The 70,822-nt window shown below is 49.5% G+C and overlaps 1 protein-coding gene and 1 pseudogene across 1 annotated transcript; one reads left to right on the forward strand and one right to left on the reverse strand.

The window, feature by feature from the left end:
* Nucleotides 1–1,855: 1,855 nt before the first annotated feature.
* On the forward strand, nt 1,856–35,584 carry FAM174B (family with sequence similarity 174 member B). The gene is made up of 3 exons (XM_024114982.3): nt 1,856–2,203; nt 19,987–20,118; nt 33,781–35,584. Exons 1-3 carry the CDS (start codon nt 1,860–1,862, stop codon nt 33,782–33,784), a joined length of 480 nt encoding a protein of 159 aa, XP_023970750.1. The 5' UTR covers nt 1,856–1,859; the 3' UTR covers nt 33,785–35,584.
* LOC112061880 (ragulator complex protein LAMTOR3-like) lies at nt 22,617–24,049 on the reverse strand (annotated as a pseudogene).
* Nucleotides 35,585–70,822: the final 35,238 nt, after the last annotated feature.

Here is a 70,822-nt window from a genome sequence, read left to right on the forward strand (position 1 = left end):
AATGTGTCACATTATAAGTGGCAGGCAGCTTTTTAGATGCCCCAATAATCCCTGCTTCCTGATATTCACACCGTTGTACACTTCCCTTCCCTTGTGATAAGATCTGTAACTTGCTTCTAACCAACAGAATATAGCAAAGGTGTTGGGATGTCACTTCTGTGGTCAGGTTTCCTAAGACGGTGACTTCTGTCTTGCTAACAGGGTCTTTCTATTGTCTTCTAGACTTGCACACTTTGATGAGGCAAGCTGCCATGTTGGAAAGGCCCACATGGTAAGGAGTGGTGGGCAGCCTCTGGCCAACAGCCAGTGGGGAACTGAGGCTTTCAGTTCAATGGCCCATGAACAGCTGAATCTGGCCAACAACCAGTGATTGAAGTTGGAAGCAGATCCTTCCCCAGTTGAGCCATCAGATGAGACCCCAGCCCCAGCTGACACCTTGATTGCACCTTTGTGGGAGACCCTGAAGCAGAGGACCCTGCTAAGCTTAAGCTTGCTCAGATTCCTAAACCGCAGAAACTCTGATATGATATATGTGTGTGTGTTTTTGTTTTTTTTTTGCGGTATGCGGGTCTCTCACTGTTGTGGCCTCTCCTGTTGCGGAGCACAGGCTCCAGATGCACAGGCTCAGCGGCCATGGCTCACGGGCCCAGCCGCTCCGCGGCATGTGGGATCTTCCCGGACTGGGGCACGAACCCGTGTCCCCTGCATCGGCAGGTGGACTCTCAACCACTGCACCACCAGAGGAGCCCTATGTGTGTGTTTTAAGCTGTGAAGTTTGGGGATAATTTGTTAGGAAGCAATAGCTAACTACTACACTGTACTATATTTTATTTATCTGTTGCTTTTTTTTAGTAGGACCAGGAGTGAGCTGTTTAAGGTCACTGAGTACTTGTCATGTGTGTTTACCTGTTTACCTGTTACTGGAGAGCTTCCTGCCAGGATCCATCCTCATGCTGAAAGGTGGAACCTGAGGCCTGCAGTATAGTTCCTAGTGATCCAGGAAAGCCCTCTGTGCCCTGCATCAGTTCCCGACTTTGGGTCTCACACTAGAACATCCATAACTGTCTTTCTCCACTTAAGTATCATTTAGCTTACAAACCAGAGACAGCAAGCCAATTACTCCCTGGGGTCTGAAACTTCAACCTGGGAGGAAGACTCTTCCACAGCAAAGGTACGAATGCAGAAATGCACATCCTAATCCAGTTCATAAGCAGAGGTGCACAATGTCTGAAAAATCGAAGCCATGAGATAAGAAACTCTTTGAGAGAAAAAGAAGTTAACTGGGGAGATGTTGAACTATATGCACTGCATAGGGCATCGGGCAGCCCATTTCACTCTGGAGGCTTCAGTTTCCGCATCTGTAGAATGGAGGCTTGCACCGGGTGCCATGGTCTTTTGATTCTTAGTCTGACACAACCTGGGTTGCTATGAGCTGGCTCTCTGGGTCTTGAATCAACTATTAAAGGAGGGTAACAGAAATACCTGTCTCCTAAGGGGGTCGCAGGATTAAATGAAATAGATAAAATGTGAAATGTGCAGCACAGCGCCTGGCTATTGTTACTTCTCCAGGGGGGTGTCAGGTCCCGGGGGAACTGGGGCCGCCCGGAGCGCGGCGCAGCCCGCACCGGGCCTGGTGGCCTGCCCCGCCCACGTGGGGCTGCGGCCCGTCGAATGACTCCGTGCAACGTGTTGGTGGCGGCAGCCGCGGCGGCGGCGGGCGGCTCGGACTCTTCCGGGCGCTGCAGCTTCCTGCCAAGCACCGCGCAGCCGCCTGGCTCCGCCGCGGGAGTAGCCGGTGCAGGCCTCGGCGCCGGTGCGGGACCCAGGGCTCCGCCGCGGTCGCCCGGCCCGACCGCACCATGCGCGCCGCGCCGCCTCCCGCGCGGCTTCTGCCGCTGCTGTTGCTGCTCGCGCTCCTGGCCGCGCCCGCCGCCCGCGCCCGCAGAGCCGAGTCCACCGCCCCGCCGCAGTCCGGATCCGAGCGCCAGCCGCGGCCGCCGCCCGGCCCGGGGCCCGGGAACGCCACCGGGATGGGCTCCGGGGAGGCGACGGGCGGCGGCGGCAGCTCCAACAGCAGCGGTGACGCCCTGGTGACCCGCATCTCCAGCCTGCTCCGCGACCTGCCCACCCTGAAGGCGGCCGTGATCGTGGCGTGCGCCTTCTCCGCCTTCCTCATAGCCTGCCTGCTGCTGCGCGTCTTCAGGTGGGTCCGCCGCCCCTTTGCAGCCCCCGCGGGCCAACTTGCACCGCCAGCCTGCTGTCACTGCGCGCCCGCCGCACCTGCGCGCATCGATGCTCCGGCCCCGGCGCCTGGGTGCGCTCCTGCTAGCCTGGGGCTCCCGGCCCTGCCCCACAGGGTTGCACTCGGCTGGTTTTCCCTGCTACACCCTTTAGGGATTTTCTCCCCTTCGAACGATATATCTATCTATAGCTATAGCCATAGCTATAGCTATGATATGTATCTATATATATCAATAAGTATTGAATTCCTTTTAACTCTCCACTCATGCTTAACACTATCCATAGCGCTCCGAATTATGACAACCTTACACGGAATTTATTTTTATACCTATTTCACAGATGAGGAAAAATTTTCCGGAGAGGCGAGGTGGCTTATTCAAGTAAGCTCCGTGGTGGAAGTAGGATTTGAACCTTACCCACCTTGCTGCGCCTCCCTCTGTTCCCTCTGAGGGCTTCTCAGGCACCACCTGCTGTTTTTTCTTTGCATCGGTTCTGCTACCAAAAGAAGCAGTGTCTAGCCTGTGGGGATACCTGTTGGAGGCGCGCATTGCGCCGGGGGTTGGAGCTGGGCTTTAGGATGTTTGGCCATCCTTGGTGGCCTCAGTGACTTTCTGCATACCACCCTGCCTGAATGAACTGCCGCAATGAAGATGTGCAGGGGTAGGAGGGATCTTGGAGAGGCTTTTTGTAGGTTGCTCAAGTTCAGGGAGAAAGTGGGAAATTAGAAAGGACAGCCGGGATCTCTGGTGTAGGGAGATGGAGAGGGCTACAGCGGATGCAGGGAGGGATGCATTTCCCCCTAATGCCTGGGAAATTCTGGTTTTGCAGGAAATGAACCCAGTGTGTCCTGCCAGTCAGGGGCGGGCCTCTGGGAAATCTGGGCACGTGTGTGTCAGTTATTCACAGCCTGTTCCTTCCCCTTCCTAGTGTATGCAGTGTGCTTGGGTGTTTGATCAGCTGTTGGAGGTTTGGGGCCAGGGGCTTGGGAGCATTTTCAGAGCAGGAGAAGAAACCAGATCTGGAAAGGCAGGGTTGGGAGCTCTCCCTTGAGGTTTGCTCTTGGTTGCTGTGTGACTTTGAGTCAAGGTGTTTCTTTGTGGGGCCATAGGATTAAATGGCAGTGGTCCTGAGAAAATGGAGAAGGGGGAACTGTGGGCCCACATCCCTCGCCCCATCCCCCGCCCTGGCTCCGGCTACATTGTTTTTCACTCTGCTGATCCCCTGATGTGCAGCGGACGTTGAATTGCCCCTCTCTGTACCCCATCCTTCCTGCTGCCCTTTATCCTCTGCTTGCAAACTTCAGTGGCTCCCTGTAGCCACTACCTGGATGTGGCATTCAGACCCTTACAGAGTAGCCCCAGTGCACCTCGTGGCCATCAGCCAGCCCTTCTGAACCTCCTGTCACTTCTCTCCTGACACTCCCTGCTGCTGGCTTGTGCTCGTCCGCTCCTGGGCCAGTTCCCACTGCACACCTGCCATGACTGCACGCAGCCACCAGGGCCCGGCTCCCATGCTCCGTCCTCTGGGTAGTGTTCCTGGACATCCGAGCCAGGCGGTTGCTTCCTTTTCTGGCCTCCCCCAGCCCTAGCCTTGTGCATCCTCCATACGGCCCTTCTCACGCCAGGCTGGTGGCTCCCACACACAGCAGACAGTCCTGGAGGGTGGGCATGTCCAGTTCCCGTGCCCGAGGACGGCCTGGCCTTCAGCAGATGCGCCGTAGTCCTTTACTGCCTTCCTGATTGTTCAGTTGCATTGAACGTTGGTGCCTAGAGCAGCTCTGAGCCTGGAGGTTTGAAACATTTTGCTCAAAATAGGCTGCTCAGCCCACAAGGCGGTGTACTTCTTAAGACGGTATTTGAACTATTTTGCCAGTCTGCTCCTTATTACCCAGGAGTGGGGGAGAAAAGCAAGCAGCATGTGGCCAGATGTGAGGGCATGTGTTTGAGCAGGAGAGCCCGTACTCAGAGCTGGAAGGGATGGGTCCTTGCTGGCCTGTGAGCTGGGTGTTGGAGGAAGCTTCCGACTTCACAGGAGAGGCTGCTTATGGATGTGCCTTCTCTTTCCAGGAAGGCCTTCTTGTTGGGGTGAGTTTCCAGGGGGACAGCTGACACCCCAGTTCTGACGTGGACAGGAACTTACAGCATTTTACAGCTGGGAAGGGCCTTGATGGTACACAGGTCCCATGTGCTCCTTTGCAGAGGAGAAAGTTGCATCCCAGGGAGGGGAGTAAGTCATCCGGTAGACTCTAGAACACTACAAGTCTGTGGTCTGTACTGTGACCTCTCCACGGGCCTCTGCACGCTCGCTTCATCGGGCTTCCCGAAGGCCTGTTGCCCTGACTGGGTGTCTTCCTTACCTGCTTCCCCTCCTAGCTCCTTAGTGTGCAGTCACCACATCCTGGCTATTCTGCCTCTCAACTCTCCCTGAGACTGTCTCATCTGGGCCATACCCCTTCCCCCACGGGAGCTTCCCCACCTGCCAGCCCTCCTACCTGACTCACCTCCCTCCCTCGTGTCCGGAGTCACAGCAGTATCCTTCAGGCTGGAGTTTCTGCAGCCAGCCTTGTCCCCACTCCTATCCATCCTCCCTCGTCTGGTCTCACCCTTCTTCTGCCCACTCATCCCCCCGTGCGCAGGCTTCTCAGTGTGGTGGCAAGCTAGCTCTTTCTAACCAGGGCCCCGCCTCCCTCTCAAGCCCCCGTCTCAGCTTTGCCCACTGCTCCTGGCCTGCTGGACTTTCAGGCGCTCTCCAGCAGCATCTGGTGGCCTTAGCCCTGCATGTCCCTTTGACCCTCTGCTTGGGGTCCCCTCCACCACCAAGACTACGTGGCCAGCTCATTGCTGTTTGCCTGCCTGTGTGTCACCTCCTCCGAGAAGCCTCCCAGCAAAAGGCCCCCTTCCAGAGCACATGTGAGTTTGGGATTTTCTACTTGGAGACAAGAGTGTCGCTGAACTTACCAGGCGGAGGGCTCCGAAGAGCAGGACTGGCCCTTAATCGTTTGTGCCTCTCTAATGCCTGTTGTGGCTCCAAGCACAAGCTGGCATCTGATAAAGGTATTTTTAGCAAATGAATGAACCCCTAAGTATTTTGCTTTGCTGATGCTTTGCTGATGCTTCTCAAAATGTCCTCTGTAATGAGCTGCGTGGCTGATGCCGGGAACCTGTGAGATCGGGACTTATTTGGACAGTGGCCGCCATTTCCTTAACGATGGATACAGAGAAGGGAGGGAGGTAAAGGAGGAAGAGTGTAGTAAGTATTATTGCTTATACATAACCCGTGTGTCTGTTTTCCCTGAAGGAGTCGCTTTGCCAGACCACAGAAAGAATGTGGATCCAAGGAAACTTACAATTAGAAGCAAAGAATGTGTATCGTGGTAAGAAAGATATATACCTTTAACCAAGCAGTTCCATTTCTAAGGTACACACATTTTTTACTGCATTACCTATTCTTTGCTTCTAATTTTATTACTTAGAAGAGGAAGCAAAGATGCATGGCCAATGAAGTACAGAGCAGTTCTGTTTAATAGTGAAAAGGTTTAAGTAACCTAGGTATCTAACAATTGAGCATTGGTTAAATAAATTATGGTAGTCCTTACAATGAAATACTGTGCAGCTGTGAAAGATGATGATGTTAATATAATACTCACTATATGCTGTTGAGTGAAACAGGTTACAAAACAGCATGTGTAGTATGAGCTCATTAAATAAATAGATAAAATATATATATATGAATGTGCAAAGAATTTTTTGTATGGGTGTGTACACATGTGACTGTGGGAGATTCTTCATTATGTATTTACTTATTGTTTATGATATATTTCTACCTTGTCTGAATTTCCTTTCAATGGACATTTATTCATTTTCTTTCTCCCTGTCTGTGCACTCAGCTCCTTGCTGCATCCTTAGGTGCGTCTTCCTGAGGACCTGTATAAGAGAGTCTGGGGTGGACCCCTAGGAGTGGGATTCCTGGGTCCCAGGGGTACTCTTACATGCTTTCCTTGAGTATGTACCAGTTTACCCTCCCACCTGCAGTATATGGGGGTTCTCAGATCCTTCCATCATATCTGACACTTAGTATTATCTGACTTTCTAATGTTTTTCAATCAGATGGGTATGATTGGGTATCTCATTGCTTGCTCTTGCAGATCTCCAGTTCTTACTGAGGTTGAGTGGCTGTCTCTTCCCATACTTATTAATCAATCTGATGTCCCATCTGCAGAATCATTTACAGCTTTTTCATGTATTGGAATCATAAAGGAAAACTGTTTAAAGACTGGAGACAAACTTGGAGGGAGGGAAAGGCAGTTTGGAGGCAGAGTGCCCTCGAGCCAGAGCACCTTCGTGTATATGTGTGTGTGTGCGCGCGTGTGTGTGTGCATGTGCGTGTGTGTGTGTGTGCAGTTCTGCCTGGCTCGCAGTAGGGCCAGCCCCCCTAGGTCTGTTGCTTGACATGTTTATGAGAGCTGGAAGGAAATCAATAAAGAAGCTGTGTTTAGGAAGTAGAAAACTCCTCCAATTTTTGGATGTTGGAGAGCATCTCATGGGGTTGCATGGATTCAGGGATAACAAGCGTAAGCCAGTGGCTGCTGTTCAGTACCTTTTGCCCCCAGTGCTCTCTGAGGTCTGACTTTACCCTTTGAGATCTGAGGGGGAATCTGACTTTGCTCCGTGGTGTCTTATGAACAAGGTGGAGACAAGTTAGAAACTGCCACCGGAAACCACGACTTTCGTTTCCTCCTGGGGATCCTTTCCCCGTCCTGTCGAGTCTCCCAGCTCTCCTGCCCAGGCCACACTTCTCCCAGATCTCTGTTGGCTGCACGCCCAGCCACTTATTTCAAAAGCTGTGTAAAATCGTCTTATCTGAAAGGAGGGTTGTTTTGGTGCTTCCTGGGGGACGAAGAGGAAGGCAAATTCTAGGTGATCTGACATTGCCCAGCTGTTGCACTTGGATCAGTGGCAAAGGTGCACGCTGTCGTGTCCTGAAGACGCCGGAACCACGGGAGCTTAGTGAATTACTAAGCCAGGTCTTTGAAAAGGAACAAAAACGTTCCTGCTTCTCCTGGATTCCCCAGATCTCCCATTGTCTGTGTATTTACATTTGTCCTAAGAATAAAAGTTATTTAAGAGAAAATATAGAAGCTTAATGCTTTCAGGATTTGGGGAAAGTGTTCTGAAAAGTTTTTAGTTATTGCTCATTAGTATATCAATATTATTTTAATAAATTGGAGCTTTGTGCAGAGCCCTGGTTAGAAAGTTAAGCCCCTTTTTATGACTTTGAGATTGTGGTGCTTGTGTAGCACCAGGAGGTCGTTTAAAAAAATTTTTATTGAAGTAGAGTTGATTTACAATGTTGTGTTTAATTTCTACGGTACAGCAAAGTGACTCAGTTATACATATATATATTGTTTATCATATTCTTTTCCATTATGGCTTATCGTAGGATATTGAATATAGTTCCCTGTGCTATACAGTAGGACCTTGTTGTTTATCAGGAGGTCATTTTTGATTGCTTGACCAAGGTTTTGAATTGGGGGAAAAGCTATAGCTGTGAAACATATTTATCTTAATTTAATTTTTACTTTTCAAGTGGGTTTTCTTTTTTCTTTGTTTTCCAGTTTTATTGAGATAAAATTGATACACAGGACTGTATAAGTTTAACGTGAAAAACATAACGACTTGACTTACAAATATTGTGAAATGATGACCACAATAAGTATAGTGAACATCCATCATCTCATAGATGCCAAAAAAAGGAAAAAATCATGTTTTTCCTGGTAATGAAAACTTTTGGGGTCTACTCTCTTAGCAACTTTCCCATCTATCACACAGCAGTGTTAGCTATAGTCATGATGCCTACTCCATCCCCAGGACTTACTGGTCTTATTGGAAGGTTGTACTTTCATCCAATTCCCATGGATGTTTAATCTTACACACTACAGTAAAGAAAGTGTTAAATAAATCTAACCCAGCAAAAATCCAGATTAAAAAAAAAAAACAGGGTAGAGAGTATGCCCTTGATTCAGTTTTCCACCAAGTTGAAAAAGAAGTCATAGCGTGTGGGAGGAATTGGGTCCCTCAAGTGGTTCTTTCCTGGGGAGGATTCTGCCTGCTTTGGGGTCATTTTGCAATTTCTGGGGACGTTTTTGATTGTCATGACTTGGGGAGGGGGATGCATCTTGTGGGTAGAGGCCAGAGATGCTGCTGGACATCCTACAGTACCCAGGACAGACCCCCTTAACAAAGAATGATCCAGCCCAAGATGTCAGTAGCACAGGTGCGGGCCTCCTGGTTGTCTACGTGAGCAGTTTACTGAACCTTTATGTGCATCGGTTTCCCAGCACTAATTAAAGTACCTGCTTCCCAGGGCTATTGGGATGTTTGGAATGAGATTGGGTCAATCAAACCCCCAGCTCCCCTTTAAGCAGCCAAGTGTCCTATTGTATTTAAAAAAAAAGATTCTGAAAACAGATGTAATTTATACCCAACCTTTTGGTCTTGCTTTTGCCTGTAAATGAGGATTCAGCCATATGGCCAAGATCATCAGGCAAGTGCATCTGTTTCTGAGCCTTGCAAATACGAAATTGGTGACTCTTTAGCCTGCGTGAGCCTCCCTGGACACCTAGGACCCCATGTAGGGTCCCGCACACAACTGAATTCCCCTGGGGAAGGAGGTGCCTCATGACTGCCCTTATTAACAGGCCTGTGAGGACTCAGGACCTGCCACTGATCCCTTCTATCAAGTTGGAAAGGGAGGAAAATCCCTCTTTAATTTAACCCTGAGCCCTCCGGCTTATCTGGCTTTGCCTGTAAACTCTTATGCCCATGTACTCATCGAGTTTGGGGGCTTTGCCAACACAGGCCCTTCTGGAGAAACGGGGCACATCTAGGGGTGGGGTGGGGGTCTCCAGTGTCAGTGTCTGCATGGCATCCTGTAAGGAGAGTGTCACAGGAGGGAAACCCTCATAGATTTAAGCAGAGAATGCTTCATAGGGTGTGTCTGGGATTTTAGTTTTATGGCTGATGTTTTGGTTCTAACTATTTACAAAGGGAAATTCTGGGGCCATGAATTTAGAATCATGTTGTCATGGTTTCACTTTAAAAAATCTGTATTTAATCTTCCTGGCAATCTGCCAGGAATCCAGACTTGATATTTATTTTCCTGAGGGTGCAGGGAGAAGGCAACCCCCTCTCATTGACAGGTGTGGAGCAGAAGGGGGGCCATGGCAAAGAGCCTGGGCAGGGCTCTTCAGGCCTGGGAGGGCTTCAGGGCCTTGTAACCTCTTGGGTGTGGGGTTTCTTTGCACTCAGAGTGCCACTGATCTCCCTCCTTCTACCCATTGTACAGATGAGGAAACTGAGACCTGGAAATGGGAAGGGTTTGTTAAGGTCACCCAGTGAGTCTGTAGGAAAAGTAGGACTCAAGGCCAGGTGTTCTGATGCTCAGCCTGGCCTTTTCTGGGCCTCCAAGATGTGATGGGCTGGGTTTTAGCCTGGTCAGTTGGGTCTCCCCAATGCTCAGCCAGGGACCCAGGAGAGAGCATGGCTGAATGGATGGAGCAATCTTACCAGTGTATTTAATGACCCACTGGAAGCTTAGAAAGTGCTGAGAGAACACAGCCGAGGTGAAGGAGTTTCCAATTCAATCTGGGAGATAGGATAATGCCTTTGTATAATTCTACTTGGCAGGTGAAAGGCAATCTAATTCTATAGGGGAGTCATGTGTCAAAAGCAACACTTGATAAGTTGCCAAAGGACTTATCAAAGCCCCAGGGACTTTGGCGGGGGATATAGTGGTCAGGGAAGGCATATGGGGAGGAGTAGGAGGATTAGGACCTGATGGGGTGGGAGAAGAAGAGGTTCTTCCAGGACCGGCTGGCCGAGCAGGTTTTGCGGTGGGCAGGTTTGTGAAAATGATCACCTGGAAATTATGGTGACAATAATAATAATAGCAACTAATATTTATTAAGCCCTTACTGTATACCAGCCTCTGTGCCAAACATTTTATATGTGTCCTCATTCCTGTGAGGAGTGTACTGTCGGAATCCCATTTTACAGATGAGTAGATCAAGTTGCAGAGTGGTGAAGTGTCTTGCTTAAGGCCATATGGCTGGTGAAGGGCAGGAGTCTGATTTCCAATCCAGCATTCCTCCCCCACTCCTTTTCCTGTTGCAGCCGGATTTTGGAAGACAGGAATCCCAGCCAGAGGGTTTTGGGATTAGTAGTGGGTCAGAGGAACAAATGGAGGATTTGAATACAGGAGTGTAATGATGAAAAGGCTGCTTTAGTAATGCTGACCCCTTTTAGGTGCTTAATATGTATTTGCTGAGTGAATGGATGAATAGTGATGTGGCTGCCTCGGGGATGCAGGATGGTGGGGGAGACCAGTGGAAGGTGCTGGAAGGACCAGTAGGGAGGGCTGGAGATTCGAGTGGGTCTGAAGAGGAGGATGAAGAGGAAAGTGTCAGGAGAACCGGAAGGGCCTGGAGAGGTGGGCATGGTGAAGGGGATGGTCAGGCAGGGGAGAAGTCTTGGTGAGAAAGAGGGTGACAGAAACACCACGGAAATGCCAGCCACGCAGCTGGACATCTCGGCTTGCGGTGGCGGGGTTGGGAGTTCTGTCAAGAAGTGACTGTCCCTTGGGCTTCCCTGGTGGCGCAATGGTTGAGAGTCCGCCTGCCGATGCAGGGGACACAGGTTCGTGCCCCGGTCCGGGAAGATCCCACATGCCGCGGAGCGGCTGGGCCTGTGAGCCGTGGCCGCTGAGCCTGTGCGTCCGGAGCCTGTGCTCCGCAACGGGAGAGGCCACGGCAGTGAGAGGCCCGTGTACCGCAAAAAAAAAAAAAAGTGACTGTCCCTGAAGTGTGGACTGTCCCTGAAGTGGGGGGCAGTGGCGGCAAGGACTGACACCCCCGCACCTCCCGTACCACGTGTTAGGGACAAGTGGATGCTGAAAGGGTCATTTATGATGTGTGTCCCAAAGCACAGTGACCCCAGAATTTCAAGGCCGTGGTTGTGTCCCCGGGTCCACCAAAGAGTCCCTCTCGGTCATCTGTGAAATGTGGCCACAGCAAAGGCCCCAAGACCTCTTCCTCCAGTTCCCAAGTGTGTTTGCAAAGGGTTGGGTCCACTTCACCCGTCTGTGAGGTGCCAGGAGAGGCAAGGCCGAAAGTGAAGAAGGCAGTGGCCCTTGAACCAACAGAGCTGCCCGTAGAGGCTTCCTTCCTCACTTTTGGCCTCGCTTGCCTCTCCTGGCACCTCACAGACGGGTGAAGTGGACCCAACCCTTTGCAAACACACTTGGGAGCTGGAGGAAGAGGTCTTGGGGCATTTGCTGTGGCCACATTCCACGTGGCTCCTTAAACAGGTCAAAGCCGGGGCGTGCTTATTTTTTCTTGGAAGAATGAGAGTTGGATCTGTCCCTTAGGGATTGAGGGAAGGAAAGGGAAACAAGGGTAGGGGGCAGGTGGAGGCATAACCCTGAGGAGTTATGAAGAGGAACCCTAAGGCTTGTCAATGGTATGTGGTCCTGTGTGAAATGTAAGCCCGGGGCACACTGTGCATTGGGTGCTGGAGGCTGGTGTTGAGATCAGTCAACAGTGGTGTCACTTTGTTAATCCTGAGGGGACAGTGCCCAGGAGAGGAGGGGAGCAGCTAGGCTGTATAGGTAATGACTAGTACCTCTTCATCGTGACTGAACTGCTGGTGAACAGATCTAGGACCTCAGTTGACTGTACCAGGCCATCTCTCTGGGCCCATGATTTTAGCTCAGTTATTCAGTGTCACTCATGCATGGCACCCGGGACCAAATAAACCATGGCCAGGAAGCTAAGTCAGAGGTTGCAGACTGATGGCCCACAGATACGTTTTTTGTTTTGTTTTGATCTGCACAGTGTTTTTGTTTTCGTTTTTTATTAAAGTGCAGTTGATTTACAGTGTTTCACGTGTATAGCAGAGTGATTCAGTTATGCATACATACATACATACATATATATATTCTTTATCAGATTCTTTTCCATTGTAGGTTATTACAAGGTATTGAATATAGTTTCCTGTGCTATACAGTAGGTCCTTGTTGTTTGTCTGTTTTATATACAGTAGTGTGTATCTGTTAATTCCCAATTCCCAATTTATCCCTCCCCACCTTTTCCCCTTTGGTAAGCATGTTTGTTTTCTATGTCTGTGAGTCTATTTCTGTTTTGTAAATAAGTTCATTTGTATCGTTTTTTTAGATTTCACATATATGCAGTGTTTTTAACAACTGAGATAACTGAGAACACTTAAAATTGGGAGTCTTCACATCAAAATCCAGATCTGCTTTTCTCAACAGATGGGAATACTGGAAACGCGGTGCCTCTGTAACGAGGGGGGAGTAGGGGGGGCGGGGAGCTGGGTAGCCACCGTCCCATCTCGTCTGTGTTTGTGAGTGCCAATCCTCATGTCTCCTTGACTCCAAGACCGAGCGTTGGCGCCATTTGTCACCGTGTTTGTTCTAATGTTTACATCACACCAGGCTCGCTTCACTGCTTTCCTGCGCCTGTGGGCTCTGGGGCGTTTGAGTCATCGCGCTTGACTGGGTGCTGGTACTGGAGCAGAGTGTCTGGCGTGGTGGGGAGGACAGGCGTCAGGTGTGGCAGCACTGCTTGTGTACCTGGAAGTCTCTGGAACACCTGTGTTTGGGAGGGCTTGGCCGGAGCCTTGTTAGAGCTGGGCTGCCTGAGATCCTGAAGCTCTCACCGCGCTAGAGGAAAATGCTTTTGTCTCATGTAACCGAGAGTCTCAAGTTGCCCATTTGGAGCGGAGCCAGATGAGATTCAGATCACGCTGGTGCTGGACTTGTTTAAACTGCTTTAAGAGGTTGGTGATGGGTAGAGCGCAGGGGTTGTGCCCAAGGCAGGAAAGGGAGAAGGCTGGTGCTCGGGAATTGTACCCTGGTCGCCAGCCTTGGGTTTGCCCCCGAGCCTGGGGCCCATCCCAGGTCATCGCCCCTTCTTGGGAGACATGGCGCTGTTGTCACTGGCTCTCCGGCACCTGCTTCCCTACATGGTGGGGCTGCACAGTGGGTTTTGGGGTCGTGTTCTTTCTCCAAGTTTGCTTGGTTTTCTAGGGAAGGCTCAGTTTTGTCATGTTCTGAGGGGGAAGATGCAGGGTAGAGATCGGAGGTTAAAAACAGGGAAAGGCCTCTGTCCTCAGAGCATTGGAAGCTTTGGCCGGGTGCGAAGGCGGGCAGCTAACTCACAGCAGCTGCTTGATTCCATCTCTCCCCTACACATGCCGTTTTCATCTTCTTTATTAATTTTCCAAATGTCAAAGGTAACATGCTCTTTGGAACGAGTAGTGTGGTTTCAGCAGAAAGCTGGTCCTTGAGCCACAGAACTACTTTTGTGGGCTTCACAGTGAAAATAGCTCAGGTGGAGGAAAGGCCAGAGATGCTGGGTTTGGCTCCTAAAGTCACCAGGTGAGCAGGAGACGGCAGGCAGCCTCTGGGTGGAACAGGGGAGCCCCCGGACCTCTCCAGGAGAAGGGTCTCCTGTCTGAGAGGCAGGCCTGACACACACGTGGTCTGTTTAAATTTTTATCTTAATTACCTTCTTTGAATTTTATTTTTTTATTTGCTTGTTTGTTTTAAAAATAGCTCATATATTCACAAGGTTTGAAATTCACGAGGAGACAGAGGGTACAGTGAACAATCTCCTTCTTAGCCCAGCCTGCCCTTCGGCCTCCCAGCTTCCTTCTCCGGATGCTGTCAATTTCTTGTGACTCTTTCCAGAGAGATTTTATAAGTATAGAAATGAATGAATGTGATAGATACACATACATACATAGATATCTATCTTTCCTGCTTTTAATGACAGCTTTATAAGATGTAATTCACACGCCATACAGGTGTCCCATTTAAAGTGTCCAAATCTTGGTTTTTAGTACATTCACAGAGTTGTGCACCATCACCCAAGTCAGTGATAGAAGACTGTTGTCATTCCAGAAAGAAACGTGAGCTCGTTATCGGTCACTCCCCATCTCCCTCCCAAGCCCCACCGTGGTGAGCTCTGGCGGCGGGGAAGTGCGTGACGTGGATACGAAATTTGGGTTCAGGGTGAGGGACTTTCCAGGAGGCTCACAGACAAAGGAGTTGCAGGGCTGAGATGGAATCGCACCCCTGGATGTGCAGCCTATGGATCTGACCGCCGCACCCCCAAACTGAACTTCTGACAGCAAACTAACCCGTCCAGCTTTGCATTGTTTTGTGTCTCTTTGCAGGGGAGGGTGGGGAGGGCAGGCCCCTCTCCACGTGGGTCCTCTGGGCTCCCGCTCTGCTCCCCAGCCTCCGTGTCTGCCTGAGCCGTGCGCCGGGGCGCATTGGGAAACCAGTTTCCGACCAGCTGTTGAGCAGGCCTTTGAGTAAACAAACCCTCTGGCTTTAGGATTACATTTCAGAGTAAGAGAATTTGAACTTCTCTTCTGTCTAGTTAGAAATGTTTGTTTTGGCCCCAGTGGAACGATCCTTTGTCTCTTCTTGAGCTTCTCTGGTCTTGCTGGGTCCTGTGAAGCACAACGTGGGCATTTGCTTAAAACCACCCTTTAAGTAAATGCCACCGTCTCTTCGTGGAGGTCACTTGGTTTAACGGCACCTTGTACCAGAAAAGAAAAATTACGGCGAAGGGGCCATGCTGTTGCAGATGGGCCAGCGATATCTTTTCCCTTCCTTCTTCCCTGAATCTCCCCCTTCTTGGGCGGGGAGCGCTGTGACAGTTGTGGCAAAGCTGCTTTCCTGCTTGTGCCTCCCACCCATCCCCGGGTAGGCGAGGAAGCAGGGCTGTACGTAGAAACACCGGGATAGGAACCCAAGTCTGACTCTAACCTGGGGCTCAGTCTAGAACCAGTTGCTTCTTTCTCAAGCTGTGTCCTTGAGGCTGACCCACTGCCCCCCTGGGGACACTTGGGTGACTGCAGATTATCTGTAGCTGTGTAGCCTTTGCCTTTTCCTCGGACCGGGATGCTGGTGAACAGCCCTGTGGGAAGATCACCAGGATGTTTGTCGTCTCGGAAAACCTGTTTACAGGTCGCCCTGAGTGAGACCTTTCACGATGTTGTCACTGAGGTGCGTTATATGTATGGTTCTTTGTTTCTAGAACCAGAAACAGGGAAGAATCCTAGGGTTTTAAAGGATTTGACAAAATGGGAAAATTATACTTACATGTGGAAGGTTTGATGTTAAAATGTGGGAGAATCCCGAGATGGTGTTTATCATTACAGCCATGCCTTTTTTCCTTCGAGACCCTGTGACAACGATTAGGGTTCCTTTGTTTGTGTGTGACAGAAAGCCCTGACCAGACTGGCTTCGGTGACAAAGAGAGTAGCATTGTTGGTGTCAAGGAGGGATGGCATCATAGTAGACTTGGAGCCTGGTCTCTCCCTCCAATCTGTCCTCTACCATGTTGGCTTTATTTTCCATCTCTAGAAGCTGGTGATGCAGCTCTCACCTGGGTGATTTACTGACCCCCTTCCTGCCTGCCTAGCAAAGGTCACTGGCTCCGATTAGTCCCATACTTCCCCCAACCTCCCAGCCATGGCCCCGGGGGTTGCAATACACTGATTTTGACTCAGGTTTAAGTCCCATGGTCCACTCCTGGAGCTGGGGGTGTGGCCAGTGGTCAGGCCTCCTCACCCACAGGGACCATGGGGAGGGGGATTCACCGAGGATACAGATGCCCAAAGGAGGGAGGAGATGGAGGCTGGCCTGCCCCAAACCAACATGTGTCCTGAGGGAGTCACCGTTAGAAAGAGTTTATGAGAAGTCTCCCCAGATCAATTTGAAATACGAATGTGTGAGCTGTGGTAAGCGACAAGTTCCAGAAAGTTTGTACCAAGGGCAAAGGGTTTCTTGGTGTTAAAGATAAGTGGAGGTGGAGCCTGGTGGTGGTGTGGACTGGGCTTGCAGAGGGAGTGAGTGGGGGAACTGGCACCTTGCCTCTTGCCCGGCACGAGGTGGTTCAAGGTGAGCCTCCAGGGAGGTTCGTGCTGGGGCAGCCCTTGGTCCTTGGTCCTGGGGAGATCGACCTCTCTGAGCCTCAGTTTCCTCGTCTGGAATACAGAGATAACAGCGCTGCCTTATAGGGTGATTTATATGTTTTGCATGCGATCTTACATGTAAATTGCTTAGCTGGCACCCGGGAGGAGCTCAACTCTTAGGGACTGCTATTGATCAGAAAAGATGCCTTAGAGCATCCACACTCAGAAGAGACAGCAGGACTCGGTGAGGTCATATAGGCTTTGAACGAAGCTGTTTCCCCCTTATCTCACGTCTTCCTCTCCGAGGCAGGGTGTCTCCGTTCTCTGACCCAGGACAGTGAGGTTCGGGAATCTAAGGGTCTGCGGGAAATGCTGATCGACTATTCATGCATTTCCCAGCTTCTGACTCACACACAGCTAGCAAAGGAAGGGCTCACCTTTTAATTTGAGAAATACATGAGGTGAGGCCCCCTCCACCCATCCCACCCCACGCGACTCCAATCATACATGTGGTTTCTCTCTGGCGCAGCCAGTCACCTTCTGCCATGGATGAGGCTGAGTCTCTTTCAACTTCTCACAAGTCCTGGTTTTCCCTTATTAACATGTCCAGTAGTGAGACAGCAGAAAGGAATCTTTTTTTGTGAAAGGTGTTGTGGCTCAGAGAGTTGATTATTTGAAATGTAATTTCTTCAGCTCATTGTTTCAAAACTGGTGTTTGATGCATGTATGAGGGTTCTTGCTAATGGTCTTTTGGATTAGGCAAGGTTCTGCAGAGAAATGGAACCAAGAGTGTGTGTGTGTCTGTGTGTGTATGCACACATACAGGCTTGAAATCCAAGAAGAGCTAAGATTTCAGTTTTAGTCTGAATGCAGGCAAAAAAAAAAAATGATGTCCCAGCTCAAAGGCAGTCCGGCAGGAGAAATTCTCTCTCACTTGTGGGAGGTCAGTCTTTCTTATCTATTCAGGCCTTCAAGTGATTGGGTGAGACACACCTGAGTTGGGGAGGGCAATCTGCTTTACTCAGTCTACCAATTCCAGTGTTAATCTCAACCAGAAATACTCTCACAGACACATCCAGAAATAATGCTTGAGCCAATGTCTGGGTACCCTGTGGCTCAGTCAAGTCTACACATAAAATTAACCATCACTGAACCTTTGGTGTAATCTTGAGGTTTAAAATTACCTTCTCAGGTAACCTGCTTGGAATGGCTGTCATTAAAGCAAGTAGGCCATGGTGTTCTAGAGGCTGCGCTGTGTTCCAGCTTCTCCCATGGTAAGTGTTCAAGGGTCTTATTTTAAGCTCAGCAGGTTAATTTTCTCATCACAAGACTCTATGAACAATCAGGAAGAAGGAAGGTGATTTTATGGTTGATGGGGATCCATTTCCATGAAGCAGGGCTGAAGTCAGAGCCTCCAGAACCTTCTCCCAGGGTCAGCAATCAGTCCTGCTCCAGAGCCAAAGACTAAGCGAGGTTTCAAGTTCCAAGTTCAGGACGAGGTTTATGAATCAGATTTTGCATTTTTCTAAGCCTCACGATATTTGAAAAACAGTTACAAACAATGGTGACTCTTCATCCAGAAACCATCTGGGCGCCAGTCTCTTCAGGCATCTACAGGAGCTTTCTCAAGCCCTCGTGTCCACAGGACGAATCCTATTCCAGCGTTCCAGATGCTTGTCCAGATGTGTGTTGGGAATGGACAGCCCTGGCACTGGGCACAGTTAACAGATGGGCAAGTCCAGCTCCTTTGCAAAGCCAGGTGCTTCCTCTGAACAGCTGTGACCCATCAGGGCAGAGATAGGAGACTTCTGAGAAAAGTGTGATGTGTGCGTCTGTGTAGATCCGGAGCTTGAGCCTAGTCTAGAGGGCTTGTGGGGTGGGTGGTTTTCCTTGTGGCTTTGTCTTGTGTTGCTTGTGGCATATGGAGCCGTTTCTGGGCTTAAATTTCCCCATCCAGTATTGGAGATTGAATTGGTCAGGGATTATGTCATCTGGGGCAGAACACTAAGATCTATTTTACTCCTTTGTGGGGAGGTGGAGAGAAAACAAGAATCTGTTGATTGTGAGAATCTGGACCAGCGGTACGTAAGCATTTACGCTCCCGTACAAAGCCTGCTTCCAAAATACTGTTCCGTGGCCACTGGGGAGGTGACTGGCTGTGCCCCTCTTACCTCTTAACCACCTGGCTTGGTGTTTGCACCGTGCTGCAACGTGTTTGAAGTCCACGCAGTTTCACACCCACACCTCTGCGTGCGTGCGTGCGTGCGTGCCTATGATGAAAGCAGGAAGGACAAATTGCTTTGTAATGAGGTTAGGGGATTGTCAGGCTTTATAGCTGATTTCCCAAAGTCTCTACACAAAGAACCACGAGGAGCAGGTACTATAGGTTATATAGGTTGCTTTATGCCAAAGGTATAATAAATATTTATATTTTCTATGTAAACAATCCTTTCACAAATCATGTCTTTGATAAATAATACTAGGTAAGAAAAGAGCAAGTTGCTGTTGCTAAGAAACTCTTACTTGACGGTGAACTTTTGTTTTCATTGTTTTGCAAACTTCTTGAGGAGTTTCTGTGTGCTGGGGACAAAGAGACCCGGCATGCGTCTTTGATGTGGTCTCCAGCTGGGTACGGCTTACAGTCTGCAGGAAGCATGTTTAGAGAATATGATTCTTCAATGCCCCATTTATGATTTTGGGGGGTTTGGCTGGTTTCTCATAGACAGTTTCAAATATTTTTTTAAAAAGGAGGGACATCAGAGAATACAAGGCATTTGAGAAAAAGTTCAAAATAGTGCAGAAATAAATGCTTAGAGCATCAGTAGTCATAATAACAATATTGTTCCCTGTGGCATCATAAACTTTCAGCTGTGCCCTGATCAATGTCCTGTGCTTCGTGCAGAGGGTCTGACACTGGAGATGGAAAGGCTTGCTCGGCACTTTCCCCATGGTCCCCAGTGACCGTCTACCGTCCCAGAGGTAAAAGCATACGGTTATAACTCCCAATGCTCATAAATCCTTGTGATGGAAAAAATATTCATTTGTACAAGTCCTTGTCATGTGAGAGAGGCTGTAGCACGTTTAACTCCTATTTGTTGATTATTTTCACAGACAGTCATTTTTGCTGAGAGCTTGCCGTGTGTAGGCTTGTTAAATGCCTCATCTCCCTTAATCCTCCCTTGCCTGTGAGGGACAGATACTATTCTCATCCCATTTTATTTATGAGGAAACTGAGGCCTAGAGAGATTGACTGACTTGCCCATGATCACACAGGTAGAGTGTGGGCAACCCTGCTTTCTAATCCACCTGGCTGGCCCATGGGGCAGGGCACACAGTGCCAGGCTGTGATGCCTGTGCTTGGAGCAGTGACCTGCCAACACGGCAGGACTGGGATGAGGGTGAGGGGCATCATGCCAGCCCAGGGCCAGCGCTGAGTTCCGTCCATGTTGAACATTTTGATCTTTTGCTCATCGTGGATTTTTTTGGCGTTAATTTTGCCTTTTAAAATCTTGCATTTGGGCATTGTAGATCTTGATCACTGGGTTTTATGGTGCTTTGGGCAGGTGTGGGTGAGGATCACAAGGGTTGCTGAGGTCAGGAACCCGCGCAAGGTCCCATGGCCGGACGTGCAGGAGCTGGGGTATTTGCCAGATCTCCTGGGAGCCGGGCTGGGGGCAGCAGCGTGGCTTACCTCAGTGGGCATCGCTGAGTTCTCAGGAATGTGCTTCCCCTCTTCCAGGTCGGGGAAGAGGTTAAAGAAGACCCGCAAGTATGACATCATCACCACTCCGGCTGAGCGAGTGGAAATGGCCCCGTTGAATGAAGAGGATGATGAGGACGAGGACTCCACAGTATTTGACATCAAATACAGGTACCGGGTGGGAAGAGTGGCTTTCTCCTGGGCTCGCTGGCTTGGGGAGGTGGGGCAGTTCACCTCTGAAGACAGTGAGTGGCCAGGCGTGTATTCTTGTTCTTTGGCTGAGTCTTTGACCTTGGGGCATTCTGTTTCTAGGGGGGAACTGCTTTGATCCCTCCCAGGAACGCACAGCACCCAGAAAGCCAGCAGGGAAGTGCTTGCAGGGAAATGCTTATTCTCAACTCTTTCCTGATGCGAACCCTTGAGAAGTCAGCTTTGGGAGCGAAAGGAGGGCTGAATTTCGGACAATGAGCTTGTCATGTACAGACTGTGGGGAATCTGGTCCAAGCAACTGCCATGTACCACGCGCCATGCACACAAATGGAAACTTTTTTTTCAGCCTTGCTTAGTTGGTAATGGAGAGCGTGGGGTGGGGGTTACTTCTTGGATGGAATTTACCGCTGAATTCCAAAGGCAGGTGTGTTTCTTTAACGTGGCCAGTAGGAAAGTCAGAATGACTTTGTGACTTCAGGATTATGGTTTGGGCTTTGGCTCCTTTTGGGAAGTACTACTTTGGGTATGTGAGATTCTCAGTGTTAGAGCTGGAGGCAAGTGTAGTTTAGGGATGAGGGCTTGGAGACCCAGAGAGGGGGCCATGGGTTGCCCAAGGTCACGGTTATTAGTGGCAAAGTTGAGACACAAATCCAGGCTGGACCCTATCTGGAGATTCCTCCCTCCCCACCAGGGTCCTCCAGAGAAACAGAATCAATAGGATATACACATACAGAAAGAGGTTTATTCTAAAGGTCCAAGTCTGAAGGCCTGAGAACCAGGAGAGCCTATGGTGTAAGTTCCAGTGAGAGTGCAGGAGAAGACCACTGTCTCAGCTCCAACACGGTGAGGCAGAGAGAGCGAATCCCCCCTTATTCTGCCTGTTGTGCTATTCAGGCCTCCAGTGGGTTGGATGAGGCCCACCCATGCCGGGGAGGGCGATCTGCTTTACTCAGTTTACCCAGACAATTGTTAATCTCAGCCAGAACACCCTCCCAGACACACCCAGACTAATGTTTTACCAAATATCTGGGCACCGTGTCACCCAGTCAGGTTGACCCCTAAGAGTCGCATCACACACAGCTTTTCTGTACCTCCTGACTTGTCCTTTTCCAGCACAGCCTTGGGTATTCTTGGCTATAAAGGAGTTAGATTCAAGAAAACAGTGTTCAGGATTTCGATTAGAACTGCATTGAGTCTGTAGATGGATTTAAAGAGAATCAGCCCTTTATGCTAAGTGAAATAAGTCAGACAGAGAAAGACAAATACTGTATGATGTCACTTATGTGTGGAATTTAAAAAATACAGCAAACTAGTGAATATAACAGAATAAAAAGAAGCAGACTCACAGATAGAGAGAGCAAACTAGTGGTTACCGGTGAGGAGAGGGAAGTGGGGAGGGGCAAGATAGGGGTAGGGGATTAAGAACTACAAACTATTAGGTATAAAATAAGCTACAGAGATATAGTGTACAACATGGGGACTATAGCCAGTATTTTATAATAACTATAAATGGACTATAACCTTTAAAAATTTTGAATCACTATATTGTACACCTGTAACTTACATAACATTGTACATCAACTGTACTTCAATAAAGAAAAAAAGGAGAATCAGGCCCTTTATGTTGACTCTTGCCATTCATGAACATGGAATAACTTTCCATTGATTTAGGTATTGGGAAAGATGTCTTTCAAAAACTTCTCCATAAATGTATTATAAATTTTTGCTAGATATATTCCCAGGTATTTTACATTTTGAGATATATATATATATATATATTTTTTTTTTTTTTAACTTTATTAAAAAAATTTTTTTGGGGGTAGGATGTATCTTAAAAAATTTTTAAAAAAATTTTTTATACAGCAGGTTCTTATTAGTTATCTATTTTATACATATATATATATATGTCAATCCCAATCTCCCAATTTTTTTACTTTAAAATACTGTTTACTTTAAAATACTATTTTATTTATACTCATGTCTGAAAAAAAATGTCTGTATTATCATGGTCACGTACATACCAATATTGGAAACAGTTTGTTAACAAATCACGCCTAAATTTTATGAAGAACGCACAACATTGACATGGATTTGTTATAGATAGAGTGGAGGAACAAACCATTAGCTATAATTTGCAGTTTAGGTAGAGAGCAGCCCCCTCTGAGAAGAATCAAAACAGTTACTAACCTGCACCCATACTGCAAAATACTATGTACATAAGAAAGTGATTATATTGATTTTATTGCTAAGCCGTTTTATCGGTCTCACATTCAAGGCACAGAAAAGAAACAAAATGTGAAGACCACGATGTCCTCATTATGAGTCACAATGGAAAGGCTCAGCTGCATCCTGCAGGCCTGGGGTTATTGTTTGATAGGGAGCCCTTGATGGCTTAAGTGGATCAACGGACTGTTTTGATTTTGAGCCGTGGTATGGGATCTCATCCATATTTGGTGTGTGAGCTGACTCCACGGGGGCTAGGTTAGATGGAGCCATTTTTGTGGTAGCCTCAGACCCGACTACATAAGAAAAGACCCTAAGCAAAGAAGTATCACTGTGTCCAGAAAGTCTAACTGTTGACTCTTTCTTGAGTATAAGCTGGAAAAGGGGCCCCTCTAGAGAATCTGGATACAAATATTATTGTGGTCTAAAGACTGCTGGGTGGAGGTCGTGTCTGGTGTCACAAAGAGGAGGAAAGTATTGAAACCACTGTCAGATTAAGAACCTTCCACAATGAGTCTCAGTTCTTCAAATAAAGGAGCAAGTTCCTTTCCTAGGAACAGTTAGCGCCGTATTGGCATTGCTCCTGGCTGTGAAACTCACCATCAGAGGCAAACGATTTTAAAATTAGAACATTTTTTTTCAGCTTTATTGAGATATAATTGACATACAGCACTGTATAAGTTGAAGGTATACAGCATAATGACATACATATATTGTGAAATGATCACCACAATAAGTTTAGTTGGCATCTAGCACCTCACATAGTTACAAAAATATTTTTTTTACCTTGTGATGAGAACTTATAGGATCTACTCTCTTAGCAGCTTTCAGATCTATCATACAGCAGTGTTAACCTGTAGTCATCATGTTGTACATTATATCCCTGGGAGGTATTCATCTCGTAACTGGGAGTTTGTACCTTTTGACTGCCTTCACCCAATTCCCCCCTCCCCAACCCCCTGCCTATGATAACTGCAAATCTGATCTCTTTTTCTATGAGTTTGTTTTTTTCTAGATTCCACGTATAAGTGAGATCGTGCAGTGTTTGTGTTTCTCAGCCTGACTTATTTCATTTAACATGATGCCACGTTAAATGGTCCATCCATGGTATTGTAAATGGCAGGATTCCCTTCTGTTTTATGCTGACTAGTATTCCATTGTGTGTGTGTCTGTGTGTGTATGTGTATATCACATTTTCTTTATTTATTCATCTATTGTTGGACACGTAGGCTGTTTCCATGTCTTCGCTATTGTAAATAATGCTGCTGTGAACCTTGGGGTGCAGATATCTCTTCAACATAGTGATTTTGTTTCCAAAGGCAAATGATTACATGGAACTACCTGGTAGGTGTTAAGGTAGCAGGTAATACTTTTGCTGTTTGAGAGTCAGAGTTTCCTCCCTGGTCTGTTGCAATGCTCTGGAGCATTTTTGTTGGCCACTGTAATAATGGGCCCTCTATCTCTACGTGACACAGCGATAGCACGGGGCCCTTTCACACATGGTAATTTTTAATACAGGAATCACTTAAGGTCCCCCAGGCACCTCCATGCCTCTCCTCCACCCCGATTCTGGGCAGAAACTCAGGACTCAGCAAGTCCATTCATATTAGTCTTTCATCCCAGATCATCCAAGGTCATGACCCCTGTATCCCACAGGCTCAGTCTCCATGCCCGGGTTTCTGCTTCTGGGGCTGCTGGCTTCTCTCTGCTGTCACTTTGGGGACAGCTTCAAAGACAGGTTCCTCTGCAAGCCGCTGCCACACGATTCATGACCTCAATCTGATCTCTTTTTTTAAAAAATATCACTTTCTTACTTTCTGTTCATGGTGTCTAGAAATGGAGTTGATTTTTTAAAAATATTGATTTAAAAAAATCCAGCAACCTCATTAAACTCTTATGAATTCTAGTAGTGTAAATGTGGATCTTTTGAGTTTTCTATGTAGATATATCACTTGAGACTAATAAGACTGCCTCCCTTCCCCCCAGGTCCTTCAACATTTTATCTCTCTCTTTTTTTAAGCCTTTTTATACTCACTCTTGGCCTCTAAGTCATTGTTAAATAGAAGTGATGATAATAGGCATCCTGTCTTGTTTTTGATCTTAAAGGGTGTGCTTTCAATATTGACACTAAGAGCAGTGTTTGCTGTAGGGTTTTGTAGACTTTTTTTCCCCAGGAAGCTTCCCTCTATTCCTAGTTTGCTAATGTCAAATTTTATTAAATTCTTTTTCTAGCTCTGTTGAGAATATTATACTTTCTCCTTTAATCTGTTAAGGTGGTGAACTTATATTCATTGATTTTTTTTCTAATATTAAACCAACTTTGCATTCCTGGGATAAAGGAGCTTGGTCATGGTCATGTTATCTTTTTATTCACATTGCTACATTCAGTTTGCTGATATTTTGCTTAGGACTTTCTTGTTTCTCTTAGAGACTGAGATTGGTTTGTCATTTTCCTATTTTGTAATATCCTTGTCAGGCTTTGGTAGAAGTTTTACTAGCTTCATAAAACAAGTTAGGCCGGTTCCTTATTTTCCTTTTCTCTGGAATAGTTAGTATCAGATTAGAATTATTTGTTTCCTAAATGTTTAGTAGAATATGCTAAAACTGGCTGGACCTTGATGCTTTCTTTGTTTGAAGATTGGAAAAAACTATTGATGTCCAATTCTTTGAATAGTCAGAGGACTATTTAGTCTTTGTCTATTTCTTCTTGGGTCAGTTTGGATGGGTTGTATTTTTCTGGGATTTTGTCCATGTCGTGTAAGTTTTCAAATGTATTGTCCTAAGGTTATTCACAACATTCTCTTTTTATCATCTTTTTATTCTTTGTTACATTTGTAGTCGTGGTCCCCTTTTCATTCTTAATATTGATTCTGTTTGCCGTTTCTCCATTTTCTTGATCAGTCTTGCTGGACGTTTAACTTTATTCATCTATACAGAGAGCCAACTTTTGGTTTATTTGATCCTCGCTGTTATAATCATTTTCAGTTTCGGTTGATTTCTGCTCTTCTTCCTTAAGCTTTCTTTGAGTGCGTTCTGTCCTTTTTTTCTAACTTCTTCCATTGCATATTTAGCTCCTTCATTTTCAGCCTCCTTTTCTGGTGTAAGCGTTTATTCTGTAACCTTATCTACTTCAGCTGCCTTCCATGGGCTTTCCTTATCACTGCCAGGCGCTAACCTGCTTCCCTGTTTGTTGTGAAGGACGGACTTCAAGTGGCTCATGTGAGAAGTTGGTGCTGTTTGTGAGGATGTGAGTGAACTTGGGGGTGAGTCACTGGACACAAACCCACTCTAGTCCTCAGGCCCAAAGATGATTGACCATTTAAAAAGACCAGGTCATAGCTTTTATTACAGATGTACAGGTATAGAAATTACGGATAAGAAAAAGGGAAAATAAAATCACCTTTAATCTCACTACTTAACGATAACCACTAGAGTGTGTGTGAGTACGTACCTGTGGAATTTTCTTCTCTACAGAAATAGGACCATGTTACATGTGCTGCTTTGGAACATTTTTCCACCCAAACAGCGTATCACAAACGACTTTTCAGGTCAATACGTTTGAAAGAACAAGAATTTGAAGGCCAGTTTTATGTTGGCTTTAGTGTTTTTGAGAACTGCTCTGTCTGCACGTGATAATCTGTTCACAGGTCCTCGTCTTTCCTGTTTAGAGATGGCTCAAGTAAATTTTTTTACTTGAGACAGACTACATTTAAATCGGATGTGGCTGAATCATGGCCTTGGGTGGTTTTATGAGTGAGTGCAAAGAGGAAAATCATGTTTTTGGCGCCCGGGCAGTAAGGCCGTGACCTGCCTTGTATTACACGCGCAGCTCTCTGATAACATCTCCTGACTTAGAGCCCGTGAGCATCAACCAGCAGGAAGTGGGGTGGAGAGAAGGCAGGCAGGGCAAGGCTCCTGAGGGCAGCCCTCCTCCCAGGCTCCCACGCCGCTGGGATGTCACAACGCATGAGGTAAGGCCTCCGATGTTTAGGGCCAGATGTGGGGAGGGAAAAGAGTCTGTGGAAGTGAGTTTCCAACTCTGTACTTAAAAAAGTCTAATTGGAAGAGAGAAATGAAGGCTAAATGGAGTACAGAGACTCCTGGGGTTTTGAAATGGTTCCGTATTTCAAAAGGCGTTTGCATCCTGGCTGCATGTGTTTCGAGCTTGGTTGGCCTAGCGTGCAGATGTGGCTGATGTTGTGGACCTCTGGGCCTCCCTGGTTTATCACCGGAGCCTTCTGTGACACCCTCCAGGTGTCCCCTGAGGCGAGGCAGATGCCACTCTTCCTGCCGTTTGTCTGGTAGGTGGCACCAGAAGCCGTGATGAGCGCAGCCCAAAGGTGTGCTGCTGGGAGTACGCGCGGCTCCGGCCAGTCCTGGTCTCCAGGGGCTGGGAGGGAGGGCGGGCTTGGTGCCTCTGCTTCTTAGGTTTGGAAAAGACGTGGCCCGTGGGGTGCAGATGTGCGCCCCAGAAATGCCTGACTCCCACCCTCTTGTGGATAGGGCTTCCGGAGGGAATATAATTAGAAACGGATGAGATGTCCCCTGCACCTCTGGGGGCTGTGCCTGGCATCTTGGCTTTGGAACAAAAGGTGTTTGGTGGCTGCTTGCAGCCAGAGGCCCCTGGAGGCTGTGGTGGGAGAGGGAGAACACGGACTTGACTTGCTTATCCTAGACTGAGGGCCTAGGTCAGTGTCTCCATGGCCACCCTACGGCAGAGACAAAGCTAAGGCCCTGCTAAGCACACTCAGGACAGTGACTTCTAGAATCCTTGAGCTTGGAGGGCCCTTCGGCCCGCCCCACGCTCCCTCATCACCTGAGGACGAGGAGTGAGGCTGCTAGGAGCCTCAGGGTGGGGACCGCTGCAGAGGCAACCGGTACCCTGAGCTTCTGGGGCCTGGAAGGAATCAGAGGGGACCTGGTCACCCGCGGGCTCCCCAGGGTGGCCGGAGCATCCTCCCTGGACCTGAAACGGCATCAGAGGCCATCCCCAAAGCAGTCTGAATAACTCTGCCAGCCCTCTCGCTTGTAGAATGCCGAGCTTATGTGTTATATATAAATGGGAATCTCCTGAGTCATTTTTGTTTCTCTGAAAAGCAATATTGGCATTCTGGGGGCAGTTCTCAGCTAAGGTATCGTGCACCTTAAAACTATTTGAGTTTTATGTCTATGAGGAGGGAGCCTATGAAAACAGGAATTTGTGTGGCAATGAAAATTTACTGCTAGGTGATTCTGTTTTTCATTGAAGTATAGTTGATTTGCAATGTTGTGTTAGTTTCAGGTGTACAGCAAAGTGATTCAGTTACACACACACATATATATATATATCTGTTCTTTTTCAGATTCTTTTCCCTTATAGGTTATTACAAAATATTGAGTATAGTTCCCTGTGCTATACAGTAGGTCCTGTTGACTAATTATTTTTTATTGATATATAGTAGTGTGTATATGTTAATCCCAAACTCCTAATTTATCCCTCCCCCCTTTCCCCTTTGGTAACCATAAGTTTGTTTTCTATGTCTGTGGGTCTATTTCTGTTTTGTAAATAAATTCATTTGTATCATTTTTTAGATTCCACATATAAGTGATATCACATGGTATTTGTCTTTCTCTTTCCGACTTACTTCACTTAGTAAGATAAGCTCTAGGTCCATCCATGTTTAAGTGAATCTGACTTAGTTTCCTGCCTACATGGACACACAGTTTATAGTGCTGTGTAAGGATCAGGCAAAGAAAAGGGGGAAAAAAAGGAAAACACAAATAATCCTAACTAGAAGTGCTTTTGTAAAAGCTAGCCACGTTATTCAGTTGTTCTTTTTTGTGTTCGATGTCCTGGGATGAAAGTGGGAAGACTGCCGAGGGCCTCCCGGCACCTGGTGGTGTGGTCCTCACGTCTGTCTGTCTCAGGAGAACTCACACACATGGCCCGGCTTCCTCCCTCGGCTTCTCCATTCCGTGGCTGCTGTGCCGTCTTCCTGAGGTGTCCTTGTCTGTTGCACCGAGGGGTCAGCTGCCAGTGTGCAGGACAGGTGCTGAGACAGGTGCTCCCATGTGGAGGGCTCTTTCTGCCAACAGACAAACTTCTTGTAAAACATGGGACAGGGACAGGTTGGGGCATGTCCCTCTCCTTCTCTGGGATGGCTGTAACCCAATGTCACTGTACAGGACAGTTGCAAATCTGAAGAGAATAAGCATGGGTCATGGCACCTAAATGTGCCTTTTACTTCACCTGGAGTTTCCAGGGAGTGTGGGAGCGGGGTCTGCGTGGACCACCTTTCTGGCTAATCTTAGTGACAAAGCAGGGATGTCAATAGCAGTTTGGCTGTTCTGGAGGAGGGAAAGGGCCCAGAGAGCCCTCTTAGAAATCTCTACTTGTCATCTTATACGTGTACCCAGCTCACTGCGAGTGCAGGATGGGTAAGCCTGGCCCGGCCCTCCGGGAGCTTGTGCTGAGGTGGGGGGTCCAGGAACATGGACTCTTATAAGAGGACCTGGCAAATGCCACAGGGAGGAAAGAACAGGATGCTGTGGGCAGCCAGCAGGGGCACATCTCCCTGACATCTCTTCGCAGAGGAGATGAAGCTTACAGGGGGTTTGGAAGGACCAGGGAGTGAGCCTGGAGCAGATTGACGGGCAGGGAGGAGCGAGGGCATTCGAGGAAGAAGTAATAGCATGTCGATAGGTGCGAGTTTGAGCGGGTGTAGGGCTAACCGGGTGAGCTGCAGCTGTGAGCCTGTCCCCCCAGGACCCTCCCCAGGGGAGAGCCCCAAAGCTTCATGGCCTCAGGGGAACAGCGGGATGAAAAGAAGACAGCCGGGACTTTACAACCTTCCTCCTCACCCCAGTCCCCCTGTCGGTTTTCCCCAGAGCTTTCCGAGTCACAGTCACACCAGAGAGTCTGAAGGGCAGCCAAGCGCACTGCTCAGACTTGAGATCCAGAGCTGGTGACCTCCGAGGTGCTGGCACGCGCCCAGAGAAGCTGCTCCCCGTGGGGCAGGCGAGCGGATCTGTTTTCTTTTTCCAGGAGCAGCCCTGGAGATTTAGTTCTGCTGAGGAGGGAGCCTGCGGAATCAGATGTGCTTGATGGTTCGTGGTGGGCTCCCCTCCTCCTGCTTCATCTCTACCCACTGTGTGTGTGTGTGTGTGTGTGTGTGTGTGTGTGTGTGTGTGTGTGTGTGTGCGCGTGCGCGCGTTTATTCCTGTAAGCACAAGGAGTCAACAGCTGCACACAGGGGGATGGGGTGCAGGCAGGGAAGCTGGCAGAGCATCCCAGGGTGTGCCCTTGGGGCATCCGGAAGATGCAGTTCAACAAAATTTACACACACACATATATATATATATCTGTTCTTTTTCAGATTCTTTTCCCTTATAGGTTATTACAAAATATTGAGTATAGTTCCCTGTGCTATACAGTAGGTCCTGTTGACTAATTATTTTTTATTGATATATAGTAGTGTGTATATGTTAATCCCAAACTCCTAATTTATCCCTCCCCCCTTTCCCCTTTGGTAACCATAAGTTTGTTTTCTATGTCTGTGGGTCTATTTCTGTTTTGTAAATAAATTCATTTGTATCATTTTTTAGATTCCACATATAAGTGATATCACATGGTATTTGTCTTTCTCTTTCCGACTTACTTCACTTAGTAAGATAAGCTCTAGGTCCATCCATGTTTAAGTGAATCTGACTTAGTTTCCTGCCTACATGGACACACAGTTTATAGTGCTGTGTAAGGATCAGGCAAAGAAAAGGGGGAAAAAAAGGAAAACACAAATAATCCTAACTAGAAGTGCTTTTGTAAAAGCTAGCCACGTTATTCAGTTGTTCTTTTTTGTGTTCGATGTCCTGGGATGAAAGTGGGAAGACTGCCGAGGGCCTCCCGGCACCTGGTGGTGTGGTCCTCACGTCTGTCTGTCTCAGGAGAACTCACACACATGGCCCGGCTTCCTCCCTCGGCTTCTCCATTCCGTGGCTGCTGTGCCGTCTTCCTGAGGTGTCCTTGTCTGTTGCACCGAGGGGTCAGCTGCCAGTGTGCAGGACAGGTGCTGAGACAGGTGCTCCCATGTGGAGGGCTCTTTCTGCCAACAGACAAACTTCTTGTAAAACATGGGACAGGGACAGGTTGGGGCATGTCCCTCTCCTTCTCTGGGATGGCTGTAACCCAATGTCACTGTACAGGACAGTTGCAAATCTGAAGAGAATAAGCATGGGTCATGGCACCTAAATGTGCCTTTTACTTCACCTGGAGTTTCCAGGGAGTGTGGGAGCGGGGTCTGCGTGGACCACCTTTCTGGCTAATCTTAGTGACAAAGCAGGGATGTCAATAGCAGTTTGGCTGTTCTGGAGGAGGGAAAGGGCCCAGAGAGCCCTCTTAGAAATCTCTACTTGTCATCTTATACGTGTACCCAGCTCACTGCGAGTGCAGGATGGGTAAGCCTGGCCCGGCCCTCCGGGAGCTTGTGCTGAGGTGGGGGGTCCAGGAACATGGACTCTTATAAGAGGACCTGGCAAATGCCACAGGGAGGAAAGAACAGGATGCTGTGGGCAGCCAGCAGGGGCACATCTCCCTGACATCTCTTCGCAGAGGAGATGAAGCTTACAGGGGGTTTGGAAGGACCAGGGAGTGAGCCTGGAGCAGATTGACGGGCAGGGAGGAGCGAGGGCATTCGAGGAAGAAGTAATAGCATGTCGATAGGTGCGAGTTTGAGCGGGTGTAGGGCTAACCGGGTGAGCTGCAGCTGTGAGCCTGTCCCCCCAGGACCCTCCCCAGGGGAGAGCCCCAAAGCTTCATGGCCTCAGGGGAACAGCGGGATGAAAAGAAGACAGCCGGGACTTTACAACCTTCCTCCTCACCCCAGTCCCCCTGTCGGTTTTCCCCAGAGCTTTCCGAGTCACAGTCACACCAGAGAGTCTGAAGGGCAGCCAAGCGCACTGCTCAGACTTGAGATCCAGAGCTGGTGACCTCCGAGGTGCTGGCACGCGCCCAGAGAAGCTGCTCCCCGTGGGGCAGGCGAGCGGATCTGTTTTCTTTTTCCAGGAGCAGCCCTGGAGATTTAGTTCTGCTGAGGAGGGAGCCTGCGGAATCAGATGTGCTTGATGGTTCGTGGTGGGCTCCCCTCCTCCTGCTTCATCTCTACCCACTGTGTGTGTGTGTGTGTGTGTGTGTGTGTGTGTGTGTGTGTGTGCGCGTGCGCGCGTTTATTCCTGTAAGCACAAGGAGTCAACAGCTGCACACAGGGGGATGGGGTGCAGGCAGGGAAGCTGGCAGAGCATCCCAGGGTGTGCCCTTGGGGCATCCGGAAGATGCAGTTCAACAAAATAGCAATCTTGGGACACCTGCGAAGGTGAATTTTCAGTGCGCTGGCGGTATATAAAGTTCACATCTCTGCGAATTCTGACGGTCTGCTTTTTCCAGAGTCAGCAGGCTCACGGTAGTCTGCTTTTGTTCATATGCACACCTGCTCTAGGTAGCTCTTGGGAATCGTGTCCTTTTACTCTGGTCCGATTCTTGGTTTTTGAAAGCTTTGCTGCTCCGTCTCCAGTCCCCTGGCCCCGACCCCTCATGCTCAACATTGAACTTGCAGCAGGATGCAGGGAAAGGCCTGACTGTGGGGTCAAGGCCGCTGGGAGTCTTAACATTTGAGGTCCTCAGCCTGCATCTGTAGAGTGGGGGTGTCTGGGCTCCGTGGATGTCAGTAAGCGGGGGTGAGCCCCCCTCTTCCTAGCCCAGAGGAGGGGGCATGTGGGTGATGCAAGAAAGCCAGCCTTCACAGTGTGGACATGGCCATGGGGATTTATCTTTTTCTTCCTCTAATCTGTTGAACAGGGGACCCTAGTGGTCAATACGAGGATACCCATGTCTATTTTTAAAAAAATTTGGAAATAATTTCAAACTTAAAAGTTGCAAAACAAAAACAATAGAGAGAACACCCGGATACCCTTTACCTAGATTTTCCTATTTTAAAATTTTGCCTCATTTGCCTTATGATGGCTCTGTGTGTGTGTTCAGATTTTTTTTTCTGAACCATTTTCTGAACGTAAGTTACGTCTATCATGTCCCTTTCCCCCCAGCACTTAAGTGTGTATTTCCTAAAAATAGGATGTCCATATCTTTTAGTAATTAGTTACCTGATATTTATATTTGGGATCATATAACGTTATGAAAAGCAGTTTATTATTTTATAAGTTCTATTAAGTCCCCACTGATTTTCCATGTGATTATGTAATGCCCATGTTCAAACATTAATAGATGCTGGGGACCTCTCAGATTTTCCCTCCTTTTCTAAGTCCCTTTGGATGATGTCTTGAATAGATTTAGTTTTTCAACTTTCACTCATTGTACCAATATTTCGTGCACCCCCTACAATTGTCTGACACTGTGCTTGGTGCTGGGGTTTAAATGTGAACAAGCTCTGACAAGGGTCTCACCTGCAGGGAGCTCCCAGTCTAAGCGAGAGACAGACACGAATCAGATAATTACATAAACCATAAACCAGGGGCCAGCAGGCTAAGGGCCCTGGGCCAGATCAGCTCACTGCCTATTTTTGTACGGCTCCTGAGCCAAGAATGATTTTTACTTTTTTTTTTTTTTTTTCTCGGTACGCGGGCCTCTCACCGCTGCGGCCTCTCGCGTTGCGGAGCACAGGCTCCGGACGCGCAGGCTCAGCGGCCATGGCTCACGGGCCCAGCCGCTCCGCGGCATGTGGGATCTTCCCGGACCGGGGCACGAACCCGCGTCCCCTGCATCGGCAGGCGGATTCTCAACCACTGCGCCACCAGGGAAGCCCATTTTTACATTTTTGATGGTTGAAAAAGAATCAAAAGAAGAATAACATTTCATGACATGTAAAAATTAAATGCAATTCAAACCTCAGTGTCCACAAATAAAGTTTTATTGGAACACAGCCATGCCAAGTATTTCCAGCAGCAGGGTTGAGCAGTTGCCGCAAAAACTAGAGGACCTGCAAAGTCAAAAATATTTAGTACTCTCTGGACTTCTACAGGGAAGGTTTGCCGAGCCCCGGTGTAAACACCCACATAAGTGCTAGGAAGGAGGATTACAAGGATAAGAGAGGTGGTGTACTAGGGGGTCTGTGAGGGGACCTAGGAAAGGATCCTGAGCTGGGAGCTGAGGGAAGGGAAGGCATTACCTGGAGGAGTGGGTGTGCGTTCCAGGCAGCACATTCAAAGGTCCTGGGGTTGAGGAGGGTGGCGTTTTCAAGGACTGAAAAGGCAGCTTGTGTGGCAGGAATAGAGATGGGGGTGAGAGAGATGGAGGCGCTGCTGGAGGGGCACGGGGAGGGGTGTCAACTGCCCTGCTAGGACGGCGGCGTGGCCTGGAGGATGGTCGTGGTTAGGGAGGCTCTGCCAGAGGCCACTGACTTGTTCTTCTTCTTTTAGGTAAAACCTGTTCTCCAGCGTGTTGGCATCCTGTGGCTGGTCGGCTGAAGCTGTGGGGTGTGAAGGATCTGGAAGCTGTCCCGTCCGAGGTGTTGAAACCAAAACAAACATTATTTATGAAACTCTGGCACAGTTGTGTGTAGAACGTCGGCTCCGAATGTCACTGCAGGAGACACGACCCTCTGGACGCCCCTGTAAAATGTCACCCTTTATTCCCTCCTCAAGAGGGCTTTTGCCTTGCTAAGGGGCAAGGGGAAACATGCTGATTTAAAAAATAATTTTAAAGCAACTGCCGACAAAAGTAAAAGAGATCAGAAGTTATCAAGAACCTAAGAAAAACCTAAAGGATATTCAGCGGCATATTTAGGGTTTCTGACAGTCTGCTCTCCTGGATCTATGAACTTTTAGATGTCTGACCCTTTGTGGTCTTTCTGGGCTTGGTCGAGTTCTGGCCTTTCGTTGGTGGTGGCCGCGTGAAAGTTCAGAGTGCAAGGGCTCAGAGCTGCTCAGCTCGCAGCAGATGTAAACATGTCCTGTGGCTCCTTTTCTTTTCCTTTTTTGAAAGGGTTCAGCAGAATTAGGCATGGCTAGCTCACAAAGAATTCTGAATATCAGGGAGAAACCTAGACCTGTGTGTGTGCATGTGTGTGTGTGTGTGTGTGTGTGTGTATGTACACGTGAAATAATTTCTCCATCTCTAAAGAGAAAAGAAAGTGTTTGGCAGTCTTTGCTTAGTAACATCCATTGTGTGTTTCTCTGCCCTGTCACCATTCTACATTGTTGGTCTTAGAAATGGAATTAAAAAAAAATCACCGTGATAATTTAAATGAATGGTGATTTGGTTGGCTGAAAAAAGCCCACTGCCAGGGACTACGTTTGCAGTTGGTCCAGGCCAGACTGGCCTAGGAACCCACCTGGACCCAGGAGGTTACTGCAGGAAGGCCCCTCACACAGGTGGGTTTGGGTGGTGGCTTATCTTGCAGCTAGAGTGCCCGACACTTGCTGGAAGCAGGGCCTCTGGCTGACTTCTCAGGATGATAGAGGCCTCCCATTTCACTGTTTCCCCAGGGTTATATCCTTCTGCTAAAGTCTCCTAGCAGTGCCTTTGGGGGCCGGCTACTCTGTTCTCTCTGGAAAGGTGTTTTGTAATTTTTTTTATCTCCTCTTTTCTGGCATTCTGCAGGGTTTGCAAATTTGCCTGTTTATTGTCTGCTCCACTGCTTGGGATGAAAACTCTGGCCTTTCCCTACTCGCCCCTATTTTCAGATTTTTCAGTTTCCTGGGAAGGGGCTGCCCTGCTTTGGGGCAGGTTCCCAAGGCCCGCTGGGCATGGGTGCTCTGCAGCCCTGGCCCATCAGAGTGGCACTTCGGCCTCTGCACAAGAGAGGGGCGGCCACTCTGAGGACAGTGGCCTGCTGGTCCTCGGCTCCCTCCCGTGATTTTGCTTCTTTTGTTGACTTTCCTTCTCCCTTTCTCCGCCCTGTTTGCCAGAGGGGTGGGCCTGCTTTATCTCTACCCTCCACCCTCATGGGCCAGGGTGGTGACTAAATGGGATGGGCCACCTAGCAGCTGTGCGCTGTCCGGACCTTGGAACTGGAACCGTGGCTCACACTTGCCTTTCCGACAACCGCATCTGAAACATCTTCGGAGAAGCTGGATTCTTCTGCCTGACGCATGAACGCCGGCCTCTGTCTGCCAGGTGCTCGTCGCAGGGCCTGGCAGAGGCAGCCACCAAGAATGACCTTCCAGATGCCACAGCTTTGGCACTAGAGGCTCTTAAATAAAAAAACCCTTCTGGCGTGAACTGTGTATGCATCAGTTTGGGGGTTTTCTGAGATGGAGGCCAGCAAGGTGCCTTCTTTTGATCAGGGATGTGGGCCCGAGGATCAAAGGAGGGCGGGGGGGGCGCCCAGGAGGAGGTACAGGGCCTGGGGCCAGCCTGGGTCTGAAGCCCTGGGTGCCTCAGTGCTGGGGCTCGGATCGAGCTCAGGGGCCAGGTTCCACCCAGGCCCTTCTGCCTCTAAGTCCTGCCAGAGTGACAAAGTTTTGTGGGATTCCAGGGGTGTAGAGAGAGCTGGTGGTGGTAGGGGGACTAGAGGTCCCCTGTTGTGGGCAAGGCATTTGTGGTGACCGGTGCTGGGGAGAGTGGGGTCCTAGGCAGAGGGGAGAAAGGAGGGTGGCATGGGGACAGGAGGCTGCAGGGGGCCTTCCTTTACCTGCATAATCCAGCTCCTCCTCTGCGAAGACAAGTTCCGTTTCTTAAAAGCAGAGTGAGTTGGGTCTCGGGGAAGCAAAGTTGGGCTGGAAGGAATATCGGACCTGGGTGGGATGTGACTTCCTTTCTCTAATGCCTCCTTCTTTTTGTTCTTTTCATGCGCACTTCAGAGGGGCCAACTTTGGGGTCCAGAGGGACAACACTGTCCAAATGGATTCCACCCCGCCCCCAGCGTTACTGCCTTCCTCCCTCGGTGAAAGATTAGATGTTCCTTAGCTGGGGGCACCCCGATTCCAAAGACCCAGTTCCCGTTCTTTTTTTTTTTTTTTTTTTTTTTTTTTGCGGTACGCGGGCCTCTCACTGCTGTGGCCTCTCCCGTTGCGGAGCACAGGCTCCGGACGCGCAGGCTCAGCGGCCATGGCTCACGGGCCCAGCCGCTCCGCGGCATGTGGGATCCTCCCGGACCGGGGCCCGAACCCGTGTCCCCTGCATCGGCAGGCGGACTCCCAACCACTGCGCCACCAGGGAAGCCCCCGGTTCCCGTTCTTTTGCGAGCATTTGGGGACTTGTCAGATCACGTGTCCAGTATCGGCTCTGGAAGGTGTGACCATTATAGAGACATGATCTAGTCGGTGTCTTCTGGATTCACTTAAAAATAGGACTGGAAGTTATGAGAAAACATTTCAGACTGATTTCAGTAGCAGAATTTTGATTAAAAATGGATATATTATAAAAGCGATGTTTTCATGGGTGACATCTTGGAAGACAGATAATTATAAAGAAGATAAAACAAGTTATCCAGATAATAGTACCCTTAACAGCATTTTGATGTTCCCCCCCTTCCTTCCTTCCTTGCTTCCTCCCTTCCTTCCATCATTTATCTGCATTTATCATTTGCAAACATTTATTGAATGCCCATTTATGCTGGGCTCTGTGTTAATTGGAAGAGGCTCAAGAAGTTGAGTCTCGGGGGAAGACCAGACACGTGACCTAGAGGGATGACAGAACATAAAGCGCTGTGACAGGGATGTGAGGGCCTCAGAAGCCTTGACAAGGGAGGGGCCAGCTCTGCTTTACATTACGAGTGGCCTCTGGACTTCTGTGTGAGTGCCTTTGCATGTTTTTCTCTACACATTTGGGTCATACAACCTGATTTTTTCACTTACCATTATGAGCATTTCCTGGTGTCCACAAATATTTAAAACGGTTATAAAAAGAGCCTTAGCATTGTATTTTGAGGAATTGCACCACTGAGGGACCCCATCTCTGATCTCTACTGGCAAAAGCAAAGAACAAGAGGGGCCCCATGCCAAGTACAAGGAGTGAGGTCCCTGGGGTCTGAACTGGACCCCAAGGAGAGCTCAGACGATGGCTAGTTTCCTTTCCTCCTTCTCTTTCCTCCTCTTTAGACCCCTTTCGATATTTCAGCCTGAAGCCTGGTGAAGGATGAAGTCTGCCTGAGCGCAGAGCTCGGCTCACCGTGGTCCAGCATCACCTCTGCTCGCGGCCAGGCCCAGCCGTCACCACCCAGCTGTGTGCAGTTCTGACCCTCGGCTGTCCCCACCCTGGCTGAGCAGCTCAGTCACTGTCCTTGTGTCACTGAGTGGAGCCCACAAAGAGCAGCTGCTGCCCGTGTGGAGCCTGTCCAGGGAGGGCAGAGTACGCCGGGGCTCCTGACCCCGCAGCAGACCCATCAGAGCCCCACCAGCCTTCCCAGAACCGCTGCGGGCGTCGCCTCAGCACGAGCCCCCAGTGGTCCTGATGTGCAGAGATGGTTCAGAATCACTGGTCTCCCCGAGTCCTGTCCTTGAAGCGGCCGTCGTGTGAGGTTTGGATTCAATTTTGGTTGTTCTCAGGTGTCTATTTGATTGTCCCCACACCACTGACTTGGGATGCTGCCTTGGTCAGGCACTAAGTTCTGTATCAGACTTCTATGTTCAAAGCTTTTGCATCTTACCCCTGCGGTATTAATGATCATCCTTGGGATGAGGTCCTAGGACCTGGAAAGAGCCAACCCAAAGCCCGCACCCCAGCATGGAGCACTGCCAAGCAGGAGGACGCCGGGATGTGTAGGGTGGGTGTGCAGGCTGGAAGGGCACTGGGGGGTCATGGAGTCCAGCATCGTCATTCTATGCTTGAGGAAACTCGGGCTCCCAGAGTTTATGGGAATTCCAACTGTTCCCTCCACAGGAGGGTAAATTCCCTCTGAGCCTGGAGCGTCTGTAGCCAGAACCCTAACCAAGACTCAGGCAGAGGCCGCTGTCTTCCCGTTCCTCCGGTTTTTCCTTCTACACCTGTGCCTCATGGCTTTCCCGCCCCACCTGGCGGGGGGGGGGGTGGGATGCTGAGGGGTGTGTCGGGGGCACCCCTCCTCCATGTCCAGACTGGAGAGGGTGTGGTGACTGCCCGCGGGGCAGAGAGTGGATTTGGACCCACCTATAAAAAAACCTCAGATTCACAGTGCCGTGCCACCGAGGGAGGCCACCGTCAGGTGTTTCCCCAAAGCAGTAAGCTCAGTGACTATGGAGTCTGAAAGCCTTGAACTTCACCAAGGGGGACGAGAGTGGCAACCCAGAATGTTGGCCATAACCAACTGGGGCTGCTCCTGCTGGGGCTTCAGCTGCATGTTTTCTGGTCTGGAGGCCCCGCCAGGGCACGCCCAACTGGGGGCAGGAGGAGGGGCACGGGTCCCAGCGGGCCCCACTGTGAGGTCCACGGAGGCCAAGGCAACGTGAAGATGCATGAGAGCTCACCACGGGAGCCCAGAAAGAGTCAGCAGGGCTGTGGCCTGAGACTCTGCATTTCCAACAAGCTCCCAGGAGAGGCAGCAACTTGCGAGCAAGATCGTAGGTTGCCTTTTTCCTGCACCCTGCTTCGCCACCACTCATGGCTTTCTGAATTCTGGCTCTGGAGGTTTAGGCCACAGGTCCAGCGTCGTCCCAGACCTGCCCCCTCTCCTGCAACAGCCCTAGTTACTGTTATGCTTCCTGGATGTCCTGGACCAAGGGTCACCTGTGCCAACTCGTCCCAGATACTGGAGGCCAGAAAGCAAGGATGAGGATGTCACTCATGTCCTGGAGGAGAACAGGGATGTGGTGGGGTGACAGTTTCCTTCCCATGCCCAAGAGAACCACCCCGTTTGGAGGGTCAGGGTTTCCGAGATCTTAGGTACCTGGGAAGACGGCCCTGATGTCTGAGGAAGGGTCAGCTAGTCTGAGAGGAGGGTTGGTTGTCAACTCACATGGATATTTGGCTCTTCCTGGCGAGCGGAAAAAAACTTCAAAAAGTACTACAGAGTTTCCTTCCCTTCTCAGCAACCTACAGGTGAAAAAGCTCCAACTCAGGAAGTGAGGGTCTCACCCATGAGGAGACCAGATGCCCCTGAAGGGCTCACCTGGTACCACAGGCCAGATTGTCCAAGGGGAAATCTTGCAGTGGCATCCGTCCCAGCTGGCGCCCTAGTGCCCTCCAGGTGTGACAGGGGCAGATCCCAGGCAAAGCGAGCCACAGGTGGGATCGCCAGTAATCGGTGCAGCATGGAAAGGCCAGAGCTTGGGGCAGTGATGGTGGGTGAGAGTTAAAAGAAGGTGCTGCAAGACTCTAGGATCTGTGGTGTAAGAGTTTGTTTTGGGGCGAGAGAAAGACGGGATATGGCGTAATGACAGCGTTTTAGGCCAAATTTGATCACTATCTATCCAGGGGAATGGTGGCCACGGAGAGGATGAATACAGCAAAGTATTTGGAAACTAGCCAAGCAGTGGTGCAAATTAGCTGAAGGAAGAAACAGACACAGAGGAGAGAAAGTGCTCCAGAACCTTCAAGGACAACATAGAAAATGCTACAAGTTCAATCTTTGCAAGTAGAGGTGAAGAATCATGAAACGAGTGCAGGAGGATGGTAGAGAGGTGGGCGGGGTATTTTAAGTGCCACAAAGAAATTCAGACGTTTGCCCGTGGGATACACCAAATACGTCAAAAGTATGTGGGGTCTAAAATGCTGTAAGAGAAAAGATAGACGGGCGGCTGTGTAGGTTCTCAGTGGGGTTGGGAGGACAGCAGGGTGGTGGTCCCAGGAGAAGTGGGCAAGGAGGTGGGTCCCACCACGGCAGGTGGGAGCTGCCTGGCTCAGGATCCTTGTGAGTGCCGTGAACCGGGGGGTGGAGGTGTGAATGGTGCCTAGTGGGCACTTTGGGGTGACACAAATCTCCATCCAATGAGACATGGCTCTCTTTGAGAAGGGCAAGATGTCATGCACGCCGCCTCTGTGCACTTGACAAGACAGAGGAGGAGGGCGACAGCAAGTTCACACATGAGGAGAGCAGCGTGAGCATCCAGAAGTTCCCCCATCTCTCTTCCCGCAAATGAGCTCATCTGGCACATTTCTCAGCTGGTGTGCCCCAAGGCCCACCTGTTTCTCTCCGGGGTCCCCTGGGCTTCCCCTACCTCCTCCCAGCCCCTGACGTCACCGGCATCATCTTTGATGCGGGAGACATCCACGCCATCTTTGATTCAATGTCTGTCCTCCCCAGCCCCGCCCGCCCCCACCCAGATGCTCACTGGTCCTGGTCACTTCTCCAGCCTTCGTTAAGTCTCGGGACCTCCTTCCTATCCACAGCCCTGCTCCTGTTCCGGGCCTCCCCTCCGGAGCCTAAACTCCTGCAGAGTTTCCTAGCGAGTCTCTTGGCCCCTAGGCGCCGCCCCCCTGCTCTGCACACCTTCAGGGGCTGAGGGGGCGGGGCTTGACCCTGGTGCTCCTTTGGTCAATAAACCTTCAGTGGCTCCCCGTTGCCAACAGATTAAAAGTCCAAACTCTTTAACTTAGCTTGGGAGGCTCTCCGCAGCCTCCTCTTCCTCTAGTTGCCCCCCCATCCCCGCCCAGCCCTTTTGTTTGTGTCCAGTCAACCTCCTCAATTGTTCCTGGACAGGCCCCATGCCCACCCTTTCCAGTCCAGATCCAATTCAAGCTCCACTTTTACATGGTGATGCCACCCACCAGGAGGGCCGTGGTGATGCTCTGAGAGGTGTCTATTCTCTGAGGTGGCCAGGCCCCGCTGGCATTGAAGATCTAGGGAGCTCAGAGGCAAACCCCCTTTGCGTGCTTTCTTTGGAGGCCTGAGGGCTTGTGACCACGGGGTCACCTTGGCCTCCTGGTTTCTGCCTCTTTACATCTGCTGTTTACTGGGTCACCCTGGGTATAAGATGCCATCAAAACTCAATCACATAAAATGTTTGGGGGCAGTGTTTTGACTTTCTGGAGGAACATGGGGTGTTCTGGGGGAGGGCTAACCGTGTGAACCGCAGGCACACGGGCACACACTTTTAGAAAGGGGCTTTGCATGTTCCTGCTTTTAAACATGCTTTCCATCCTCTTGCCACTGGAATGTCCCCTTGTTCCCAGCGTCCAGGCTTGTAACTTTTGCCAACACTGCTCTTTTCACCCACCCTCTCTTGCCTCTGTGTACTCCTCCCATCCCTTCCCCCGCAACCAAAAAGATTCCATATCCCCCTGCTTGTTGCTTGCAGTTAGTTCACCCTCTTCCCTGAGCCTTGGGATGGTCCATTTCAGGCTCTCGGGACCTCACCTCCTGCCCTAAGCCCTGATCACACTCTCCCCCACTGCCCTGCCCCAAGCAAACAACACTCTTTCTCTCAGAAGGTGCCATTATTCAGACGTACCCCAGGTACTTGTTGACATAACTGCAAGGTCATCAGAGCACTCACTGGTCCAGCCTTCCCCATGATGTTCCAGCTTCCAGGCGGCCATGGACTGTTAATTCTTTTTTTTTTTGTGCCAAGTTTGGGCACTTGGGTGGAGGGACAGTGGTCACTTTTGCTAGTGACAATAACGGTAGGACGAGGACCCGGCAGCGAGCGACTTTGGAAGTGTTTTTAGAGTGACAAATAGAGTCAACCAGCACTTTACTATAAGAGTACTCTGAAAGCTCCCGCTGATCCCGAAAAGTCTTGTACAAAAGGAGACAAAAGAAGAGAATGAAGTGAGATAAGGGGAGGGGCTCCCAGTATTTGTAAAGGAAGGGGGAGTCCATCACTGCAGCAAAAGCAGGGGTGAATCCCCAAAGCTGACTGTCCTGAGTCTCTGGGCTTCATAGGAAACGCTGTGATTTCATTCATTCACCCTACTCTGTGCCAGGTACTGTTCTAGGAACTGGGAACACCCTAGTGGACAAAACAGACTTAGCTTCGGTTTCCATGGAATTTATACTAAGCAAAAGACAGACATGAAGCAAATAAAAATCCTGCCATCCTGCTGAGAGCTCTAAGGGATGATGGAGCACAGGCGGTGGTCAGCCCTGAATTGAATTTGAAGGGACAGGGCTGGATGAGGGAGGACCCGGAGTGAGGCTCAGGAGAAATGGGTACCAGGTGGGGTGTGTCCTGAGTCCACCACAGGGCCTACTTTCCTATCGAAGAGACTGGAGCTGGTTTCCCTGCGTCAGATACCCTCTCCAGGGCAGGGCTACCTGATTCCTAAGAGAACCTCATGACTCCTTGCAAAGAAAAATGTGGGAGAAGAGGGTGATGGGTTTTAATTGTTCTAGTTTGGATTCTTAAATTTCACTTGGCAAGAAGAGGCCTCTAGCAACAATACGGTTGATTTCATAGAGAACCTGCATCTGGATCCAGTTTCACCCCCGAAAAGGAAATAGTGAAGGCTCCTTGCAGCGTGGGGAGGGGTCAGGTTTGGGACTGCCCCCTGCCTCAGACATTTCAGCATCCCTGTGAGGTGACTCCCATGAGTCTTTTTAGGGATGGGGACCCGCCGGGAGTTCCTGGTGAGAAAGGAGTTACAGGATGGCTCTTTCTTTGTAGGAGAAGTTAGAAGCCTAGGATGATGTTATCGTTTTCCAGACAAGACTTTTCTCTGCTTCTGACACATGACTGCTGGTAGTACCAGACGAGACTACCATAATCCAAGTTCACATCTCGAGGTCCCCTGAATCAACTCGATGACAGGAAGCTGCGCTGCAAGTCCATGGAGGACTGGCTCATTCTGGCTCACCTTTACTCTGAGAGCATAGCCCTTCAGGGTTAGGGTAAGGGAGGTAGGGGAGGGCTCGGTAGGGTCCCCAACTTTGGTGGGTACTGTGCCGTGGCTTTTGTATACAAACCCATTGGAAGCACAGATCAGTTTCTAAGCAGATTTAGCTGAATCCTCAAGGCAAAAGAAGCTTCGAGAGCTGGGTTTACTCTTCTGGGTTCTCTTCTCTATAACTCTGCCCAGTAATTCCCCACTATCTTGTTATCTCTTCGATGCCTTTAAGAAGATTGTTCATTTTATAATATCCTACCTTTTTTTTTTTAAAAAAAATAACAACTGTCTTCAGGGGATGGTTTCAATGGCCTAGTGGGCCATTTCCACCAAAGGAAGTCTTAGTTACTTCTCTTGGTACCTCCTTGACATGGGACTTCTTACCAGCTTCAGAGATGCCCACTGTGGGAAAACAGCATCCAGCAGAGCTGGTGTAGGGAAAGGGCAGAGGGGGGCAAGCTGGGCCCTGGGGCAGGGCTGGCTCCTCTGGGCCTTTGGGGCAGGAAGAACTCAGAGGGACAGCCTCAAGTCAGAGCCCTGCCCACCTTCCCAGGAGGGTTTGAAGGGTCCAGCAGCTGGGCCACCCAAGGAAGCCTCTAGAACTGGTATCTTCACTCACCAGCTCTTGAGTCCATGTTTCCCTCAGGAACTTTGAGGATAGGAACAGCCCAGAAGGAAAGGAGTCAGGAGTGCTGGAGGCGCCTGCAGACCTCAAAGGGTCAGAGAGGAGGGATCAAATTGCCTGCAGATATAAAGAGCTCACATATTTTTAGGGGACTCCCACCTAAGCATTTAGGTAGGGTATTTTTTTTTCCCCCTGAACTTTGGCAATGTTATAAAAAGAGAGGCCAAAGTGGAAATCAAATTACATTTACATTTCTTCAAATTCACTCCAATTATTTTCCTGTATACTTATATATGTATTTTATCTCTCTCTCTCTCTCTCTCTCTCTCTATCTATCTATCTATCATCTATCTACCTCTCTCTCTCTATCTATATCTATCTATGTATCCATCTATCTATCATCTTCTATCTATCCATCTATCTATCATCTCTCTCTCTCTCTCTATCTATCATCTATATACCTCTCTTTCTCTCAATCTATATCTATCTATCTATCTATGTATCCATCTATCTATCATCTATCTATCTATCCATCTATCTATCATCAATCTATCTATCCATCTATCATCTCTCTCTCTCTCAATCTATATCTATCTATCTATCTATCTATGTATCTATCTATGTATCCATCTATCTATCATCTATCTATCTATCTATCTATCTATCTATCTATCTATCTATCATCTATCCATGTTATTGTGGTCAGCTTGTGCCTTCTGACCTATGACCTGCTTCTCATGGACAACTGTGCCAATGATCCCTTCTTTGGCAGAGGATACATTGTATTTAGGCCTTTCTTGTTATCAATATCAAATAAGGAGGAAGAGAGAGGCAATGAGGATGCTGAGTCCAGAGGGTCTAGATGGTGGCCGGGCGCTCGGGAGGCTGGAGGTGAGCCCGGGAGACTCTGGGACAAAAGCCGAAGACAGGAATTTTTTCTCTTTTGAGTCAAATGCTGCACACTCTGCAATGTAAGTCTTCTCCAAAAAAACCCACACTTCCTGCAAATTTACAGAGTCCTTTGTAGGGTTGGTTTGGTTGAATTTGAGGTTCCTGCCATCTCTTAGTCCTACAGCGTAGCTGAGGGCACGGATGGGTTTCCTGAGGAACGTGCTGTCATTTATCTGAACCTTCTCCTATACTGGGACCTTTATGTGGCTTCCAAGTTTTCATTGTTATAATTAATGCTTTGAAAAACCTTTTATGAGCATCTTATGATTGCCTTCTCTTATCATTTCTCAGGATAGATTCCTGAAAATGGGATCTCAGGGCAAAAGTTTTTGGTGTATTATATACCATTGCTTTTATTTTTTCTACAGAGTTTGTACCAGCTTGCAAGCCAAGAAGCCGCAGATAACATGAGTCTCACCTAGGCGCCCCTGTTAATGTGCCTTGTCCTGATTCCATACTTCCTACATTGTCAACTCCATGTGTGTCCTGGAGACACCCCAGGAGGAGAGAGGAGTTGGGATTGATGGAGGGGTTTGCAGGCCTCAGAAGATCAGAGAGGAAGGTGAAGATACCAGGGAGGTATGCCTACAGCCCAAGCTGATGGTCCCTGGGATGGAGTCTTTCTCTTTTTCTTAATGATTACCTTGGCCTTGGAGTTGATCAGTTTTGGATACCAAGGAAAACCAGGCTTCTGAGCTTGCAAAGCTAGGGTGGAGGTCCTCCTGCCTCCCCTGCTTCTCCCATGGCCTCTAGCGAGAAGGATGCCCTTTGGTAGTGAGCCAGCTATCAGTAACCGGCCTTTCTGGTAACCGTGCCTTCGGCAGCTCGGCTGGCAGGGACTCTCCTCAACTTCGTAACTGCACAGGACTTCATTCATTCATTCATTCATTCATTTCACAAATATTTACTGAGCACCTACTGTGTGTCAAGCCCTATTTTGAGCTCGGGGGACACTCCAGCCTACAAAGCAGATCAAAAAAGCCCTGCCTGTCTAGATTTCATATTCTTAGGAATGTCTTCCTGCATGAGGATAATGTTAGGAGTCTTTCACTCTTTTAAGCCCTCGGAGTAGGATTTCCCTCTCCCTGTGCTACACAATTCCCCCTTCCGCCCCCCAGGTTGACTTGTTCCTGAACAAGGATGGCTCCCTCCAGAACTTGTATTTGCCAGCAGTTTAGGGTGCATGGAATTTCTTTAGCTTCTATCACTAGCCTTTGTGGGCTGAGCAGATCCCTTTATTAAGTGTAGACCCGTGGGGTGGGGCAAGTTGCAGGGAAACCAGAGCTCAGTGTTGGCACCAGCACGCTTTCATCGGAGGGAGGAATGCGGGGCTCGGGAGGCTAGGGGGCGGGCTGGGGTCCAGTCAGATGCAGCATGTGGCATACTCCCTGGGTGGCCCAGATGTCAGCTAAGAGAGTTACAGAAGAGGTTCATTCAGCCCAGTGTTAGGACCTGAGATCGTGACATGGTTGGGGTTTAAATGTCTATCTTTAGAAGGCTGCAGTGATTGAAAAAAAGACTTGATCCAGTCGTAAGTATCTTCTTGATGCATTCATTTGCATTTTCTTTCCATTACACAGATTAAGAAATGGGATGGATCACATATTTGCACGATTGTAATTTAGCACTTCTCAAAATGTGTAAATGACTGAGCTCCCTTAAGACCAGCAGGGCTGCTGTGCAGGATTGGGGGGTGGTCTGCTGGATGGGTCCCTCCTGCCTGTCTTGGGCGGGGGTGCCACCGCATCATCTGCAGCCTGTGGGATCCCATGATCACCAGTGCTCCAGGCCACAGGTCAACAGAAAGCCAAAGCACGCCTGCGTTTTCCTGACCCTTTCTGGAAGTGGGGCTTCTCACTGTCCCCTGGCCTCAGACTTCTGCTTGAATTAGCAAATGTGAAATACAGCTCCTTCACCATTCTCCTCAGACAGACCAATCCCACCAGACATTTCTTGGTCCTTTCTGCAGACTTGGCTGCTTCAACGAGGCAGGGAGGTGGGGGTGGCAGGCTGAGCCACATCCAGTCCTCAGAGATGCCAGCAGCAGGGCCCCTCCCACCAATAGCTACTTCTCCTCCCCCAGTCCTGTCCTGTGAGGAGGGGAAGTCCTCCCCTGTAGGTCTAAGCTTGCATGTGCCAACCCCTTAATCGCACTCAGCCAGGTAAAGGGCTGTCCATTCACTGAGCTGCCCACGCCTCCAGGAGGTAATGGAGGTGATGACCAGAACTTTCGGGTGTGGGAAGGGAGAAGACAGCTGGTGTGTTCACAGCACAGTATCTTTTCGGGGATGCAATACACCTGTGCCTAGTCACCTGCTAAATCTGGCTGTGAGCCCCACCGGCACTGGGGCTCAGACAGAGTGTCAGTTCTGTCTGAATTGACATGGAGACATGGCTCTGATGAGTGCAGGGCTGGCGCTCCATCCTCTCCCCCTCAGAAGCTAGCTTCCTGGGAGTACAGAGGAGCTGCCTCAGGTCTGGTGAACCTCTTGAGTCCCAGATTTAGGGGCAGACAGGTGAGGCCAGCGTGGTTTCGTGCCTCCCTTGAGGCAAGATGTCCTCTTCTAGACAAGAGGGCAGTTGGTGTGTCTTCTCCATCTGCCACCATGAATAAATAAAGCAGTTAGGGAGGGTCCCTCCCCCACCCCAGGTATGGACATATTTTGGGATATTTTAATGGGGCTTGGGGAGAGGATATCCATCAGGTTCTATGGTGTGCAACATGCCGACACATGCTTTACACGTGTTTTAAAAATGTAAGCTCTGGAAGCATCATAGAGGGCCCATGAAGGCGTCTTAGCAGCTGTCCAAGGGCGAGTTTCTCTCCCCAGTCCAGGTACCCCCTTGCTTTCCTCCTGGTCATGGATGATGCTGTGCTGACAACTGTAGTTTTCTTCCTAAGACACAATTCTCCTCCAAAGGAGCATTCTAAGGGTGGAGAGAAAGCACCAGCCCATCTTTCCAGAACTTCTTAGTTTTACTCTTTTATATGTGTCACATTAACACCGTGTCAGTATTCTCCAGGGCTTACAGAAGGAGCTTGGCAGGCAGGAATCCTCTGGGTCTCTGTATTTGATTGCTTGATTGCTTTTTTGGAGCCCAATAAAGGACACCATTGTTTCTAGGCGGTCACTTGAAACATACATACAGCTCACAATGTCAAGACTGGCGTGAGGCAGGGCATCCTGAACCCCTGCTCTGGCCCCTACACCCCCAAGCTCAGCAAACTACTGTTAACTGCTTCAGTCAGAATCAGACAAGGTGTGCCCCGAGCCGGGGAGCAGCTGGGTCAAGCAGGAAGAAAGGGCAGAATCCAGAAATAAGCTGTTGATACTTATCTATTATATGGCAGCTGCACTGGGGCAAGGGCTGGCTGTTTCCTCTGTTCTGTATACAGTACCCTTTGCAGGAAGTTGGTCTACCTGGGAGGCTCTCAGATGTTTGTGGAATTGGAAAACAATCCCCAATTAGATGCCTCCTTAGAACGGTTTTCCAAATCTGCCTTCAAATTCAAATAGAGATACACCAAACAAAGGCTGACACCTCTGAAAGATGTTAGAGAAAGTTTATGAATGTGTAACCCTTCATTTAAATCACCACCTAGTTGCCTCTTTCCCAGGGTTGTCAACACCCATATTTATTTGTAAGTAATTGTGTATCTAGTCACTTAGTGGACCGATAGAGGAAAACTCAGGTCTTTGAAATTATGTTAGGGTAGGCCAAACTGCTAAAACAAATAGACCCAAAATACAATGGCTCAAACGCAGTAGATGTTTATTTCTTTCTCACATAATAGTCCAGGACAATAGTTCCACATTCTTGGAGCTGGAGGAGGAAGTTCTGCTGTAAGATTCCCTGAAGGACCCAGGCTGATAGTGGCTCTGCCATACTCAACAAGTGACTTCCAAGGTTGCTATCATTGTCAGCATCATTCCAGGCATGTGACATGGGAAAATGTGGAGAAGAACGCCTGGGAGGTGTCATAGGCTGCCTGGAAGTGGCACACACCCTTCCGCTCACTTTGGAGAGAACATCGCCACCTGGCCACACCTAACAGTGTGACTGGGAAACAGGGTAGTAGATGGGCAGTCATATATGTAGTAACCCTGGAAACAGGGACTGAATTTGGGTGGGAGTAGAGAGATTTACAGATTTGGGATTTGGAAGGGATCTTAGGCGTCTCCTCCCATGGCCAGCCCAGTACAAGCACTATTCTTGCTGCTGGAAGTGCTCTGTGCCCCCATTACATACTTAAGCTGACTTTCTGGTCTAGGGGTCCTAGGACCACTAAGCATCAGACTGTGGGAAGAAAACAGGAAGGGTCTCTTCTTTCAAACACATTCTTTGTCACTTGGCAAACATAATGACACAGAGGAGGGAGAAAATAAATCCAGAGAAGCTACTTGCATGGGGGAGCCCATTCTTTGTGGTCCTGGGAGACTGGGATTGTGTCATCCGCATGCTTTAGTTGTCCCAGGACTCCCAGAAATGTGCTATACCACTGATGATGTCACAGGATCTGTGGAAACTGTAGCGACTTGAATTGTAACTGCTGTCTCTGGATGGCTGTGGCTGCCACTTCTAGAAGGATAACAATTTTTTTGTGATTCTGGAGGAAAGGCAACATCAACCTCCAGATGACTTTACAAGGATTCCTTGCATCCTGATTGCCTGACTCATGAAGAGTCTTTTAGCGTGGCTGACCTCACTTCCTCATGTTCCTTCTCCTCACACCCCCTCCATTTCGCTATCCCATTAACTTTCTTACACAAATTCTCCATTTCTGGCCTCAGGGTGCCTTTGATTGTTCTTGGACTTGCACATCTCTACCACTGCCCTTGAGCCCACATTGCAGCTCCCTGTGCAGAAGGCATCCTGCCCAACTCTCACTCCCTAAACTCCTATCTTGGCCACTTGTGGGCACTTATACGTTGCTTGGATTGTTGTGTATATTGTGTCAATGTTCATCATATCTTCCAAGTGACATTGTAAGCTCCTTGAGTGTTTGGAATTTGTCTTGTCTTTGGCGGCTTCCTCGGGCTTGTGTGTGGTGTAGTGAGCATTCAGTAAACTCTTGTGGGTGATGGTAGTCTGTAAGAACTTGAGAGAGTCTGCAGTGACTTCGGTTGGAGATGTAAATGAATTCAAATCTTGGATGGCAGGGATTGATAAAATCCCTCTACTGGGCCAGTCTCTGGTGGCCAGGAGCCAAAGAGGAGACTCGGCAAGAGAGAGAACAAAAAGGAGGGGCTCGCACCTTCACTCAGCGAACTCAGCTCTGGAGGGACCAGACCCTAGTGTGCAGCACCCCGAGTCTTGGAGCTGTCCGGGCAATGCCAGCGTGCTGTCAACCTGAGGGATGTTACTGGAAACACTCAGCTCAATGGATAGGACAACAATGGATAGGAGTGGGAGAAGTGGGAGGAGAGAGGGGGAGCCCAACCTCGGCTCTCCCCTTCCTTCCAAGCCGCAGCAGGGCTCTCTGGGTCCAGTCTATGCATCTCAGAAATTCACAGGGATTCGAAGGGTGAGGCAAAGCAAGCGTGATGAGAATGCACCGCAATCAGGAAAGCAGGGCTTGTGAACGGGGGCTTCACCCACCCTTCCTGCTTCATTCCCCCAGGGACCCTTCAGGTGATGCTCCTTGCCCTGAGAGAGCAACAGGGAGGTCGAATCATTTGTTTCTTGTGTCCGAAGTGGAAGTGTGTTGGGTGAGCTTGGTCTCACCCTCTTCAAGCTGGAATTTAAAGGTGTCCCAGGTGCCCCTCAATTCCATTCATTCAGGAAATGGGTGATACGCTCAGCTCTATTTGAGACTCAGGTTCCGGGAGTCCAGGATTCCATGAGCAATTGTCATGTGGGGTAAATAGTGTTTCTTCAGCAGGGAAGAGAAAGTGTGGTTCTGCTGTGCAAACTGGCCTGTGACCTGGACGTGGGCTGTACCTGCAAGCGGGTGCCTTGGAAATTCTCCATTCTCCCAGGATCTTTCCCACAGGCCCGGCTCTCCACCCACAGTGAGGGGCCATGAGATTTTTGCCTCCTCAACCTAAAAAGTGACAGGAAGTATGCAGAGGTGAGTGTTGGAGAAACACGAGATTCTGGAATGACATCCATACAACGGACTCTCTGCTGAGACAACACATCTTGTGCCTTTTCTATGGTCCAGATTCCAGAAGCAAAATTTCCAGTGTCTCATCTGCCTTCCCTGGCAGCTCTGCCAAGGCCCCAGGTGTCTCCTGTGGCACACCACGGAGAAACAGGGAAGGAGGGGAGCCCCGTCACCATTCCCTTCTAATTCCGGTCATTTCTGACACCTAAGACGAGGCTGCAGGGGTGCCCAGAAGTGCAAGGGATAACACCCATCTCCTAGGGCAGCACCTCTTAAACTGCCAGCTGCCACCCAAGAGTGAGTTGTGACATAATTTAGTAGGTCTTGGACAATGTTGAAATAACAATGGAAAACATCAGAGTGCACCGCACAGAGTAGGGTAGGTATTGTTTTGTGAAACTTATGTTTCATCTTTAGGTGCACCAATGGATGTTTCTTATGGGTGCCCACGTAAGACGTATTTCTTACTGTAGTCCTGGTTAAAAAAAATATCTGAACAACTGTCCCAGAGCGTCTCGGTTGACCCCAATTACTCCTGGAGTTATGCAGAGTGAGAGTGAAGCCCAGAACGAGGGAAAAAAAAGGTTCCAAAGAAAGGGGGGAGCCTTTTCATCTGCTTCCTGGACTAGATGTGAGACATCTGCTTGGCTCCCGGAGGGTCTGAGGTCCTTTCGGGGCCTGGGGGACCGCCACGAGCCTTGTGTCCCCACCTTTCTTGGAGCAGGCCTTGCCAAGAGTACCTGGGTAGGAGGGGCTGCCCTTTGGGAATTTAATGAAAAGGGATTCAGCGGTTAGCTGTGAAGAGTGTAAATGACATGTCCGGGACTTTCCTTCACCCTTCGAATGCCTGTGAATTTCTGAGATACACAGACTGTAAGAAGAGAGCCCTGCTGCGGCTTGGAAGGAAGGGGAGAGCCGAGGTTGGGCTCCCCCTCACTTCTCCCACTCCTCCCTCCCTGTTGAGCACCCCTCCCCTACTCCTCCAAGGGGAGGGAGATTGGAAAAGACAACCTTTGGGTGTATCTGGGACCCTCTTCCTGGTAGGTCAGACCCACAGTGGCTCAGGGAGACCCTATGAAGGGGTTGGGGGTAGGTGGCAACAGTGCTGGGGGCAGGAGGAGTCTTCTAGAATGGGAGCTCATGGTTTATGTCTAAGAGTGACAAGTGTAGCTTGCTACAAGATACAGGAGTAAAAAAATAAAATCAAAGAAGTGAGGACAGAGATGGATCCTCGAGGGTCCTAAGAGTCAAAAAAGAAAATGAGACAGGCTTAACTGGCAAGGGAGGGTCCCTTAACATAGGCATTCCAGCGGGAACCAGGGCTTTGCTATTATTTTTCCAAACTGCAGCATCTTTAGAAGAGCTGTTGTCATAATTTGCCCAAGCTACAGGCTAAACCATGGCTAAGAAACACTGCCTGAGATCATTTCCACAACTATGTTCTGCCTCCAAGTCTTCCAGTTCGGTGCTGGGAATTTATTTTCTGTCCCCATTTCCCTTCTTTTTTGTTTGCTCACTGTTGACCTAGAAGAGGACTCCGCAGGGCCAATGTTTACAAGAAGATGGGGGAATGGAAATGTCCTCAGCCCGCTTCCTCTCAGATGTCCTCCTAGGTCTCGGGGCAGGAGGCCTGACTGGGAGATATGGGTCCCTGTCCCACTTGTCCATATGAGGGACAGTGAGGCGTGCTTCTACCGGGAAGAGCTCTCCCAGAGATTAGCATCTGCACTGGCTCTGTTTATCATGACCTCCCACCTTCACAGTGTTTCTTGGGGTTTCTACACATCCCAGAATAAGACAACATGCCCGCATCCTAGAACATGAGGCTGTTCAGAGTCACATTCTTGGAGTGTGTGACCACCACTACACTCACAAACTCCTTCCCAAATGTCCGCTTTCAGAAACTCTGAGAAGCAGAGTAAGTAAAAGAGAAGAAAAACAAGTTCCAAGAAATAGCTTCTTCAAGGGAAGCCCTGAGACCCTGGATGGGAAGGTGGGGATGGTGCCACCACCGTTTCTGTTTGCCCCAGGGGCCGCGGCTGCCCAGGCTCTCTTCCAGATGGGTGCCATCGAGTCAGGTAGGAGCACACATGACCATTAAGACTTGAACTCCTTCTGGCTACTGAGGGGTGTCAGTGCTTTCTCTGGGTGAACAGTTTAGTTGGGGGATTTCGAGGAAAGTTGAAGAGAAAGCGGTGTCAGTCAACTGGCCATGCCAACAATATTCAGGGGTGTCCACTGCTAGTTAGTGTAATACTTGAAGACTCTTTGCTGGTCTGACTTGGACCTCTCTCTTACTATTTCCTGTTCCTTTTTTCCGAAGCCCTCGTTCCCATTGGTGGTTCAGACCATGCTCTGTGCATATCATTTCTTCTCTGTGGCCATGGCCACTCCACTTGTCTCAATGTCACCCTTTCCATCCAGCCCGGGCAGGGGTCCTCTTGCCTTTCACAGCAGTTTCTGGACATTGCACCAGGCTCTGGATCTACTGAACCCTCTTGTTTTGGCTTAACGTTTGAGTCTGTTATTTTTAAAGCAACATCTTCTGGTTATGAAAGAATTTATACTTTTGGCAGAAAATATGAAAAGGCAGAAAAGTATAAAGGGAAAAAATAATTCATCATTGCATCCTTGGAGATAGTCACCCTGTACATCTGGGTGGATTTGCTTCCTTTTTTCCGTGTATGTATCCATTATACGTGATGGTTTGTAAAATTGATACCATGCCGTCAAAGTAGTTTCTCACTCTACCTGGCTAAGATTATAACACGAGTATTTTCCCAGTCAGGGCTCTTCCCAAACCTGACATTTACTGACCACACAATAGTCTATTGAATGAGGGAGTATCATAATTCCATTATGAAGAAGTTTCCAAAAAGGGCTCATTTACACTCCCATCAGTATGAAAGTGCTTGTGTCCCTTCATCTGCCAGTTTGGTGTCTGAGAAACACACACCCAGATGGATCTGGGGAGGAGGATGCCAGGGGAGGGGAAAGGGTGGAGAGAACAGGACAGGCGGGAGAGCCTTCAGGTCTGATGTCTGTGGAGGCGAGAGAGGACAGGACTGGGTAAGAGACTCTTGGACCGCTGCACGATTTTAAGAAAGTTTTGGACAGGGACGGGAAATCCCCACCCAAGTTTCTAGCAGGTGGATTTCGGAGAGTCAGGCAGGAATGGGCTGGTACAAGGACACTCCTCACTCTCCGGCTTTGTTTAGGGGTCTCCATGGTGAGGAGGGGGCCGGCAGCTGGAGCTGTCAGTCAGCTCTGCTTCCCTGGGGCAGGTTCTCTTGGAGGTGACTGAGCAGCACCCCTCCCCCACCCAAGACTGCCCCATTTCACCTGATCAACTGTGAATATAGTCAAAATACGTAATGATTAACTGCAAAAATGGTCTCATTTTCCTGATGTGCCTTTTTTCTGATTAACTTTGAGATCAAACATTTATCATGAATTTAGTTACACACGTGTTTCTTCTAAAAATCGTATGCCTGGCTTCTCAGTTTGCCCATGGTTGTTTTCCTTATTAATGTATAGAAGTATTTGCTGGATTAAGCCTATTGTTCATTTCCCTCAAAAATGTTTAACCACTTAATCTTTTCTCTTTATGTTTTATGTAGGATGTTTCTGATACTGTTTTTTTAAACTTTATTTTATTTATTTATTTTAACATCTTTATTGGAGTATAATTGCTTTACAATGGTGTGTTAGTTTCTGCTGTATAACAAAGTGAATCAGCTATACGTACACATATATCCCCATATCTCCTCCCTCTTGCGTCTCCCTCTCTCCCACCCTATCCCACCCCTCTAGGTGGTCACAAAGCACTGGGCTGTTGATACTGTTTTTAAATAACTGATTCTTCTGTTACGATCACCACTTTCGTTTGCTGCTTCATGCTCAGAAAGCTTTCGCTCATCCTGGCTTTAGTTAAATATACTCCACTATTTTCTTCTAGATGTTTTTGGATTCTTTTTTTTTTTTTACTAATACACTGGGATTTTATTTTGGAGTGTGGTATGAGGGAGGGATAAAATTTGATTCCCCCCCCTCAAAAGCCGCATTTTCTAATTTCACTTTTATATAATTCAACCATTAACTATTGCTTTTTTTTTTTTTGCAGGCCTCTCACCGCTGTGGCCTCTCCCCTTGCAGAGCGCAGGCTCCGGACGCGCAGGCTCAGCGGCCATGGCTCACGGGCCCAGCCGCTCCGCGGCATGCGGGATCCTCCTGGACCGGGGCACGAACCTGTGTCCCCTGCATCGGCAGGCGGACTCTCAACCACTGCGCCACCAGGGAAGCCCTGAGATTTTTTTTTGATGACAAAGAGAAACTTATAATAATAATTTGATAAGATTAGATGTGGTCTTTGACCAGGGGGTTTAGGCGTCTTTTGGCTGGCGGCTGGTCTGCAACAGTTGTTATAAAACCAGTCACAAGGAGTTAGAAGGAACAATGGTTTGACAGGCAGTGAGGTAAGAAATCCCTCTTTGAGATGTTTATTGGAGAGAGCTGCTGAGGGTCTGCTACAAAGCAACACGTGGCCAATAAAGTTTGGCATGTTTAGGATTCTAATCACCCCAATTAAATATCACAAAAGTTTAAAGAAGAGTTATAAATGGAGCCAAATGTGATACAATTTATGATATGGCCCCAGAGTACAAACGAGTTTAGTTTTTTTTTTTTTTTTTTTTTCAGACATTCCCTGTACCACACTGAACACTGTCAGTACTATTTATGAGTAAGTAGGTCAAGGGATTTTCTGTTTAGATTAAGTCTTTTTCTAGAAGAACAGCCCATGGGAAATTATTCTATTTTCCAGCTCTAAACAGGGAAGGCCCATTGCCTGTGCTAACAAATCTTAGAATTTAGGTTTTGATAGTTAACTCTTTAGTGGAATATAGAGAATAAATAAAAGATCACCAAAGGCTGACCATATTCCCCAAGTAGACAGAATGGACCACACATACAGAAGGAATGTTAGTGTAGCTGGCTTCAATTTTTTTTTAAATTGAGAGAAGCTAATCTTTCCCCTTTAAAAACCCACTTGAGCATCCCTCTTAGTTATGCAGAAACAGTGAGAGCAAGCAGTCATTTTTTATGGATTTTCGTTGTTATAGAACCTTCTGTGACTTTCCCTGAATGCAAAGCTAGTTAGGTGAGGAGGTGGATTATTTGCATAGGACCTAAGGTCTTCTGGGGAAGACTCCAATCCCTAATTCCTGACAGTCAAAATCCTGCACTCTTTTGCGGGTAGATGAGGGTGGGCCAAACTCAGGCATAAAATATTACCTTGAGAAAAGACTGCTGACTCAGGCTCAACATAAGCAAGGTGCAAAGAGAGCGTAAGCTGGGGAAAGGGTGGGATTCTAGCACAGAGTGTGGTAGGGTGGAAGCAACCCTTGACCCAGACACTCAGGCACACTGGATGTGCTTTGGAAAATAGTGACTGTGAGTGATGTGTGTGTGTGTGTGTGTCTGTGCGTGTGTGTGTGTGTGTGTGTGTGTTTGTGCATGTGTGCTCAAAGGTGGAGCATCCTAGAGTGAACTTAACATCTACAAAGTGGGACCATCTTCCCTTTAAGAAGCCTGCAGCCTGCTCTGGGACCAACCAGCCAGGCAGGGCGTCTGCACGGCTGGCTTAGCCCAAGTCCAGGGAGCTGCGCAGTGTCAGTGTTGAACAGCGACACCGTGTGGCAGTAAGACTCAACAGCACGAGAGAGCTAGTCAGGCTCCACTTCTCTTTCCTGGTGACTTTTGCAAGAGCCAACACTGTCCTTTGGTGGGATCCCAATCAGCCAGAGAAAGGCAGACCAAAGTGACACTTGTTGAGTCAATTCCTGGAAGCCAAGGTTTCTGACCTTCTCCTTTCCGGTCAACCTAGGTGCTTCTCAAGAACTCTCCCTAGAGAAAGGGGGTTGAGCAAGAAATGAAGACAGCTTTTAGACTAATATTAGCTGCATCCTGAGAGGTGAGCCAACTGGGGTCCAGATGGGCTGCACAACAGATTCAGCTAAGGGTTATCTGGGGGCAAATGCACATTTAGATCTGCCCCAGGGAGTGTCGCCTTCCTGCTGGAAATTAACCTATGATGAGAAACAAAGAGGTGGGTCTTCTTTGGACCATGCAGCCACAGGTAAACTCTCTGGAGGGATTTCTGAGCACCCCGTCCATGGCAAGGAGGGACTGGAAGCAGACCCAAGCCAACAGGGCCTTTCCCGTGGGGGAGGCACCAGGGGCAGCTACAAAGTGCTTTAAGTTTCTATTTCTAGAACCAGGCTCAAAATCATTTGGGCCTTTTTGACAACGAGTGATAAGAATGTGGAACAGAGAAGGGTTAAAAAAATAAAAATAGCAGTCTAGGGACCGAACCTTCCTGAGTGCGCAAGGTTGTTGGTTATTTTTGTCGTGCGGCTGCAGTGTTTCTGTGCGTTTAGGCTGGAGCCAGTGGAAGTAGGTGGATGAGGAGGTCTTGCTCGGGCCCCTGAGAGCCCCAGGAACCATTCAAACCCTACAGGCCACTTCTTATTGGAGTCGATATTAGAGTTACCTGCAGGGGAGCCCTTTTATCTCACGTTTGGGAAGGGAAGTTAGGAAGAAACCATCATCAGACTACTAGTAAAGCTGTTGAGTCGTTGAATTCATCCGGGAGAAGAGGGAACTTGAGTTTCCTAAAGTCCCTTTCTCCACTTTAATCTGCACTCTTCTCAGGTCACCCTGGGCATTTCCCGCCCAGCACTGAGGACAGCCAATAAGAACTTGAGTGACTATTTGATTAATGTCTGTCTTATCCCTCTAGACGACTGGTTTCCTGAGGGCAGAGATCCCGTCGGTCTGCTCCTCGCTTTGTCCTCCGGAAGGTTGAAATGTCCACAGAAGATTTGGAGGAGGTCAGTCTCCAGGTGCAGGGAGAGGAGGTGGTGTCTGGGGGCTGTCGGAAGCCACTTTATTTCGGGTCAGGGGTGCTGCTCAGTCGGGGGGAGGCATGTGCTCAATGGCAGCTTCAAAGCTATTTGTGGAAAGGACCCCATCCACCCACCCTGCCGGCCAACACACATCTATGCTACTTTGAGACTGTAGTACTTCTAGGCTTTTCCTGTCAAGATCGATGGGGCAGGTGAATGGTGGGGAAGGAAGGTGGGGCCTCCCAGCCCCAGGAGAGTTAGGGCAGGTGGGGGGAACAGTTGCCATGGCTTACAAATGTCACCCAAACAGGTGGGTTTGGCCTCTGGTTGGGAGGAAAGTGGGCTGAGGAGGGGAAGGGCGAAGAAAAAAGGACAAACTGGCACTCCCTTGGGAGGTCCTGGGGTGATGGTAGGTACAAACAGGTGGACAGTTTCTGCCACCAATTCTCAGTAATACCCCCAGCTTTCCCAGAGCCAACAGCCCCATCTTTAATACATCCAGGGCCTCTCCCCTTGCAGAGCGCAGGCTCCGGACGCGCAGGCTCAGCGGCCATGGCTCACGGGCCCAGCCGCTCCGCGGCATGCGGGATCCTCCTGGACCGGGGCACGAACCTGTGTCCCCTGCATCGGCAGGCGGACTCTCAACCACTGCGCCACCAGGGAAGCCCTGAGATTTTTTTTTGATGACAAAGAGAAACTTATAATAATAATTTGATAAGATTAGATGTGGTCTTTGACCAGGGGGTTTAGGCGTCTTTTGGCTGGCGGCTGGTCTGCAACAGTTGTTATAAAACCAGTCACAAGGAGTTAGAAGGAACAATGGTTTGACAGGCAGTGAGGTAAGAAATCCCTCTTTGAGATGTTTATTGGAGAGAGCTGCTGAGGGTCTGCTACAAAGCAACACGTGGCCAATAAAGTTTGGCATGTTTAGGATTCTAATCACCCCAATTAAATATCACAAAAGTTTAAAGAAGAGTTATAAATGGAGCCAAATGTGATACAATTTATGATATGGCCCCAGAGTACAAACGAGTTTAGTTTTTTTTTTTTTTTTTTTTTCAGACATTCCATGTACCACACTGAACACTGTCAGTACTATTTATGAGTAAGTAGGTCAAGGGATTTTCTGTTTAGATTAAGTCTTTTTCTAGAAGAACAGCCCATGGGAAATTATTCTATTTTCCAGCTCTAAACAGGGAAGGCCCATTGCCTGTGCTAACAAATCTTAGAATTTAGGTTTTGATAGTTAACTCTTTAGTGGAATATAGAGAATAAATAAAAGATCACCAAAGGCTGACCATATTCCCCAAGTAGACAGAATGGACCACACATACAGAAGGAATGTTAGTGTAGCTGGCTTCAATTTTTTTTTAAATTGAGAGAAGCTAATCTTTCCCCTTTAAAAACCCACTTGAGGATCCCTCTTAGTTATGCAGAAACAGTGAGAGCAAGCAGTCATTTTTTATGGATTTTCGTTGTTATAGAACCTTCTGTGACTTTCCCTGAATGCAAAGCTAGTTAGGTGAGGAGGTGGATTATTTGCATAGGACCTAAGGTCTTCTGGGGAAGACTCCAACCCCTAATTCCTGACAGTCAAAATCCTGCACTCTTTTGCGGGTAGATGAGGGTGGGCCAAACTCAGGCATAAAATATTACCTTGAGAAAAGACTGCTGACTCAGGCTCAACATAAGCAAGGTGCAAAGAGAGCGTAAGCTGGGGAAAGGGTGGGATTCTAGCACAGAGTGTGGTAGGGTGGAAGCAACCCTTGACCCAGACACTCAGGCACACTGGATGTGCTTTGGAAAATAGTGACTGTGAGTGATGTGTGTGTGTGTGTGTGTGTGTGTGTGTCTGTGCGTGTGTGTGTGTGTGTGTGTTTGTGCATGTGTGTGTGTGTGTGTGTCTGTGCGTGTGTGTGTGTGTGTGTGTGTTTGTGCATGTGTGCTCAAAGGTGGAGCATCCTAGAGTGAACTTAACATCTACAAAGTGGGACCATCTTCCCTTTAAGAAGCCTGCAGCCTGCTCTGGGACCAACCAGCCAGGCAGGGCGTCTGCACGGCTGGCTTAGCCCAAGTCCAGGGAGCTGCGCAGTGTCAGTGTTGAACAGCGACACCGTGTGGCAGTAAGACTCAACAGCACGAGAGAGCTAGTCAGGCTCCACTTCTCTTTCCTGGTGACTTTTGCAAGAGCCAACACTGTCCTTTGGTGGGATCCCAATCAGCCAGAGAAAGGCAGACCAAAGTGACACTTGTTGAGTCAATTCCTGGAAGCCAAGGTTTCTGACCTTCTCCTTTCCGGTCAACCTAGGTGCTTCTCAAGAACTCTCCCTAGAGAAAGGGGGTTGAGCAAGAAATGAAGACAGCTTTTAGACTAATATTAGCTGCATCCTGAGAGGTGAGCCAACTGGGGTCCAGATGGGCTGCACAACAGATTCAGCTAAGGGTTATCTGGGGGCAAATGCACATTTAGATCTGCCCCAGGGAGTGTCGCCTTCCTGCTGGAAATTAACCTATGATGAGAAACAAAGAGGTGGGTCTTCTTTGGACCATGCAGCCACAGGTAAACTCTCTGGAGGGATTTCTGAGCACCCCGTCCATGGCAAGGAGGGACTGGAAGCAGACCCAAGCCAACAGGGCCTTTCCCGTGGGGGAGGCACCAGGGGCAGCTACAAAGTGCTTTAAGTTTCTATTTCTAGAACCAGGCTCAAAATCATTTGGGCCTTTTTGACAACGAGTGATAAGAATGTGGAACAGAGAAGGGTTAAAAAAATAAAAATAGCAGTCTAGGGACCGAACCTTCCTGAGTGCGCAAGGTTGTTGGTTATTTTTGTCGTGCGGCTGCAGTGTTTCTGTGCGTTTAGGCTGGAGCCAGTGGAAGTAGGTGGATGAGGAGGTCTTGCTCGGGCCCCTGAGAGCCCCAGGAACCATTCAAACCCTACAGGCCACTTCTTATTGGAGTCGATATTAGAGTTACCTGCAGGGGAGCCCTTTTATCTCACGTTTGGGAAGGGAAGTTAGGAAGAAACCATCATCAGACTACTAGTAAAGCTGTTGAGTCGTTGAATTCATCCGGGAGAAGAGGGAACTTGAGTTTCCTAAAGTCCCTTTCTCCACTTTAATCTGCACTCTTCTCAGGTCACCCTGGGCATTTCCCGCCCAGCACTGAGGACAGCCAATAAGAACTTGAGTGACTATTTGATTAATGTCTGTCTTATCCCTCTAGACGACTGGTTTCCTGAGGGCAGAGATCCCGTCGGTCTGCTCCTCGCTTTGTCCTCCGGAAGGTTGAAATGTCCACAGAAGATTTGGAGGAGGTCAGTCTCCAGGTGCAGGGAGAGGAGGTGGTGTCTGGGGGCTGTCGGAAGCCACTTTATTTCGGGTCAGGGGTGCTGCTCAGTCGGGGGGAGGCATGTGCTCAATGGCAGCTTCAAAGCTATTTGTGGAAAGGACCCCATCCACCCACCCTGCCGGCCAACACACATCTATGCTACTTTGAGACTGTAGTACTTCTAGGCTTTTCCTGTCAAGATCGATGGGGCAGGTGAATGGTGGGGAAGGAAGGTGGGGCCTCCCAGCCCCAGGAGAGTTAGGGCAGGTGGGGGGAACAGTTGCCATGGCTTACAAATGTCACCCAAACAGGTGGGTTTGGCCTCTGGTTGGGAGGAAAGTGGGCTGAGGAGGGGAAGGGCGAAGAAAAAAGGACAAACTGGCACTCCCTTGGGAGGTCCTGGGGTGATGGTAGGTACAAACAGGTGGACAGTTTCTGCCACCAATTCTCAGTAATACCCCCAGCTTTCCCAGAGCCAACAGCCCCATCTTTAATACATCCAGGGAAGAGCCGTTCAGACAAGATTGCCCCCTCTTCTGGTGCCCCTGGCCCATCAGGAAATGAGCCTGGGGTACTAATCCCTTGAAGTCAGTTCCAAGAAGGAAGAAGCAGTGTACATCAGCCAAATGTATAAAAGTGTCTTAAGATCAAAAGATCCCAAACACCTGTAAACCAAAAAACAAAGAAGGCGCCAAAGCATAAAGTAAAAGCAAAATGGGTCTCAGTGCTATTGAGTTGAATTGGGAGGAACATCGCTGCTTTCTCCCCACTGCTGGATCCACGAGTCCAGAATCCCATGCTAATTTGGGAGGAGGCAGGGCTCTGTCCACCAGAGCCGTGGTTGCCCACAGAATTTAGATTGTTGCTTGTTTGTCTGTTTCTCCTACCGCGAGCCTTGAGCATGTGGAGGCAGGGTCTGTCATTTGTTCATTTTTCGTCCGCTGGGCAGGTACCCTGTACCCACGGGAAGCATTGAGTCAATGCTTAGGGAATGAAAGTGCTTTCAAAATGGGAGTCCTTCTCCCGTTGAAACCAGGTGCTGTTGCCTGGTTTCTATGCAGGCAAATGTGGGACAAAGTCACCAGCCCACTGTGTTGACTCCTACCTGCGTCTTTGACAGGAAAGAGGCAGGAAAAATTGAGTTGGGTTGGAGATGAAAGAGCGATGAGATTTCAGAAAATGATGGGTTGCCAGTGCTGGAGGGACACTTCCAGTTCCCCAAGTCCAAAGACCTCATTTTAGAGCTGAGGCCACTGTGGCCTGGAGGGCGCTGTGCATGTCCTCTGCTTGGCACCAGCCTTTCTGAGACTGGGACCAGCATTCATCCACACCGCCACCTGGAGCAGCAGTCCTGGTGTCCGGTCGGTCACAGCCTACGATGGCTTGGGCTGCTGCCTTGTATGCATCGAGGCCAAAGAGGGTTTGAGCTGCAGGGCCCCAAGCATAAGGGACTTGAGATCCAGCATCGGCAGGGGTAGCTGTCTTTGGTGGCATGAGGGCTGCCATCAAGACCAAAGAACAGAGGGAAAGACACAGGAGGGCTTGCTCCACAATACTGGACCCCCACAAAGAACCAGCCCTGGATTGGGGAAGAGCCCCCAGAGGTCGGGCTGGACTTCTCCCCTCTGATCATTGTTTGGGGCAGCCACTCCCCACTCCTATCCCTGCTGCCTGCCACACAAGCTATCCCCCCATCTAGGTGGTGCCAGGGACCAGAATGCTGGGAGAGGTATCCTAACTGCTGACCACAGATGCTATTCCAGAGGCAGAGGCCAAGGGCCCTGCGATGCTTGGGCAATACCAAAAAGGAGAGGAGGGTAGGACCTCCCATATCTCCTGAGTGTGAATAGAAATGGTACCTCAGGGGAAGTAGCCAGATACAGGCGCCAAAAGCACTGGCCCTGATGTCTGGTCTAAGGTAGACTTGACTTTGTGCATCGTAAGGAACAAGAGTAGATACGCGATCAGACCATGGGGGAATAGGATTGACCTTATTCCTGGGCATTAACACTTCTCTGCAGGAATCCCCTTCACTCCCAGCAACCTACTGGGCAAGAAGGGAGGCCTGAATCGCAAGATGTAGAACTGGTGGGGCTTCTGCCCACTCCACTGGGCCAATAGAAACACAAGTGGCACTACTGTTCCCCAGTGACAAGTCAGTGGAGGGGCCCAGGGGTGCTCCAGGCAGCACACTGGCTGTCCTCTATGAACTGCCAGGACCTGCTATGCCAGGGGTGTGGCTCGGCCTCTGCTTGGGCCTCCTGGTAGGTAGGGCAGTTGGTTGCAAATCTATCAGCTAAGAAAGGCCAGTCTCGCTCAAGGCAGAATTACACCCAGGTCCACGGGAAATGTTCTCTAATGCCTGAAGGGATGGGGTGGTGGGAGAGAGCCAGAGGGAGAAAATGAGTACATTCGTCTGCCTCGTCCACCTGGTGGGATTTCTGTAATATTGCCTCAAGGATGTAGCATTTCCATATAACCCCACTGCCCAGCACTCCTGCAAAGAAACTCTTTGGACTATGCTCTCCAATGACGGCGGATCCCCCCTTGGGTAATGGCATCCAGTTCTCCCAAACTGGACATCACCTTTGACCCCAACACAATCAGTTAACAGATGGTGTGGATTCCCACCCACTCCCCAGCCCTTTCACTGTGACGCCCGCCCGCTCAGGCACACCCCGTCTCCAGATGACTCCAGAGCTTGGCTGCCAGTCATGGAAATTCTACACTGGTTCCCTACTGGTCTCCCAGTCTCCAGGCTCAACTCTTCCAGTCCTTTGGAGCCACCGCTAACAAGTGACTCTCCCCCGACACCGCTGACCAGCCGTTTCTTCCTGGCTCACAAAACCTTCAGCATCTTCCCATCACCCACAGATGAACGTCCATACCCTCACTTGGGGTGAGAGTCTGGACCCTCCGTGGCCCTCACTCTTCCCCCGCAGACACCTTCGTTCCCTGCCCAGACGTTTCCCCAGTTGTTCCTGAGTACTTGGCTCACACCCCCGACTCCTCTCCCCATGAAGGGCCTTGATTTTTGCTCAGATTCCAGCTTGCATCCCCGCTCCGTGGTTGCCCAGCACGCTTTCGGAATCTTACAAACTGATTAGTTTCTGTCTGCTGCCCCATATGGCTGCCTGTATTGCCTGGTTGCCCATCTCTCCAAAGACACTGTAAATTCCTCGAGGGCGTGGATTGTGTTTTGTGGTTCTCTGAAGCCTCAGCCTTGAACCAAGGGCCAGAAGACCTTGCTCCCTCGCCCTGCCGGCTGGTGGGTTTAAGATGTTCCCAGGACCCCCTAGGGCCAGGTCTAGGGGAACTGCAATCTTCAGTGGGGGAGAGGCAGCCGTCAACTCAATACTAATGTCAAGGTTGGCCTGGAAGAAACTTGGGCTGGGATGAAGTGAGCAGAGAGAAAGGGAGAGAGGAAAGAAGAGTCGAGACGTGTCTCCTTTTGCTCTCGAGGGAGAAGTGGAAACTCTCTGTACCCATCGACAGGGAATATCAACACTGCCCCAGCCCCAGAGCTGTCTGAGTGGAAATTGCCATCCCTGTGCCCAGTGTTTGCTGCACCCACCCTGGCTCCCCAGACAGGCCAGGGGGTGCGACAGACAACCTGGCTGTGGGTCAGCAGAGAAGCTGCTGGGGCTGGAAGTCACGTCACGGACACAACAAGGACCCCCCGTTTCAGGGAAGTGAATGTCTCAGACACACAGCGAACTTCACCCCCCAGTTAGGGATGGAGAAAAGAATGTGAGTGCGGATGTGGGCTGGTGGCAGAGGAGCTTCTGGCTGGGGTGGCAAAGGCCCCTTGCCTGCCCCCACTCCGCCCACGGAGAGGGGGGATGGCGGGTGGTGGCCATGGGGGAGGGGCCAGAAGACTGAAGATTTCTTCTGTCAGAACTAAAATCCTCTGTCAGGTGGTTCCCAGGGTCTCACCCTCTTTAAGCTGGAGCCGAACATCATCTCAGGTTTCCCTAAACCCTGGCTGTTCTGGGCACGGGTGACAACCTGCCCTCCACTGGATTCTCAGGGACAGGGATGGTCTCTGTTATGAAAAGGATTTTCTGGGGGGAAACGGGGTTGAGATCTGAAAGATGGGGTCCTCCACCCGGCGGGGGGAAAGTGGGCAGAGGTCGGTGCCCGTCCCCCCCCTCCCGCCCCCAGGAGCAGGATCTGACCTGCCCTTCCTTCCCCTCGCTCCCACTTCTCCCTGTTCGTTCCCCTCCCACCAGAGCTGCGGGCACCCTGGGCTCAGATGCAGTTCACCCCACAGTCTTATAAACGATGGGGAGAGAGGGAAGGAGGGCAGGGAGGCTCAGGGAAGACAGCCACGGAGAGGGATGTGGCTGAGCCCTGCCCAGGCCCAGCCTGGCCTCCAGGAGGCTTTGCTGGGAGCGGAGACGCCCCAAAAGGCAGTGCAGCAGCTGGCCTCCTGCAGCCTCCCCAGGGGGACGTGGCCAGTGCAGAGGGGTGTTCTGGGAACTGTTCAAATTTGGAGATTTCCTCGGTATCCCTCAAGAATAAAAGGCTGCTTGCTGGGGTGCAAGGCTGAATTAGACGTACCTCCTATTTCACACTGCAGTGTTTTTCATACTGCCGGTTGCAAACCATTAGTGGGTTGTGAAATCAATTTAGTGGTTTACAGCCAGCACTTTAAGACAACAGATTAAAAACAAAAGCCTCAGTGTATCGCATATAGAAAGGGTGTTTGTATTTTTGTTCAATGTTTTTTTTTTTTCCAATGTATGTACATGTCTCCATACCTATAACTATGCTTATACCTCTATGATATCTAGATATCTGTACTGGGTGGTGATGAAAAAGCATATTTATTTCTTAGTGTGGTTTTGGGGGTCAAAGCAAATTGAACAACATCGTTCTAGACTAGAACATCCCTGCTGGGACCAGCTGGCCCTGGAGTAGCACAGAGAGAGACCAAGCCTGAAGCTTGAGGCCTCTTTCGGCCTCATGGACCCAGAGGCCTGGGTTGAGGTGACCAACTCGTGGGGCCTCATCTCTCCTTGGTGAGAGGACATGCTGGGGGCCCCGGATGGGAAGGACTGTGATGAGAAACCTCCTCTGGAGGACTCTAACTGTATCTCTAGCTGTTTAAACGCCGCCGCTCTTGATCGGTTTGGGGCTCACGTTTGCTTCTGAGACATATAGACTAGAAAGAGAGCCCAGCAGAACTTGGAAGAACTGGAGGATGGGAAGGCAGGATGGGAAACCAGGAATTTGTCAGGGAGTGTCAGTGGCCTTCTGGGACACGCTATTTGAGCTTAGGGGATGGGCGAGAACACGCCCGCTCAAGTTTTTAGCGTGCTTTGCTAAAAGCATGAAATCCAAGAACCGCTGGAAGAGTTGGAGGTTCCAGGGATGGGGGCCTTCTTCCTGGCAGATCAGTTTCAAAGGGCCCCATGGGAGACCATTACAGAAAGCACAGGGGTCTGAGGAGCGGGCAGGCCCTGCCTGATTCCTCACTCAAAGCCATCTTTTTGGCTAGCTCCAAGCTGCAGTAGAGAAAGAGAAAAGAGTGCAAGACTTTGATCATTCACGGTGGGAATGCTTCACAAATGACAGTCGAGGTTTAGAGAATAGCGTCCAGAATGCTGAGAGGGAGGAGAAAGAATATAAACGTGCGTGTGCACGCACACATGATACTCCTGCCTGGTTTCTGGTGGAGACAGCATTCAGCTGGGAGGATGCACTGTGTGAAGCACCCCTGAATCAGGGTGGTGGGACCTTTACACGGAGAGATGGCACATTTCACTAAGGAAAAAAAAATGATACGGTATCTAGCCCACCGCTTTAAATACATGCTTAGTTTAGTTAGAACAATTCCACCAAAGATTTCAAAATTTGTGCTTGTTAGTCACTGTGGAAACTAGGAAGGGTGTTGGTGCCCGGGGTGTAGGCAGCACGAAGAAATAGCTGAAATTGAGATTCCAGAGTTAAATGAAAGCTCTGACTTTCAGAGCTTCAATAACGTGTGCGTTGTTTTTCTTCTTTTAAAACCCTGTTACTCTCCCTCACTTCCCTCCCCCATCCCTTGTTCCCTCATGTACCCACCCCCCTTTTCCAGGGCTCCCCATCTCCCTGGCTTTCAATACACCATGAAGAGGATAGAAAAATTAACTTGACAAAGAGAAGGGATGGATTCAGGTGTTGGGTCTAGTCTGAGCTACTTCCCAGGCCTGTTTCTCTATCAATTGGAATTTCTGTTTACTCCCATTTGGGAATAACCAGAAAGGATCCAATTGGTATTCCTTATTGCGCAGAGGCCACCTGTGAAGTGTTTACCGCATTATTGTCATTTTCTTTATTCCATAGCTGGCTGTCACTGTGCCCTGGGGAGAGATCAAAGGAGGATGGAGGCCAGAACCTCTGCCCTCCACAAGGCTCTAGTCTGATCAGGGAAAGCATGGAGACAGAGACATGGAATAGAGGACAATGACAGCTATAGGATGAGACCAAGTGTGCGAATGTCCAGAACAGAATCTCACTGCTATTGTTGCTTTAACATGGGGTGTGTTTTGCAGGTTAAACTTCTTTCCATATTAGTGGGGAAACTTTGAGACCCTTGGGAGCATCCTTCCAGATGCTTCAACTTCAGCAGTGTGGACTCAAGTGAACGAAACTATTCCTTACGGGCAAAGGTGCCCAAGAAGACTGGTATTAGATGGCTGGGGAAATGAAACAACTCACTTAGAAACTGCCTTGGCAATAAACATAACTTATAAAAATTTGAGACCAGCATGCCTGCCATCTCTCACTCTGATAATAGGTAGTTAGCACTGAAGGACTCAACCAGGACTTCTAATCAATGGTTTGTCTTTGTGTTTCCCCAATTCTGCACTGCGGTGCCCCAGGGCACTGCAGCAAATTCCTGAGTGCCACTGAATATTTGAAAATTTTCAAAGTGAACACAGCGACATCTGCCAGACTCCACGCGATTAAGTTGTTTGGAAATAACTGCCTATAAATGGAACTATCAGGTTATTTCTTTTAGCCTAGGGGCACTGCAAAACATTACTGAGGCAGGAGGGCACCTTGAACCGAGAATGTTCGGCGCGTTGTGGGTTTGGTGTGGCTTCAGCACATACGCAATGTGATGGACACTCGGCAAGGTGCCCGCTCCCAGACGTCTCTGTTCCATTTTCCCTGCTCAGCCTTGGCACTGGCCAGCTCCTTTGAACTTGCCGTGGCTGATTTCTTTCCTTAAAGTAGTTGTATCTCTGACATGAGCTTGATCTTGATCTTGATTCACCATCCCCACCTAGAGTTCAGCCCCAGAAGCAGCCAGGACTCCTGCCTTTGGAGCTAAGAAAGAGACACGTAGCTCAATGACTGTGGCAAAGGCCTGAGTTTGTGTCCTTGGGGCAGACTCCCCACATGGACACACAGAAGTTGTCAGAGCCTGCCTTTAGGCCACTTGATAACAATGTCGCTTTCTTCCCTGTAGCCAGCACGATCTCCACTGACCACACCCTCCCCGCCGCTTCCCATCAGCTTTCCCCTGCAGACCCGGAAGTGTGCTGCCCCACTCTGTGCCCCTACCCGGACTGTGAGTCTTGCTGGCCCCGGGCTTCACTCAACCGTTGCCTTCAACTGCCATCGGAATTTTCTCTCGTTAAAATTCTCAGCGGTTGGTGGCCTGGTTTTGCAGCCTGGTAGGTCATCAGGCCTCAGGGACGTGGTCCAAACCTTTGTGCGGGGACCCAGCAGCTAGCACACTGGAAATGCTCAGGGAACTTGTGATGAATCCATTTAGTAACTTAATTCCCAGCACGGGTTCTAGGCCGGTCACGGCTGCACGTGAGACCCCTCTGGTCACTGCCTGATCATTTCCCAGGGGCTCTGCCTGCCTTGCAGAAGAAAAATTTGATATGGAAGCCTTGGTCCAATAGAGGTTTGTGGCCGGGGGGCTGTGGCCCCCTCGTACGGCCCCACTCCTGCCCCCTGGGCCGTGCCTGTGTTTTGCCACGGCTCTTGTGTCTTTCTAGGTGGGTGACGAGTGCATGCAGCCCACAGAGATGGCGGGGTGGCCCTGCGTGAAGATGTGTGTGCTGGATTTAGTCATCCTTTCCCCTTCTCACAGCTACAGGGAGAGGAGACCGGATGTCCCCAAGGTGGAGGTGTCCACTCCTTGCCACCCCCCTTCTGGGGGCCCTGCCTCCCTGGGCTGCTGTGCTCTGTTGTCACCAAGTGTGTGCAGGGCCTTGGGGGCGAGGATGGGAGGGAGCTGGAGAAGAGGCCACCCCTGCCTTGACACTCCTGGACTCCACTGTGTGAGCCCTGAGAGGGCATTTTGGAGGTGGAAAGAGGCCCCCCAGTCTTTTCCTTTTTTGAGTACCTTGAATATTTGAAAAGAAAAAGAAAAATGCCAAAAACTGGTACAGAAAATTGTAGAAGTTATACTTTATTTAAATGCTGAGTAAGTAAATGGCTTTTAACACTTGTACAAATACAGTGACTGGGTAGACCTTCATTTGGAGAGAAGGTTCAGTGCCTATGGTTTGAGGCCCTTTGTGAATGAGCCCTCCTGGCACTCTGTTCCCCTTCATTCCTCGTGTGAGGTTTGGGCACCTTTGGGGGTGTCTCCTGCCAGAGGGATCAGGGCCCCATTTTCCTGGTGGACCAAGGCCTTCAGACCAACTCTGTGCCCCTGGGTGGGGAGGGTCTCCTTGCTGGGATGGGATGAGCAGCAAAAGGACCCACCTGGGGTGGTGCCCGGGACGCGGTGCCCCTTCTCAGGGTGGGTACCCATCACTGGGGGGTCTGGGCTGTCGGTTACAACGTGCACAAAGGCATCTCTGACAGATGGCTTCCACTCGGGCCTGCGATGCTTTGGACCTAAGCAAAAGCTCTATGTCCAGGGCCAACTTTCTGCTGGTTTCCTTCTGTGATGGTAGCAGCCAATGGCTCACTTCAGGACAGGCCTGCATTGGCCAGGCATCATGCCAAGAGCTGAAGATACAGTGATTATTCACAGTGACTGTCCCAGGAGAGCTGGCCGCTGACTTGGGGGGAAAGCACTGGTGTGTGAGTCACATCCACATAAAGGGGTGAGCGCTTTTGCTCTGCTTGTGACAGACAGGGGCGCAGAGGAGGGCCACCCACCCAGGGCCCGAGTTCCTGAGCAGTTTCCAGAGCGAAGGGAGCCCGAGCTGAACGCTGATGAAGACAGGACTCAGCCGGGCCATAAGCGCTTGCGAGAGGATCTAAGGGCCCAAGGGACCAGCGGGCGGTGCAGACACCCTGGCTTGGGCAAAAGCACAGAGGTGTGACAGACCAAGGGTGGGGACATGATGGGATCTAGTGTCCAGGAAACTGGTGGGTGTGGAGCAGGGGGAACCGGGGAGAGCTGGTATCCTGTAGAAACCGGCGAGTAACAGGGCCGCGAGGGGTCAGACGGGGCCTTTGGGATGGAACTTGGGCTCCAGTCTGCAAAGAACAGACCTAAGTGAGGCCAAGAGTCCGCTGCAACGGACCCGGTGGGAGATGAAGCCCTCAGTGAGGGGCCGAGGGCTTGAGTGGAGGAGATGGGTGATGGCTTGTGTGGGGGTGGTGCCAGGTAGATGCCACCAACTAAGAAAGGAACAGGGTGGGGAGGTGGGGGTGAGGATAACGAGGTCTCTTGTGGCCTCGGTGGGGGGAAACAGAAGGGAGGGTGTCTTTCTGTCGCCCCAGTCCAGGTGGGGCTGTTGGATACCAGCTTCTGTAACAGGAGCCGATGAGAAGTGCAGCCCAGGGAGGGTGAGGCGGAGCGGTGTGCGAGCAGAGATTCCTGGGGACAGAGGTGTAAGGGACAGGCAGAGAAAGGGGCGGGGCGGGGGGCCGTGTGGAAGAGCTTGGTGGA

The sequence above is a fragment of the Physeter macrocephalus genome, chromosome 11 (assembly GCF_002837175.3).
Source record: "Physeter macrocephalus isolate SW-GA chromosome 11, ASM283717v5, whole genome shotgun sequence".
Classification (NCBI taxonomy): Eukaryota; Metazoa; Chordata; class Mammalia; order Artiodactyla; family Physeteridae; genus Physeter; species Physeter macrocephalus.

Bases quoted from the DNA above. Each gene is read 5' to 3' on its own strand.
- FAM174B (XM_024114982.3), top strand. From the start codon at position 1,860: ATGCGCGCCGCGCCGCCTCCCGCGCGGCTTCTGCCGCTGCTGTTGCTG. The intron at 2,204-19,986 runs GTGGGTCCGCCG...CCCCTCTTCCAG, and splicing joins CTGCTGCTGCGCGTCTTCAG to GTCGGGGAAGAGGTTAAAGA.